Below are 64,211 nucleotides of genomic sequence, written 5' to 3'. Positions count from 1 at the left end.
TTGCCAAAAATATAACGATTTACGTTGTGTTTGGTTGGGGGATTTGGAAAGGGAAAGGGAAAGAGAAAGGGAAAAGGAAAGGAAAAGGAAAAAGAAAAAGTTGTGTGAAACTAAGTGAAATATAAGTATATTTTATTCACATTTTACCTACATTTATCATTTTTCTTTTCAAATTCCGCAACCAATCACAACATTAGGGAAAAACCATTGATCTTCTTACAGTTGTGGTTTGGAAAAGCAAAATTTGCCTCAAATCCGTTGTTGCCATTGCCATCATCCTCATTGTCACTGCCTAACTCTGCCACTACAACTGCTTCCGTGCTTTAGTCACTGCTAAAAATTAGAGTTGAAAAGAAAAAATACCCAAAATATTATGGGAAAATGTTTGAGAAAAGAAGAAATCATTGAGTGTTAAAAATTTTAAAAATTATGTCGAAATCGAAAACTCTCAAACCCTCTCCCCAAAGATCTACTCATGAAACGTGTTTGGAGAATTTGTTGGAGGAGCGCCCGAAAATCACTGGAAGGGCGCTGAAAATCGCAGCACCTCCTATCTTGAAAGTGTTTTTTGTGCTTAGGATAATTATTTTGTATTTAGCATGTCTGAGAACTCACAAAACTAAACTTGGAAACTTTTGGAGTGGGTCTTGGCAAGGCTTTGTTTGGTTAATATATATATATATATATATTTTAATGGGTAGTATAATAAACAATAAAAATTAAAAGAGAATATTTTTCTTGGTCAATAACAAATAAATTCATTTAAACACAAAATATTTACTACTTTTAAAAGGTAAAAAAAAAATTTACGAATTAAAATCTTATTAATGTCATCATATTATCACTGTTACTCTCAATCCACTACTACAAAAATAAATAAAGATCACACTATGTATGTTATTTAATTACACCTTTTAAGTTTTATTAAAGTGTGATATTTGGGAGTGTGATTAAAATGGGTCATTTTTAATCACAGTGTGATTAATAACATTTAGATCTTACCTTTTAAGTATAATTAAAAATATTTAAAAAGTGTGATTAATAATATTTAGATTACACCTTTTAAGTGTGATTAAAAATATTTACATCACACCTAAAAGCTCATTCGTAAAAAAAAAAAAATTACACTCACTAGTTTCTCATTTGCTCTTGTGGAGATTTGAACCATCAATCCTCTCACACCATAAACCATATACAATACACTCTTTCCACTACACCTCTATAACACCATATGATTATATATGCAACATATATTATTTATATAGTACATAGACCCGTATTAATATAAAAGTATATATATAAAGATAATTATTTTTTATTGAACATAATTTATGTAAAAATAAATTATTTACTAGAAAAAAAAAGAGACCACTTTTGGCGACTAAACATAATTTTAGTTGTCAATTCTATACTTTTAGCTACTAATTATTTTTTAGTCGTTAAAAAATTTAATTCCCGGTCTAAAATTACCACTTTTGGCCACTAAACTTCTTTTTAGTCGCCAAAAAGCCTCACTTTTGGCTACTAAACATCTTTTTAGTCACCTAATGCCTCAGTTTTGGCTACTAAATTTTTTTTAGTCGCCAAAAAATCTCACTTTTGGCTACTAAAATTTTTTTACTCAATAAAAGCCTTACTTTTGGCGACCAAACATCTTTTCAGTCACCCATTACCTCACTTTTGGCTACTAATTTTTTTTTAGTCACCAAAAAGCCTTATTTTTGGCTACTAAAATTTTTTTAGTCGGTAAAAGCCATATATGGGCAACCAAACAGATTTTTAGTCGCCAAAGCCTATACTTTTGGCTATTAATTTTTTTTAGTAGCAAAAAATCTTTACTTTTGGCTACTAATGCTTTTTTAGTTGCCAAAACTTATACTTTCAGCGACCAAATGTGCTTTTTTAGTCGCCAAAGATGTTTTTTCTTGTAGTGGAGTGTGATTAAATATGTATATATATAATAACACTTATTTAAAAAGTGTGATTAAAAAGTAGTAATGAATATATAATCACACTTTAATTAGAAGGTGTGATTAAAAAATATATAAATAATTACACTTTAATTAGAACGTGTGCTCAAAAAATATATATATAATCACACTTATTTAAAAAGTGTGATTAAAAAGTAGTAGTGTATATATAATTACACTTTAATTAGAAGGTGTGATTAAAAAATATATAAATTATCACACTTTAAAAAATATATAAATAATCACATTTTTGCTGACTATTTTTGGCTACCAAAAACAATTTAGTCGCCAAAAGTTACGGAATTGGCTACCAAAAATATTAGTTGGCAAAAGTCAACTTTTTAGCTACTAATTTTTTTTAGTAGGAGAATGTTGATTATTGGCGACTGAAAAAAATTTAGTAACTAAAAATATTACAATTGGCGACCACAAAATTTTTTAGTAGCTAAACATATCACAATTGGTGACTAAAAGAAATTTTAGTAGCCATAGAGCTACTTTTAGCTACTAAATTGTTTAGTAGCCGAATGAAAATAAAAAATTAGAATTTTATCTTTGGCGACCAAAATTTTGGTAGCCAAAAATATATTTTCAGCGACAAAATTCCTTTTTAGTCGCTGTAGAGTTACTTTTGGCTACTAAATTGTTTGGTAGCCGAATGAAAATAAAAAATTTATTTTTTATCTTTAGTGACCAAAATTTTGGTAGCCAAAAATATATTTTCAGCGACAAAATTCCTTTTTAGTCGCTGTAGAGCTACTTTTGGCTACTAAATTGTTTGGTAGCCAAATGAAAACAAATAATTACTTTTATCTTTGCCGACCAAATCATATTTTAGTTGCCAAAGATGATTAAACAAAATAGGCACTTTTATTTTATTTTATTTTAGTTTACTAAACAAAATAGTTATTTTATTTTATTTTTATTTTTATGAAGAGGTTGTCAAATATTGAATTTTTCGTATGGAGATGGTCAAATTTTAAATTTGTTTTTGTTTTTGTTTTTGCAGTATGAATAGATTAACAACAATGACATTTTATGTCTCCACTTGAAATTTGACTTTCTTTTTTTTTTTTAATGAGAAAAATAAAATTGAAAGAAGCTTCTTTTTTAAAAATAAAAATAAAAATGAAACATGCTTATTAATTAAATAAAAATGATTTCCCATTAGTAGTAGGTATATGAATAAAACATTGGTTTGAATCTCTACAGAAACTTTGTAACATTTACTTCTCTTTTCTTTTAAGATAATAAATTAATATTTTAAATTTTATTTTTGTATCACATGAACCATTGGGCAACATCTAAAAAAATCACCTATTTTTTCAAAAAAATTTGTCCTTTAGTAATTTTATTTTAAAATTTTTTATTTTTTCAATTCATTTTATCGAGCCGAATCTAAGAAATATATATGTTTTAAAATTTTTTAAAAATTCAAAATTCAAAATAAGCAACAAATATTTACTATTTTTTTGTTAATTTTTATCTTTATTGATTTTTTTTTAATTTTAGAAAAAAATTATAATTTTTCGATTCGTTTTGTCGAATGAAAACGAAAAATAAAAAAATATCTCACTTTTATTGGAAGTGTGATAAAAAAAAATAGATTGATATTTTAATCACACTTAATTTGATTAAGTGTGATAACATTTATTTTTTATGTCACTTTTTAATTAAGTGTGTTTATATATATATTTTTTAATCACACCTTCTAATTAACACGTGATTAAAGATCATATATGAAGAATTAAAAATATCTTATTTTTATTAAAAGTGTGATTAAAAAAATTAAAATAATTTTTTAATCACATTTAATTCAATAAGTGTGATAATATTTTTTTTAATCACACATTTTGAATAAGTGTGATTATATATATTAGTATCATAGCCCTCTCTATATATATGTTTGTGTCTTTATCTTTTTGACTTATTTTAGGGTTAGCATCACACTCACACAGGCATATCGCCTCTTTCTGCTCTGCTCACACGGCTACTATATCCTCTCTGCTCGCTCCCTCCTCCCTCACCGCCAACGTCGCTCCTCTCTCACCGGTGTCTCCCTTCTCCCTCACTGGCTCTCCCTCTCTCAAACAGCTATACGAAGACGAACCAAAGTTCATTCTGGTTTTCGCCCCCCAATCGACTCTCTCTCTGGTATGATTTGCCTCTCTCCTTTATCAACTCTTCGATTTGCCTCTTCTTCTCACCATTTTTAGCTCACTGATTTCTGCTATTCTCTAAATATTTCATCTCTATTTGGTAAAACCCTAGCTCTTGATTTATTTTTTATTTCTAAAATGGAATGGATTTTATATGGTTGATCGATTTTGACTCTTATCTGAATGTTTGAATTCTGCTTTGCTTCAAGGTTAGGTTATAAGCTTAATCACAATCTTATAATTATATATGTTTTTGGAACAATTTATTTCTTGGTTCATTTTTGCAGTTATATACATGTTCTCTACCTCTCTATCTGTGTCATTTATGTGCATATGTAGAGCTATAGAGATATATGTGGCAGCTATGTAAGTAACTACTTATAATTTTTATTTTAACTTTGGACATGGTTGGTGATTAGAAAGGATGTAGTTTTGTTGTTCAATGAATTGAAAATCTGTGAAGTGTATGTACTGTATTTGGTGGGATAACAACTTTGGTTATTTATTAGAGTACACCAGGCCACCCAAACACTGCTATGTAATTGTTAAATGATCTAATTTATTTGTTCAACTGAGTCACCCGTGGGCAGTCCCAAATGCCATTACTACTGTGACACTAGCTTTTCATTTGGTTTCCAACTTTTTAACCAATGGTATGATAATTATGGTCTTGTTTTTGAGGAAATCTTTGAGGACATCTTGTTTACCTCGTCATTACTTATTATATACATCATACAAGGAAGATGCTTTGTTTTTGGCCTTGGTCCAAAAGTGACTGATTAGTTTTATTTTTTGTCTTATCTATATTCTTTTCTTTCTGCGAAATCTAGAATAAGATGATTGACATGGCACAAATCATTTACTCTTTCTGAGCCTCTGTTTTGTAGATTTATGTTATACCAAATATCAATGGTTGAATTTTCTATATTGATTACATGACAAGTTTGCTTTTTAAGGTGGTAAAGGGGATCAAAAAATAAAAGTCAATATAAGTTGATTTTTTATTTTTCTTTTATTTAGTTGGATCTACTACCACCTGTACTCATTCTTCAGATCTTTGAAGTCTGTAGCCATGATTATTGTTTCAAAGTTGTTGACATTGTGGTATTTTGGAGTGGTTAGATCACTTTTAATTCTAATAAAAAAAGATCACTTTTTGATGTTCTGTAGTACCTGCTCAAATCCCTTAATTAAAACTGATGAATCTTTCCTTTTGTCATACATTGTTTGTCTATTATTATGACCATGTTTCTAAGGTTGAATGTCTTTGGTAAGCAAGTTGTTTTGTTGCCCATTTATATATTAATTGTTAAAAATAGGTGCTAAATTTGGTGATATCATTACTTGAACTAAATATTTGGATGTGGTTCTGTGGTTATTTGAGCATGCTAGTGATGTTTTTGGAACAAATTATTTCTCGGTTCATTTTTGCAGTTATATAAATGTTCCCTGCCTCTATCTGTATAATTTATTATGTACGTGTGTGTGTGTGTGTGTGTGAGTGAGTGAGTGTGTGCAAAATGTAGACTTGCAAGCATCCTATTATTTGGTGGCTTGAGGAGAGTTAAACACACATAAAAATTAAAACATTTATCTGTGTGGTGAATGGATTGAGAATTGAACTAGCAGCCCCTTTAACTTGTTCAAAATGTAAGGCACTTACCATTGTGCTACCTCTTGTATTGTTTAAAATTTTCTTTCTATTATTATAAGTATATGCAATGTAAACAAAGTATAACGCAGCGGAATAAAAATTATGGTCATACCTTTCAAACAGAGTCTGAATTGAAGGATCTCGTGGGTAAATCATGTGCTTCCTGAATCTGGTCAATCAACCCAGCAATGGGGTGATATTACAATAGTGAATATCACCCACACAAACCATAGTGCAAATGGCTTTGATTGTTGTTTTTGGGAGAGAGTCAGTATATGAGAAAAACTGAAACATACGTTATTTTTCTCTTAATCACCCATATCCCATATATTAGATATATAATCTATTTATCTCATTTATCCATATTAGTTATATGAGATAATATCTGATATCTATATCATCTATCTATATCAGGATATGATAGATATATATTCTGAGTGGTTATCCAAATAAGTTTAAATTTGAATTCAAAACCCATTTGGATAAGGTTCAAAAGGCTGAAAAGGGTCATGTCACATGGGCGCCCATTTCTAACATCTCCCACTCGCACATGAGTTGGCATGACACTGCCACATCTCTATCTCAACCTCCCAAAAAATGAACAATCTCACACTAGCCAATGTACCGTGCGATCGCTAAGAACACCTGCAAGTGGGAGCTCTATACTAGAAACTCAATATGAGTCAGCATAGAGACATCAACCCAAAAAGAACAGAAATAGTGTCTCATGTACCCAGACCCATCTAGCTACATCAGTCCAAAAATATCTCTAATCTCTCAAAGAGCATGTTTGACTGTCCTAGGTCCCGCATTATATTCACACCCAATCAGCATCCTATAAAGAGCGATGTGAGTTGTTGATAGTGAATATAGAGCAGAGATATAGAACTAGATGATCTTCCCTTCACCCTTATATCATTCAATTTGAAATTGACCGCTTTCCCAGTAATGTCCCTTAAAGACGAATCATACATGACTGCAGGCAATATACCAAAGTAGCTGAACATCAACTCCTCATCTTATGACATAGTCAAAGGTCACAAAAGGCACAAAGTGAAGTCATTTAGGAAAAAATGACTTTTAGGACTCACACGGTGAAGAAGCAGGGATCCATTCTTTCACCTTGCTAACGGGTCGATAAGCACATGCAGTACGAATGCATGTTATAGTGGAGTTACTCTTCCAAAGAGTGATGTTAAACTCACACACCATACAGATCTTAGTCTAGTCGCTCTTAAGCGCACAAGTCACTTTCTAGCATCTAACTCGAATTCTTTATTTGCTCGCCTCTCAGGCATCAAATGAGATATCGCATCTGGCTATCCATAACAGGCATATCATGGAAAAGTGGGTACTCTCATATCCATGGTCGGTCTCTAATAAGACCTCATCTTGGCTCCAACCAAGGCGACATAGCTAGTGGATAATTTTAGCTTCTAGTCTCATCCTTACTCGCTACCTAGCGCTAAGGGCGATTGCTTGTGTGAGTGAGCCAATCTTGCCTGCTAACATCAATTTAATTATTTTGTGTATGCTAATTCACAAACCATTGCTAAAAGTAGTAAACATAAATGTGTAATAGAAACAAATATGAATACTAATGGCATAAATATCCCCCCAAAAAAATGAGTTCAACTGAATACACATAAAAATATCACCACCTACGTAGTCCTAAAGCCCTAACATGAGTTAGATAAGCATCTCTAGCAATGGGCTTAGTCAAAGGGTCCGCAACCATGCGACTCGTAGGGATGTGCTCCAGGATCACTTCTTTCTGCGCCAAAATGTCTCTGATAAAGTTGAACCTCACATCAATGTGTTTGGTTCTGCTGTAGTATTTAGGATCCTTAGCGTAAGCGAGTGCAGCCATGCTGTCACAATGGATAGTCACAGGTTCTGAAGTGTGTGTGACAACATCTAAATGCTGAAAGAATCTCCTCAACCACACGGCTTCCTGAACGGCAGATGAACAAGCCACAAACTCAGCCTCCATAGTCGATAAGGCGATACAGGATTGCTTTTTACTGCTCCAAGAAATAGCACCATCGCTAAGCATGAAAGCATATCCTGAAGTAGACTTACGTTCATCTAGGTCTCCTCCCCAGTCAGCATCACAATAGCCAACTAGATGTAGATCTGAACTCTAGTAGCAAAGTGTGTAATCTACAGTCCCTCTAAGATATCGTAATATCCTCTTAACTGCTTTCCAATGAGCTGGTCCTGGGTTGGATTGGTAACGACTCACCAATCCGACTGCATAACAAATGTTAGAACGTGTACACATCATAGCATACATCAAGCTTCCAACAGCATTTGCATAGGGAACATAGGCCATCTTTTTATTTTCCTCTTGAGTCTTAGGACCCATATCAAGGCTTAGGCTCTCGCCTTTTGCAACAAGAGGGTCAATGGGTTTACAGCTCTGCATCTGGAATCGCTCTAGAATAGTCTTAATGTAAGTCTCTTGAGACAAACCAAGAAGTCTCCTAGAGCGATCCCTAAGGATCTTAACACCGAGCACATAGCTTGCCTCACCCATGTCCTTCATCTCAAATGTAGAGAACAACCACATTTTAGTGGCGACAATCATCTCCTTGTCATTTCCAACCAATAATATGTCATTTACATATAATGACAATATCAGAAAAATGTCCTTGGACCGCTTAACGTACACACAGTGATCTTCATCAATCATCGTAAACCCATTAGAAACAATGGCTCGATGAAATCTCAAATTTCACTGTTTGGATGATTGCTTTAAGCCATAAATAGATCGTTGAAGCTTGCAAACTTTGCGCTCCTGACCTATTGCCACAAAGCCTTCTGGTTGATCCATATAGATCTCTTCATCCAATTCTCCATTGAGAAATGCAGTTTTAACGTCCATCTGATATAGCTCTAAGTCCAACTGAGCTACTATGGCCAGGATTAGGCGAATAGAGGCAAACCTTACAACTGGTGAAAACGTTTCCTCATAGTCCACACCCTCTCGTTGGGTGTAACCTTTCGCCACTAGGCAAGCCTTATACCTTTCTATGGAACCATTCACCTTGCGCTTGATTTTGAGAACCCATTTGTTCCTAATAGTCTTGCGCCCTGGTGGCAAATCAACCAAGTCCCAGACATGCTTTTTCTTCATAGACTCTATTTCTTCATCCATTGCAGTACTCCATTCTTTACTAGCAGGGGATGAGAGAGCCTCTTTGAGATTCTTAGGCTCCATCTTATCACTCGGAGCAATCATGAATGCTTCCCCTTCAATCTCAAAACGACGACGGGGTATAGCTCCACGTTTGCTTCTACATAGTTAAGAATCCTGAGAATCCTCATCCATTGGATCTAATCCATGGGCAGGTAGATCGCTCCCACTGTCCCTAGGAGCTTGAGGAATTATTTCCTCATTCTCTACTAGGCTACTAGGTGCGCCTTCAAGTAGATCCTCCATTTCATAGAGTTCTATTTCTCTAGTTACCTCACCTCTACTAGGGAAATCCTCCTCTAGGAAATCCACATCTCGTGACTCAATTTCAGTCACACTTCCATCCGGATGCTCCCCAACAAACACATAGCCCTTAGAATGCTCACTATAGCGAATGAAGATACACTTCTTTCCTCTAGGGCCCAACTTCCCAAACTTATGAGAAGCGTTGTGTATGTAAGCTGCCGAACCCCAAGGCCTCAAATTGCCCAAATCAGGCTTTTTGCCAGTCCACATCTCATATGGGGTGGAAGGAACTGATTTGGAGGGCACACGGTTAAGGACGTAGGCAGCAGTCAACAAAGCATCTCCCCAATAAGAAATTGAAAGATTAGCTTAAGCCATCATTGATCTAACCATGTCAAGCAATGTGCGATTCCTTCTCTCCGCTACACCATTTTGTTGCGGAGTCTTAGGAATTGTCAATTGCCTGATAACTCCTTTTTCCTCACAGAGCACTTTAAATTGCTTAGATAGATACTCACGTCCTCGGTCAGTCCTTAGAGCCTTAATGCTCTTGTCTAATTGATTCTCAACCTCATCAACATACCATCTAAAGCAATCCAACGCTTCTGACTTGTGAGAAATCAAATGGACATGACCAAAATGCGTGCAATCATCTATAAATGTGATGAAATAAGGGGCTCCATGCCTTGCCTTCACATTCATTGGTCCACATATATCAGAATGAATAAGTTGCAATGGGATAGATGCCCTTATGGCTTTCCTAAATGGTTTCCTTGTTGCCTTTCCAGCAAGACAGTGCTCATAAGTAGGCAAAGTGACTCTAGCGAGTTGGCCTAAAAGACCTTCTCTAGCCAATCTAGTCATCCTGTCTTGCCCTATGTGGCCTAATCTAGCATGCCATCTCATAGAATCATTATCACAAAAAGATGCAATATTAGAAACAAAGCCATTGGCATTTTTATTAAGACTAGAATCATCCACATCCAAAACTAAAAAACCATCTGAAAGATAACCAAATCCATAAAAAATTGTTCCCAAATAAATGCTAACACCATTATTCTCAAAACAAAAGCTAACCAAGGCTCATCATGCTAATAACTGAAACTAAGTTTCGCCGAATATTCGGAGCATAAAGAACATTATGAAGATACAAGGTGCGCCCTCGTCACATTTCCAGCTTGAATGTGCCAATGCCAAGCACCTCCACACTGGACTCATTCTCCATGTAAACTTTTCTGCTCCGAGCAAGTACTTACCGATACTCAACGAACCCTACCCTGTCCCTCGCGATGTGGTCTGTTACTCCAGAGTCTACAACCCAAAAATGAGGAGAATGAGCAATTAATGCTTGACTAGACACAAAGCATTGAATGCGAGAAATTAAGTAAGGGAGTACCTTCTTCTGCTCAGGGCAATCCTAAGCGAAGTGTCCTTCTTTGTTACAGTTAAAGCATGTCAATTTAGCCTTTGCCTTCTTACCACCTCTCTTGCCCCTACGCTTGAAATTTCTAGCGCCATTGGGCTTAAGCGCAGCTGCTGCTTGCTTCTTAGGGGCACCTTTTGCTTTTTCACGTTTGAACTGAGAAGTCCTACGTGAGCTTGACTCAACCATCATAGCAGAACCATCAAATTTAGCTGCCTCAAGGCACTCAGCCTCTAGCTCCAAATGACGCAATATGTCTTCGAATGTTTTCACACTCTCATTATGCATCATGTTCTGCTTCATCTGCTCCCAAGAATTTGGCAGAGAGCGTATCACAGCCTGTACTTGCTGCTCTTGAGTCAAATTGTGCCCAGCAGCCGTAAGCTCACGTATCATGGCTGACATGACTCTCAAATGCTGCTTCATCGAGTGATGCGCCATTTTCTGATATGAGTCGAACTTCATAGTTAGCCCACGTAGCTTTGCCAAAGAGGTAATACCAAACTTTTGCTTGAGAGCTTCCCACATCTCAAATGCAGTCGGGCAATGCTCAAACTCACTAATCAAGTCGTTGTGCATGCTGCTCAACATAGTAAAGCACACACACCGATCTTTGTTACGCCAAGTCTGAAAGGCTTCAAGATCACGACGATGTTGAGCTGTATTGCCCTGCTCTGGCTCAACCATCGCTTGTTCAAGTGTGGTCAACACTTCTTGCTTATTGAGGAGGTATTGGATCTTACGGCGCCATATGTCATAATTGTCGCCATCCAATTTCTCTCCTTTAGTTAAATCTGCCACCACTGTCTTAGCAGCCATTTTTACATACAGAGTAAACAAATGCGCAGGGGATATTAATGACAGCAACACAAAACAAAATATTTTGCAGCAAAAAGAATCTAAATTAAATAATGATAATTTTACACATGTCTCAAGATCGAAAATTTGATATGCTCGTAATTATCTCTTGCGCCTCTAGTGATAATTATCAAAATTTAATTTAATTCCATGCGCAAAAAACAATCAAACAATCTCCCACTACTTATGGCATATACAAAGCATGATAAATTCCATACAATAGCATCTCAATGTAAATTTACAAACAACTCATGCTATATTTATTTAATAATGGAATTCAAATAAATAAATAAATAACTAATCATGCTTCTTTAATTGCAACATATTATAAACCCAAAAAATATGTTGTATTCAATATTCAGATTATGCCATAATTAAAGTGTACATCATTTTGAAATTTTCTGAAATTTTCTGGAATTTTAAATAACTAATAAATACACATAAAATTAGAAATAAAAAATCTAGAAACTGATAAACAGAAACAATATTCAGATTATGCCATAACTAAAATGTACATCATTCTGAAATTTTCTAAAATTTTTCTGAAATATTCTGGAATTTTAAATAACTAATAAATACACATAAAATTAGAAATAAAAAATCCGGAAATTGATAACTGAGACAATATTACCAGTAAATAGTAAAACCTTTCAGAAGTCTACAATAAAAATTTCAACCCCAGAAAATTATTTATGCAATACCAGAAGCATCTTAAAGCATAAAACATGAATTATTAACACAGAAAAAATATTTTTTATTTTCATAAAATTTTCAAAATTTTACATAATGTAGAAAAATTAATTCTGAGTCTAACAGTACAAACCACGCATAAAACAAATATGTAATGAATTAATTATGACCATTTAATGCAATACAGAATTAAAAACAAAACAAGCAGTGCCTTATGCTTCAACAGCCAAGCTAGCCAAGCCGTCGGAGGAAAATGGCGCGGCTCAGCGCGCGGCTCACAACGCGGCTCAGCGCGCGTGGACAGCGCCACTGACGCGCGCGTGATGGGGCGTCGGCAAGGCGTCTGGCGCGTATAAGCGCGTGGCAGCGAGTGGGAGCGGCTCACGACGTCAGGTGGCGTGTGCAGACCACGCACCGCCTTCTAGGGTGTTTTCTGGTCCGATTTTTGTACTGGCGGACTCCTTTTTTCAAAATAAAACCATTTATGGTATTAAAAAAAGACATTAATGAACATAAAAAAAATATTTATGCTCTTAATCTAATAAAAGTAGATTTTTTTTTTCCTTTACAAACATTCATGTATAATGTATACATATACATATAAAAATATTCACATGATTAAAGGAAACACGAAAATATCCATTAATGCTCTGATACCAATGTAAACAAAGTATAACGCAACGAAATAAAAATTATGGTCATACCTTTTGTAACGCCCTCAAAATAATAACATTAAACCCAACAAATAAGACAAGCGTTGATAGATAAACTAACCACCTTCTATTATTCATTAGAATTCCATTACATAAGTATTACATGTTAATCTCATAACAAAATGCCTTACGGGCTTACAGCTTTCCAAGTTAACACTTGGTTACAACAAAGAGTTCTAACTCGTTTACACATTAAGCCCTTGGCTTGAAATTACATGTAATACATCAAAAGTAAAACGACAAAACTATGCCCGCCACTAGCCTCCCAGCTATGTCCTTGGAGGTGGCATGCTTCCTGCACCTGAAAATGATGTTCCCATATAGGGTGAGCCACAGCCCAGTAGAAATACACTAAACCAACCATGGACAATGACTAAAACATTAGCAATTGATAGTTGGTCAACACTGATACAATCACATAAATTACATATTTATGTCAACGACTTACAAGTCCCATTTACTTTTCATTTTCCCTTTTTCAACAGATAAGCATGCTAGCGCTATCATCATTTCCACAGATATGTATAAAAACTATATCTCACATTCAGATAAGCATAAAAGCTATATCCACAATCTCAACAGATATGTATATCAACAATATCCACAGATAAGCATACAAGCTGTATCCACATTCTACAACAGATATGTATATCAACAATATCCACAGATAAGCATACAAGCTGTATCCACACTTCACAAAGATAAGCATATGAGCTCTATCTTCACTTCTCTAGACAAGCATATGAGCTCTGTCTACGGAGTACATCCCCTATCTCCTCCAAATACCTATCCGGTTTAGAGGTCCATCCCCTATCTTCCCCTAAACCGCGGAGTACATCCCCTATCTCCTCCTCTACACATAACGTATATAAACACATTGGTTCTATATACAATCACACAATACAAACAATTAATGTATTCCAGCAACTGTCAAGTTCCATAACACATTCCATTGATTAGTTTCAGTTTGCCTAATCAACATACATTGTCTACAACAATCACGACTATCCTCCACCGATAGCCCAAAGCAGTTATTTCTAAACAGAAAATAAATGCACAAATGGATATTCAATCAACATTTCATTTTCTCATTTCTCACCAATTAATTATCCCAATTAATTAAACAATGTAATTAGGCCATTTTCCATAATTACTATTTCAACCCTTAGGTCCCATTTTCATCAATGATTCAACAATCATTCTATTTTTCTATGCCAAACATGCATCTAGGTTTATTATGAATAAAACCCCCAACTTTTGTAAAATTACACAAAAGTCCCAAACTTTCACAAAATTACCAAACCAAGCCCAACATCTCAAAATACCAAAATTTAAAGACAAAACCCATAGAGAGGAGTAGGATATCCCTACCTCAAATTCGGAGTCCCAAAGGAGAAGACGACAAAACCCAACGTGCTCCAAAACCCGAGATTTTCAGATTAAAAAGAAGCCCTCGACGATCAACAACCTTTTTGTAAAGGCCAAAGGTGAGTAAATCACTCCTACTAGATCAAAACCTAGAGAGAAGGTAGTATCTAGAGTGAGAGGCTCAACAATGGTGATTTTGGAAAAGTAAGAGAGAGAAGAGAAAGCAAAAAGTGATTTGAAAAGTCACAATTTCGGGACTTAAACCCAGTCTTCCGCTCGAGCGTAAAACACCCCGCTCGAGCGTCCACTCACAGACTTCCGCTCGAGCGGCCAACCTCCCGCTCGAGCGCAGAATGCACTCGCCCAGCACTTTTGCAGAACCAGGACTCCGCTCGAGCTCCCAACCCTACGCTCGAGCTCACAACACTGCACAACAAGATACTGGATGGACGTAATCTACGCTCGAGCGCCAACACCTCCGCTCGAGCGTACAGGCCAAAAATCTGGGCAACTAGTTTTGGTTTCTAAACTCAACCAACCTGTAACAAACCCGCTCAACACATCCTATAACTCAAATACAACGTAAGAAAGGATGTAAACAAGATAATGAACAACTACCAACATCCACGGACACATGTCCGGATCACTATACAACAAGGGTAAATCCGGGATCGCTATACCTTTCAAACAGAGTCTGAATTGAAGAATCTCGTGGATAAATCACGTGCTTCCTGAATCTGGTCAATCAACCCAGCAATGGGGTGATATTACAATAGTGAATATCACCTACACAAACCACAGTGCAAATGGCTTTGATCGTTGTTTTTGGGAGAGAGTCAGTATATGGGAAAAACTCAAACATACGTTATTTTTCTCTTAATCACCCATATCTCATATATCAGATATATAATCTATTTATCTCATTTATCCATATTAGTTATATGAGATAATATCTGATATCTATATCATCTATCCATATTAGGATATGATAGATATATATATTCCGAGTGGTTATCCAAATAGGTTTGAATTTGAATTCAAAACCCATTTGGATAAGGTTCAAAAGGCTGAAAAGGGTCATGCCACATGGGCGCCCATTTCTAACATGCAAAATATGCATTAAGTAAATATGAATCATGGAAGCTTGTTTTTGCTCTAAATATGGCTCTATGTAATAGTTAATGCATAAAACTGATTTAAGTGCTCTATAGGTGCTCTCACTTCCAAGATATTTTCATCAAGGACATGAGGACACTCTCCCACTCTCGCTCCACTCACTAGCAGGTGGGGTAACTTGGTCTTTTGGTAAAGAGTATATTCCCTTGTGTTAATATGGAAATTTTAGGCGTCACATGACCATTAATTTGTTATTAATGTAACATTTTTCAGGTTTTTATTTTTTTTGGTCAGATTGATGAAATGAAATATATAAAGGTTGAGTTACCAAGGAATTGGATCTGGTTGTTACCTGTTAGAAGCAACTTCTATTATAATTACATGTACAAGTGCCCATCTAACTTATAGATTTGTTTAATTTGCTAATCAAGGTAATTTATGACAAAAATGTCCCATTAGTAAAGTTCTTAGACATAGCTATAAGCTGTTCATGGCATACATTTTGGAACATAGAAAATATTTGAGAGGGTTTTGTATGCCCTAACACTTCATCTGTTGATTTTGTGTTTCAAATGCTAGTTGATGATATTGGAGATGTAACAATTACTAATGATGGTGCTATAATACTCAAGATGTTAGAAGTTGAGCATCCTGTTGCAAAGGTGGAAGATTAAAGCATCCATTTGGCTGGGCTTCAAGACCGAGAAATTAGAAATGGGACAACTTCTGTGGTTATTATAGCTACTGTAAAGTTAGGTATTGAAATAAGAAATTCTTAGCCTACTTGGGATGGCATCTAGTAGATGCTTAGTTCACATTGATGATGTGTTAGTGATGTAGTATATATTCAAGTTTAGGTTCCGAACTACTATAAAGTTAGATATTGAATATTTCCATTGGTAGTTTTCTTGCTTGAAGTCTATTTTACTTTAAATATTGCTCAGGGTGTTGCTTGTGTTTTCCACTAACTCTGCAGAGGAAGCGAGCTAGGATTGCAGAGAAGAAGAGAATTGCAAGGGCCAAGGAAGAGGCAGTCGAATACCACAAACTCCCCACCACTAGGTTGATTTCCATAACTGATTGATTATTATACCATTTTCATTCGGTAACAATTTTCTTTTATGCTCAAACTTAAGATGTGATTACTAAAACATTGTGGAACTCAGGTTTTAGTTGAGACTAAGGACTTCTTGCGCTGAGTTGAGTTCTATAATTGTCTATAGAGGCTGACAAAGATTATTTCCTTGGAAGTATTGCTTAATTGGATATGAAACTAACTGAATTGATTCTAGTGATAAGAAATTTTTTATGAGTTTCTAGAAGTAAATTTATTTTGTATTTTGATTATTATTCTGAACAAGTGTTTGACATGCCTAAGTCATTACTGAAGTTTTGAAGGACAACTTGGAAAATGTGGTCCAATCTTTTGTTTCCAAGCCTGAAATGTAGAAAGTATGATACTTCTGATCTATTCATGAATTTTTTTATTTTTGGGTTATTTGAAAGTTATAAATTTTTCTTGTTTTAATTTGACTTTCTTTTGTGGGTGATTTGTGTTTTTTTTGTAGAGTGTAATGATCCAGGAGTCCACTTTGTAGTAGTGTTTCTCACAAGTTTCTATTTACATCAGCACTTTCTCATCATTGATACTTCACAACATTTCTTTCATAACAACATATATGCATGTTCTATACTGGAATAAATGAATAGTAATGACTTTCATTATTTAATATTGATGAGTTTTCTTTTTTATTTACTACATCTGTTTCCTAACTCAATTGCTGAAGGTTTCTTCAGGCTCTGGAGATGCAAGAATCTGAACACAAGTCCGATTGCCTGGTTGGGATGATGGGTTCAACTTCCATGGTACTGCAGGTAAGCACGTCTTTTATTTTTTTCCTATGCAGTAATTTTACATTGTGTAATTGGATCGAGGACACTATGAATATGCCTTTCTATATTTTTATTAGACATGCACTTGATTTCACATTCATGCAATGGTTCTACAGGTGCCAGCAGCAGTGGACGAAGGGGATGGGCGACTAGGAGTAGTTGGCCCCTTCCAATCGAAGGGTTTTATGGAAGGACTTGAACAATGGCAGCTTATAGTGATGCCAAGACGACATCTTGTACTTATTAGTATTTATTTTTGGATGGTTGGAACTAAAATGTCTAATGGGAGTAGTTGATTTTTCCTGTATTATGTATAAAATTAAATTATTGACGTTGGATTAGACTTGGTTCTTATGGAATTTGTAATATATATATAATTGGACGTTTAATATTAATTTTTTGGATTGTTGGAACTAAAATGTGTGCACGTTGTTGAATGTTTGATAACATATTTAGCGTTGATGGATTATATTGTTTATACAGGTTGTATTAATAATGGATACAGGTTGTTTAGAAATTTTTTTTTTAAAAAAAACACGTTAAAGTATTTGGCCACAAAATATTTTGGTAGCTAAATACGTAATCAAATGTTTTGGTGACTAAGAATTTAGTAGCAAAAACATAACCCAATGCACTTTTAGTGACTAACACTTTAGTCGCCGAATGCACTTTTTGCCGACTAAATACAGTTTCGTAGCCAAATGTGTACTTTCGACGACTAATTATTTAGTAGCTGAAGGTGACACCTTCCCCGATCACAGCAACTTAGTAGCCAAAAAGTCTCATTCAGCGACTAAAGGTTTTAGTGGCGGAAACATAACATTTGCGGACTAAACTAATATTAGTAGCCAAATGTAGTCACTTTCGGCGACCAAACGAAATTTAGTCGCCAACACTATCGCCGACAGGGTAAAGGCGACGAGCTTAGCGATAAAATATTTTAGTCGCTAAATCGTTTCAGCGACTAAATATTGGACTTTTGGCGACCAATATTTTGGTACCCAAAAGTGACATTTTTTGTAGTGTCTTGTGGAGATTTGAACAATCAATCCTCTCACACCATAAACCATATACAACACACTCTTTCCACTACACCTCTATAACACCATATGATTATATATGCAACATATATTATTTAAATAGTACATAGACCCGTATTAATATAAAAGTATATATATAAAGATAATTATTTTTTATTGAACATAATTTATGTAAAAATAAATTATTTACTAAAAAAAAAAGAGACCACTTTTGGCGACTAAACATAATTTTAGTCGTCAATTCTATACTTTTAGCAACTAATTATTTTTTAGTCATTAAAAAATTTAATTCCCAGGCTAAAATTACCACTTTTGGCCACTAAACTTCCTTTTAGTCACCAAAAAGTCTCATTTTTGGCTACTAAACATCTTTTTAGTCACCTAATGCCTCAGTTTTGGCTACTAAATTTTTTTTAGTAGGTAAAAGCCTTACTTTTGGCGACCAAACATCTTTTCAGTCACCCAATACCTCACTTTTGGCTACTAATTTTTTTTTAGTCACCAAAAAGCCTTATTTTTTGCTACTAAAATTTTTTTAGTCGATAAAAGCCATATATGGGCAACCAAACAGATTTTTAGTCGCCAAAACCTATACTTTTGGCTATTAAATTTTTTTAGTAGCCAAAAATCTTTACTTTTGGCTACTAATGCTTTTTTAGTCGCCAAAACTTATACTTTCAGCGACCAAATATGCTTTTTTAGTCGCCAAAGATGTTTTTTCTTGTAGTGGAGTGTGATTAAATATGTATATATATAATAACACTTATTTAAAAAGTGTGATTAAAAAGTAGTAATGAATATATAATCACATTTTAATTAGAAGATGTGATTAAAAAATATATAAATAATCACACTTTAATTAGAAGGTGTGATTAAAAAATATATATATATATAATCGCACTTATTTAAAAAGTGTGATTAAAAAATAATAGTGTACATATAATTACACTTTAATTAGAAGGTGTGATTAAAAACTATATAAGTAATCACACTTTAATTAGAATGTGTGACTAAAAAATATATATCTAATTACACTTATTTAAAAAGTGTGATTAAAAAGTAGTAGTGTATATATAATCGTACTTTAATTAGAATGTGTGATTAAAAAAAAATATATATATATATAATTACACTTAATTGAAAAGTGACATAAAAAATGAATATTATCACACTCAATCAAATTATTAAATTAAGTGTGATTAAAATATCAATCTAATTTTTTTTTATCACACTTCTAATAAAAGCGAGATATTTTTTTTGTCAAAGTGTGATCTTTAACTATTTTTGTACTAGTGATCCCATCATCTCACCACGGTAGGGGTGGTCGCGGATCGATTTTGGAGGGTTCGGTTTACGGTTTGTATCCGCGCGCATGTCTGCGGTTTTGGACAAATTGAATCTACAACCGTCCGCAGTGCGCGTTGCGGTTTATGCGGATAAGGTTCGCAGATATGTGAGCGGTTGCAGGTAATTTGCGGCTTGAACTTTTTTCTTTAAAAGGCAAAACTTGGGCATGTTTTTCTCCATTACTTTAGAACATCAATAATTAATGAATTAAAATTTATAAAATTAAAAATACAACAATTATGAGTATATATTATGTATGTATATATAGATTTTCAATTTCTCTAAGGCAATGAAAAAAATAAGCGAAATGAAATTATATAAACATATATACAAATAGAGTGAACTTTCCCTAATACTACTTCAACATACAATTGTGTTTTTTTGCATTTAGAAGGTAAATAGAATAGTATTAAACAATAATAAAAAAGAAAAAGAAAAGAAAAAATATTGGAATAGATACTTTATTATAAAGAAATATTCATTTACACCAGCATCAATAATAAAATAAAGAAACACTAATAATTGGGAGTTCTAAATTAAGAACTCTAATGGTTCTAATTAGTGTGTTGGTCTCATGTGATGTAATGTTTTGGCTTTGGTTTATTTTGTTTTGTTTTTTTGATTTTTCACATCATTAGTGCTCTTTTAGAGCTCATAAATTAGAGGGATGTATCATTTCTCATTAAAAACATAGATCTCTTCTCATCTAAGATGTTGAGCTCAGTTTTGTCAAATTGAATATTCTGCCTAGGAATTAAATTTGCACCAACATCAACGATTAAAGCAAATCCCAAGTTTAAAAAAAAAAATGTTTAGTATGGACAAATGCTGACGGGTACAGGTGAAACCCACAATCCATTTGCAATCCACAGTGATAGAATAATTTAAATCACACCTAATTTTAGGGGTGGTTTAGAATAATCTAAATAAGTGTACTTTTTAAATTTTTATAAAATATAAATTGGGTATAAGTTAGATTTGAAATAATATAACAAAGAGATGATATAACTTATATAAAATAATAACTTTTTAACTTTTTAAAATTATGACAAACAAAACCTTATCTTATACATGAAACCGTCTATTTATATCCTATTCAAATTAAATTAGACAATTTTACGCCATCATCACCCTAACCATAATTCGCCGCCCCTCCACATCCGTCCCACCACCACTACAGAACATAAAAAAATATTTTGTGCAAGAATTTTTTTTTTCCATGGAAAATATTTTACGTTAAAAATGTTTCCCTAGTAAGCGTGTTTGGTTGGTTCATAAACCCAAACCCTAAACCCTCCGTCCATCTGCGTTGTTCGGTGGCACCCTTACGAGTTCCGAACCCTTCACCCTCCTTCAGTTCCAGAGGGCATTTCCATTTCCATTATTCGATGAATCAAACTCAAACTCAAAATCAATATCAATAACTACCATTGTCTTCATCATCACAATGATGTTGATGAGAAAATCGCATTCATCAATAGCATGGTCTCGTGTCATTCTCAACCAACTACGATCGACTCTCCCAGGAGAATCCCCAATCTCCACCAACACTTCACCACCCCACCACTCTTCCGATTTTCCCACCACCCAACTCCGCCGCAGATTTCGTTTTCCGGCGGAAAATCGATCCTTTTCCTCCGCCAGAACGATCCAAGAGCTTCTCGCCGATGTGGAGAGGTCAAAGCACAAGGAAAGAGAAGAGAAGAAAAGGATCGGCTTAGACGCTGCAGACATTGATGCCGAAGACGAAGAGGATTACATGGGTGTGGGACCGTTGATCGAGAAGCTTGAGAAGGAGAAGCTGAAGAATTCTGGGGCTGATCAACTCAATATGTACGAAGAGCCTACTGATTCGGAGAGTGAAGACGATGAGAGGTTCAGTCCTGAGGATATCAAGAAACGAGCCCAAGTGTTTGAGAAAAAGTTTAAGAGACACGAAGAGCTTCTCAAAAACTTCACCGAGGCAGGTATGTACCCCCAACAGTTCAATTTTTTGTGAATTTTCAGTTTATGGTAGTTTCTGTTTGCACTTACAGCACAAATAACTAATAGGTAGTACAGATAAACAATGATGAACAACTGGGAAAAGCGTGAAATACGGAATCATAAAATGGGTAACAATATATAAAGAAATGTGATTGGAATAAACAATGGTAATGAGAAACTGGCCTGTGATTGTGAGAAATTGAGGCGTGTGATTACAGTCTTAAAAGTCACTTGTCCAAGAGAGTGAGGCAACTTCGGAATGGAGAGAGAGGGAGAGGGAGAGTGAACACAGAGCTTTAGTATTGTGTACAGTATAAACAATTATCACGAAAACCATATTCTAAGATCACATTATCAAATTTAATGTATCATTGTCTAGGGTCTTGCTTAAGACCATATAAGGATTTTACTATCCTATAAACCTTGTGTTCTTGACCATTTACCACAAAAGCCTCAAGTTGTTCTATATAGATCTCATCATCTACGTTACTAATGTTCGAGAATGCAATCTTTGCATTCATTTGATGTATTACAAGATTACAAATTGATGTTAAGGCTATTAGGGTCTTAATGGTGACAATGGTAGACACATATGAATATGTATCAACATAATGAATCCCTTTCTTTTGAGTAAATCGTTTAGCCACCAAGTTGACCTTGTACTTAACAATACTTCCATCATAATTTAACTTCTTATTAAAAATCCACTTACATCCAATAGCCTTATACCTATGTGGCAAACCTACTATCTCTCAAGTATTGTTTTGCATAATTGATTCTCTCTCGCTATTTACAGTCTCCTTTTAACAGAAGTGCATCTGTAGAGATTTCAAGAGAAACATGAAATCTATTGGCACTATTATTTTGGGTAGATTCTAAGGAAATAGTGTCTACAAATCTTGGACCTTGTTTTTTTCCTCTTAGGTTCTTGTACACCTTAGCTAAACACCCCCACAACCCCACACTCTCAAGATACTAAGATTATGAGCTCACTTCTTCCGAATTTCATAAGGAGTCTTATTATTTCTCTTCTTAATTACTTTATATAGGACAAAAGCAATTGCTTCCCCCCACAAATTCTTAGGTAAACTAGAATTGGACAACATTGCATTAGATTCTATTCTTTCTTCTGGTGACTTCATTAGATTGGGGCAAATGGGGTGGTATTACCGTATTTATTATCCCATCCTCTTCACAATAAGATGTAAGATCAGTAAGGGTATACTCTCCTCTATCAGAACTAAGAATTTTCTTCTTATTCTCTAATTGATTTTCACCTTGATGTTGTGCACCTTAAACTTGTTAAACACCTCATCTTTCATTTTAACAATAAAGGGATTAGTCACATAACAATACCTCAAACAATCATCAATAAACTTTACAAAGTATTAATTTTCAGCGTTAGTAGGTGGCCTAGATGAGTCACATATATCACTATGGATTAACTCTAAAAGTTGAGCATCCGTATCCACACTATTGTTAGCTTTTCTAGTGTATTTTTGGCTTGAACATAAATCTCACATTTATGCGTAAAAATCCACTTGACACTTATTAAGAAGATCAAAATCCATTATCTTTTTTATTTTTTATAGATTGATATGACCTAATCTTCCATGCCTTACATTACAAGATTGAACATTCAAAATTGGAGAAGAAATCTTATTAAATTCCAAAGTAATATCCAATTTAAATAAACCATAAAAGACATCATTTCCCACTAAAAATATAATTCTTGGTTAGTAAAACTCAATTGGACTCCAAGACAACCTTATAACCTTGTTGTGCTAGACTAGATTCCACCTAACTTTAGGAACATGGCACACTCCTCTTAAGGATCATTGTCATCCTTATTTCTACATTTCCAATTTCATTCACTCATGGGGTTCAATTATTTTCTAAGGCTACACTTTCTCTAGTTGATTCTTGATAAGTTTTAAAAAGTTTACGATCAAACCAAACATATATATTAGTTCTCGAGTCTTTCTATCAACTCTTATTTTGATAAGTAAAATTCTATAAAGGTGAACTATACCTTAATGATGGTTTATCTTGATTCTCCTCTAGCACATTCACTTGGGCCCTTGGATTTCTTCAATTTCGTGTTGGCTTAGTCTTCTTGAAGTAGCAATCCTCTGTTTAGAGGGATTCCTCTTTTTTGATTGCAACAGATTGGGTGTCAATTTGTGATATATAGGCGGTGTTTGGGAAGGCCTGGGGTAGGCTATTTTAGCCTCAAGTTTGAAAAAATCCTTTTAGCCTTGAACAGTAACTGAACCATTGATTTATATTTTAAAAAAAAAAATGTAGCTTGGCAGCCTACATTCAATGGCACTGCACTGCAGCCTACCACTGTCACCATTCCGGCTGTCCCACTGATAATAAATTACACTTATGCCCCTTTACATCAATTTTGAAAAAAGTGGGATTAGGGACAAATTTGTCATTTCAACCTCAAACATCATTTCACACACATTTTTCAATACAACAATTCAAATTAAAATTCATTCCGTCTTTCCAAATACAAAAACTAAAATAGCCTACTAAAATAGCCAAAAAGCCTAAAAAATAGCCATTTCCCAAACACCCACATAGTGTTATCTTGTCTTGGTGGTTGTTTTTTTTTTTTTGGATTTTCGTCTTCTTTCACTGTTTTGTCTTATTTATTTTATTTCTTCTTTGTAGAGGAAATTTCATCCTCGCCTCTTTCTGGCTTCATTTCTTAATAAAATTTTGTTGTTGCTGATAAAAAAAGTAGCAATCTTTGGCAACATTATTAGTTCTTCCACAAACAAAGCAAGGCTCGACTCTTCTCCCTAAACCCTTGGGTTTGTCTTTATTTTGAAATAGGTTTTCCTTTAGCTAACACTGATTTTGTTTAATTTTTATGCTCAGTGGCTTTAGATTGTTAGCTCCTACAACTAGCTCCAAGATTCAACCCAATATGCTCACAACCTTCCTCTTCTGGTGTTCACGCCCAACGGATAAGAACGAACTCACGAACTAAAATTGTCCAAAATATAGTAAAGGAACAGAGGAGAGAGTGAGGGAATTTTAGAGAGAGTGCATAGAGCTTCAGTACAGTATATGGGAGTGTTTTTTCATTGTTGAAAACTGAGCATAAGGCTGGGTATTTATAGGAGTATATAGGTGGCCGGTGTGCACAACACCAAACCTCTTTTGTCCAATCAAGTAAACCCTAGAATGTGGGTGTATATGAACCCAAAAAAATTTCTCCTCTTTTATTATGAGACGAGAAGCTTTTGGAACTTTTGAAAAGCTGAAAGTTTCTTCCACTTTCTGCTTTTTGATTTCGTGAAAAACTAGTGCAACATGTGTAAGTAGAATTTGATATCTGATTATTATTAGTTGTTTCCATGTAGTCCATTTTCTTAATGAATTTGTTGTATCTACAATTTTTGGCAGAGACGCTGGATGATGCTTTCAAATGGATGAACAAAATTGACAAGTTTGAGCAAAAACATTTGCAGCTACGCCCAGAGTATCGAGTCATTGGCGAGTTGATGAACCGCATGAAAGAATCCACTGGCAAGGATAGATTTCTTCTCCAACAAAAACTAAATAGGGCCATAAGGTTAGTAGAGTGGAAGGAAGCTTATGATCCGAACAATCCCGCCAATTATGGGGTCGTTCATCATGAACAAATGGGAGCCTCTGCTGATCTTTTGGAAAATGCTGGATTTGAAAAGGAAAAACAAATGATACAAGGGGGATTGGATGAAGATGATGATGAGGAGTTTGATGACATGAAAGAGAGGGATGATATACTGTTAGAGAAGCTGAATGCTATTGACAAGAAACTTGAAGAGAAGCTAGCAGAGTTGGATCATACATTTGGAAGGAAGGGAAAGGTTTTGGAAGAGGAGATTAGAGATCTAGCTGAGGAGAGGAACTCATTGACAGAGAAGAAGAGAAGACCTCTTTACAGGAAAGTAAGTATATGTATCATCCTTTTGTGTTTGCATTCTTTTCTTGATTTAGCATGTGTGCCTTTTATGTCTTTATCCTCTGGTGAACTAACCTGAAATCATTGAAATTTTGTCTTTCTTATAATGCCTTTTTTGTTATCTTTCTATCCTTTATCTTTCCTCCTCCTAATTGGCCATTTAATTTGAAAAATAGTATAACATGGAATGTTGACGAATTTTTTTTTTTTTTTTTCATAACTTCTTTGATAAGTAAAATAAATTATTATTTTCATTTAATAATTTCTCTTGCTTGCGTTAATTGATTCTTATGGTTCTAGGATTTTCCAATTTAGACATATTGAATGATTGTGAGGGATGAGTTGCAGCTTTTAAATATACGTTCTTTCCTTTCACCATTGTTGCTGATGTTCTTTGTGGGATTTGCTCTAATGCACATCTAACCAAAGGTTCTTCATGGTAAAAATAATGTTTTAAGTCCCTCATTTTAATTTGTCAGTTGTTTGATAACCCATTAAGTACTTTAACTTTTTACTTTTATAAATAAATAAATAAATAAAAGAAATGTTGCTTAAAAGTTTTCATTGGGTATGGGAACTAAACTCCCAAGGTGTATGCTTGGAAAAGAAGGAAAAGGAGGAACATCCATGTAGGCCATCGTCATATAAAAATACAATGCCTTTGGGAGGAGATTAAGTTGTCTAGGTTGGCTAATAGATGGACCATTGATCAGACAAATCCTCAATTGCCACTAGAGGAGCTTATGTGGGAGTAGAGGCTTGGCCAGGTGTAGGGGAGTATGCCAAAGGGGATGCAGTGTGACAAGGGGTGGGTGAGCTGATTGCAGTTGAATGCTCATCCTTGGTAGTTTCTAGATTTTGTGTTAATGGCGTGGATAGAATAGGACAAATGGAAAGAAGGTCCTAAGTGGGTGATGAAGAAGTAGATATATTCATGTTTCTTGTGAGGGGTATGAGGATGTGATGAGGGTGTTTGGAGATATTGAGAGAAGGTGGAGATCACAGATGTGGGTGGGTGTGTTGGAGAAAAAGAAGGGGAACAATTTTGAATCAAGGAAGGAGATGGAGTTGTGGAATCTGTCTCGTATTGTGAATTATGAAGCCATAAGTAGGTGGGGGTGGGAGTAAAAATATATGTATATATATATATTTGGGTAGGCAGAAGTGGGTGGGAGTAGTAAACTTTAAATAATATATCAACAAATCTAAGTTTAATATCAATAACCTATTTCCATATTTTATTTTTTTTGGGTAAGCATATGATATATTTCCATCTTTGACGCAGATGTCTATCTTTCATAGTGCTATATCTCCTGTGATTTTGTTGTAGATTGTTTCAAAGCTGTAATTTATTTGGCAATTGCTCATGTTGTGATGCATAACCTGTGATATTTGTTTTCAATGTTAATGTTATTTATATATGTATGTATTATATGGTAACTTACCTAGCAACTTTGGCAAAAGTCTTGGACCCACTGAAAGTTTTTTCTGGTGCTACTACTAATGGAACTACACATCATCTTTATTTCAGCAACAATCTGTGGTCGTGCATTTTCATTGCCCTTGTTCTGGTGTGCCCATCGTTTTTGTTTAATTGTTGTTTTGTGTATGCAGATGCTTTTGCATTTTTCCATCAAATTTATATTTTAATTCACATTGTCTTTAAACAATGGCGCAGGGTTTTGATGTGAAACTAATTGATGTTAACCGAACTTGTAAAGTTACTAAGGTATTGCTGCCTCTTTTTGCATTTTTTTTTTTTTAATCTTTTATATGAACTACTTTATAACTTTTGTTTACATCTGATATGTGGTAGGGAGGACAAGTGGTCAAGTACACTGCTATGTTGGCTTGCGGGAACTACCAAGGTGTAGTTGGTTTTGCAAAAGCAAAAGGTCCAGCTGTTCCTGTTGCCCTTCAGAAGGTATCTTGTGGATTCTTTTGCTTGAAAGTCATTTCTCAAGGCCGCACGTATGGACACTATTTATCCATCAGTATATGTTGTGTGTCATGTTTTGTATTCCATTTAACTGATGGATTTTATTCAACCAGGCATATGAGAAATGTTTTCAGAACCTTCATTATGTGGAACGACACGAAGAGCATACAATTGCACATGCAGTTCAAACTTCATACAAGAAAACCAAGGTTCCTAACCATTCTATTAGTTTCTTCTAATTTTGTTTATTTACATGTGCATAACTGTTCTCTCTGTGCATATGATTTTGCTTGGACTTGTTTATGTGCATTTCAGCTGTATCTTTGGCCTGCTCCAACTACGACGGGGATGAAAGCAGGCAGAACGGTCCAAACTATTCTACATTTAGCTGGTTTTAAAAATGTGAAGTCTAAGGTAATAATAATCTGCTAAATTGAAATTTTGTTAGAAAAATTCCTAATAATCTGGGTTGTAATTTTTACATCAAATCTCTTCTAGGTTGTTGGATCGAGGAATCCTCATAACACCGTTAAGGCTGTTTTTAAGGCGTTAAATGCGGTAAGATGTTTTGCTCATAAATTAAAGCCTCTTTTGTTTTTTGTTCGTTCTTATGTTCATTTTTCTTAATTATCTTTCTTGTGTACTGCTTTTGTTTTACTTGTTTCAGATTGAAACTCCCAAAGATGTACAAGAGAAGTTTGGCCGGACTGTTGTTGAGTCATACCTGCTATGATAGGTATGTATTACCAATTCTTGGATCTGAAGCACAAGGGTTGCCCTAGTGGTAGTGGTGGTTGTACCTTGCTCATGTGTTTGGGTTCAAACCACAGCGTCTTTCCCAAAATGAGAAAATATTTTTCTTTTCTTGTTCTTCCCAAAATGAGAACTCTTGAATTTAGGAGAGGATTATAAATATTGTCTTGAAAGTAAAATTGTCTTTTCGACATTTGTAGTGCCTATTTTAAACTTATTGAGTAACATTTTTGTTTTCTATTTTCTGCTTTTGACTTGAAAGTTGAAACGAGAATAAATGCTTTTGTTGTTGAAAAATGGCAGCAATTTTCAAAATTTTGGGGCAAAAAGGAGGAAAAATACAAAAAATGTGATGTTTGAATTCAAAATTTCATTCCCTCCCCGCTCATGTTTGATTGGGTATTGTTATTATGATGTTTTGATAGGTAAAAAAGTAAAGCAAATGTGAGAGAGATATAAGGGTGATTTCTTTTTCTTCATTTGTAATTTAAAGAGCATTCTCGGTATTGTAAATATAACCAACTAGTTTGTTTCTTACCAAATTTCACTACTTTTGGTGAGAAATGAATGGGGCAAAATAGAAAGGTCTCTTTCTTATTATTTTTCACATAGTTTATAAACTAAACATAAGAAAGAATTTTATTTTATTTTGTCATTTCTCACCAAACGAAGAATTAGTAAATGGAATGACAGGGACGGGGACTCCATACTTGTATAGTTCTAATTTTGCTTTTAAACAAAAATTAACTTCGTTATATGTAGACTTAACTGTAGTAATTAGAGTCCCGTTACACGGTCCTTAATTATACTTATCTAGATGAATTTTAATATATTACATAAATAAATATTTAAATTATTATTATTGGAAAATAATTTTTTTTTTTAAAGTGGTCCCACGCACGACGTTTTCTAAAATTGAATTGCAATGTGATTATTAAATTTAATAGATTGTGTTATGTTAGTTAATTTATGTGATCTGATTGGTTGCCTATATTATTATCATTATTGGATTGTGATTTCCAATTTTTTATGGTATGATTGAATTTCAACCTTTGGCTTCTAACCAAGTTTTTATTATTTATTATTGATTATTAATCCTATTATTATAAAACTTAATATTTATGTATTTTGTAACCCATTTACTAAACGACCTTAAGAGCTGAAATACCCCTCCCAAGCCTTTGGAAAAATAGGGCTGGGCTGGGCTAGGTGGGTCAGCGAAATACCTCTGACTTTTGGACTAAATAGCATTGCTGTCCAAATTTGTAAAATAAAAATAGGCTCAGTAATGAATTTTATTTGACAACACGTGCTATATAATTTCATCACTATAATTTCCTGTCAAACCATCATTCCAGGATTTGCAATCTGATACATCCAAATGCCTCACATAGCAATATTGAGAGAGATCAAAATCTTTCAAACAATCTGTTTTTCATAAATGGAAACAAGAGAATCATAAAACATCTCAACCGTGACTCCGCTATAGTTTGGTTCAGGTCCAGCCCAGTCGCAATGGAACCCCCAATACCTGCTGGGACATGGGATGAAAAAAGATGAACAATCTGCTGATGCCAAGCCTGGACTCAAGCCTGATAAAGAAAATTTGTAGGAGGAAGGAAAAAGAAAAGAAAAAAAAAACTGTTAATTTGAAGTTTCCTTAATCATCATGCACATCACTCGCAACACTGAAGAAAGAAGAAAACATCAAGAATTTTCCATGACAAGCATACACATTACTAAAATTTAACATTATAATACATGACAATGCTCATACAAGAGGACTTTAACAAACACAAAATGTACTTTGTTCATCAATTCGAATCTGAATGGGCAGAATTTATTTGTTTTCTCCTTTTTCTTTTCTTCGACCCCCCACCCCGGTAACAAGCAAATGCAGAAAGAGCATCGAACAGTTTTTTTGGTCTCCTGTTGAGCTTAATTGGAGCTGTACAATAATTCCGTGCTTAGAAAAGAAAATTCTTAAACCTTCAAGTTCCTATACAGTGTTTTTTTGCCAAATTGAGTTAAAATTTTAGGTTTTCCCACAGGCAGCTGATGAATGAGAACAAAAATAAAAATTTCAAGCTATCTTAAAAAAAATTACACTATTTTTAGGCCTTTGTTGAAAGCAAGTTTAATCATATTTCCAGTGGCGTTGGCAAATATGATATCATTGCGTGTTTTGGTTTTCAGTTAACATTTCTTTCCAAAGAGTTTCAAAAGTTACAAACTCTTAATGTAGCCCTCGACTTTTTCCCCCTTGCCACTCAACGAAATCATGGACTTGAAGTCAGGTTGCAAGTTATTTATCAGCAATGATTGACCCTTTTCTCATTTCCTTTTCCTCTTTCTTGGGTATGACTAGTTTTGATTCACAATTATGTTAGTAATTGCAAAATCAATCTGACCAAATTCCAAGTCAAATGCGACGCAAGGCAACAATGCATGTAACCCAAACAACCCCATAAGCTCATTTTGATATTTACAATTACAATTATTACCATTGCATTTGAACAAAAAATGGCTTTCCTGCTCTAATTTCCAAATTCTGGATTTTAACTTAGTAGATTATACACCAAACACTGGGCACTCTGAGCATAAATAATTCTAAAAATGACATACCTGTATTAATAGTCTGTCTAATATATCTCATCATCGGGGATATCAGGAGTCAAAAATTTCCTCGGGTCTTTGCTGATTTCCTCATAATTGAGTGTAGATTTCACCCTTTCTGGCACGGGATAAGTGGAATAATACTATCTCTATCAATAACACCATCAATTATTCCATATTCAACTGCTTCAATAGGAGACATGTAGCGATCCCTATCAATGTCTTTCTGCACTTGCTCAAATGGGCGACCAGTGCAAGTTGATATTATTTTTGTGACATTATCCTTGTTATGCATGATTTCCCGGGCTTGGATTTCAACATCTATCGCTTGTCCACTTGCACCTCCAAGAGGTTGATGTATCATTATCTGTGTGTTGGGCATTGCAAGGCGCTTGCCTTTGGTGCCACCACCAAGGATTATGGAAGCTGTTGATGCTGAAATGCCCAGTGCAACTGTGGAAGCATCAGCCCTCACAAGCTTTATGACATCATAGATAGCCATTGTAGCACTGATAATGAAACAGGCAACGCAAATTAACAAAGGAGAACAGAAAGCTGTGGTGCAACCACGAATTCAGTTTATCTAGCATGGCACAAAATTTCAAAGAAGAAGACAATCAGTTAAACTATTAAATATATACAGCCCATCAAATGGCTTGCAACTGGCATGGTCATTCTTCATTTACTTTGTAACACTAAGAGCATCTTCAACAGCGAACCAAATTTTTCACCAAATTTAAGTAAAAAGAAGCCAATTTCTCAATCTGATATGGCTTGCTCCAACCGTGCATCAAAAGGAAAGTGGTCAACCGGTTGGTTGACCGTCCGGTCGACCGGTAAGTCTAATTTTTTTTTTATAAATTTTTTTTGAACCGTTTGAACCAGTAATTTGAACCATTTAAATCAGTTCGCAGGCCAATTTTTGCATGAGCCGGTCAACCGTAGTGTAAAATTTTCACAAATTTCTATTTTAACGGCTATGCACAGTGAATTGGTGAAAGGAGCAAGCCGTCTTCAGTTTGGTGAAATTTTTGATGTTTTTTCAATTTGATACCAATTTGCTGAAATCATTAGAGCTCCAAAAAGTGATTTTTTCACCAAATTTCAAATTTGATGCAAGGTTTGATAAACCGTTGGAGATGGCCTAAGGCGCTGTTTGGGAAGTTGGGTTTTTGGTTTTTTTTTTTTTTGTTTTTTTTCACTAGAAGACAAATTGGTTACAAAACCAAAAAAAAAAACAAATCCAAACAAAATATCACATCGAACCCCAAAATCATTTCACTTTTTCTCTCACAAACATCACATCCAACCACAAAAAAACCCAACTATCTTTCCAAACAAAAAAAAAAAATTTCTCTAATAATATCATACAACTAAAAAAACCTACAAAAAAACCCACTTCCCAAACACCCACTAAGTCCATCACAACTTCTCATTTCTACAAATAAATTTGGGGTGCTGCTACCAGCATCCCAATTTTTTGTTTGGACCTGACTCAATTTTTTTTTTTTTTTTACAATTTTATCTGATCATGGAATTCTGAGTTTGCCTCCATCCCTAACCTCCCAAACCTTAACAATAATCCTTTCCCACTCTACCCGGCTGCCACCCCCAACTCCGGTAACCAGCACCAGTTCCTCATCAACCAGCCTCCCCCAGCTTCAGCTGCCACTCTACCTCAGACATCCTCCCTCAGCCCCTTCCCTCCTCTGCACACACCCAGCCTCGTGATTGCCTACCACCCAACCCCCCTTCTTCCAGCCCCCTTATTCATATAGCTTAAATTTAGATCTAATAGTGTATAAATGGATTTCAAGATTAAATTTGATAACTTTGTCGCCATGGATTTAAAATAACAATGCACAAGTAATTATTTCAAATCCTTTATTTGAAGGTTCTAGTTCTACAAGAATTCTAATAAAACACTTAAAACTCTATCTCTATTTATCTTCCCCTCTAGTTTCTCAACACACCCACAATATCATAATCATAATCTCCTATATTTTTATAAAATTCAACATAAATCCCTTCATTGAAATCCATCCATTCATCCAAACAGACCCTCAATCAATTTTTAGTCATTTATAAGCCGTATCATGAATTTGTAGATGTATATTGAAAATTTTCTCAAATTTAGCAAGTATTCACACATATAGACACCAACAACATTAAATTACATAAAATTCAAGCTCAAAACATGGAGAAAAAATAAATGTAATGAATCGTTCAAAGCAGAGCTAATAATGTGTATTATATATATACATGTACATACCTGAGAGACCCACCAGGCGAATTGATGCAAAGCCTGATATCTTTAGATGGGTCTTGAGCATCCAACAAAAGCAACTGACTGATGATAGCATCGGCAACAAAATCATCGATTTGGTTGCCCAATAAGACGATCCTCTCCTTCAGCAAAAGCCCCATGGCATCGGACGCGGCGCCTCTCATCGCCGTCGCAGGAGTCTGCGGAGCCCACAAATGCAGAGAGTGGTTGAGTTGTTTGAGCTCGAACCCTAGCGAATCGCCGAATTTGGTTTTGGGATTATTGGGTGTTTGTTGAGAAGCGAGTGAGCATTTCGAAGATGGTGAAGTATAGGGTCGGAAAGAGAGAGTTAGGGTTTTAGAGAGAGAGTTGGGGTTTTAGAGAGAAGACAAGGAGGGGGGTGATGATAGAGAGTTGGAAGAGAGAGGAGAAGAGATGGTGAGGAGGTCCATTGTCAAGTGACTGCGAAGCACATAGAGATAGAGAGAGAGAGAGAGAGAGAGATGTGGGGGTTTATGCAAAGGTTTGGGGTTATGAGGCAAATCACTATTTACAAAATTATTTCTCAAAAATGCAACCTAGGTTGTTTTGACCTTTGAAAAACATTTTTTTGTTTGGATTTATTACATTTTCTATTTTTGAAATATGCTTAATTGTTGACTTAATCCTAAATTATTGGTTGAGTCTATTAAAATTTTAAAATATATAAAGTAAATCTCTCAATTATCGATTGAGTTATTACTTCCTTAAAGTATATAAATTAAAATTTATTTAATTATGAAATTATGTATATCAAATCTATTAAATTCATAAAGTATTGAATTTTTTTCTTTTTTAGAACGGGTAACATCAAACTCAAAACAAAGACTCAGAAGAAATAAGAAAACACAAAGCTGGTGGAACTTGTTTGGCAAGTTGATTTGTGGTTAAAATAGTCATAAAAGATAAAATAGACTAATTTAGCTATAACAAACAAAACATTACATTCAACCTATAATCATTACACTATTCTTTCAAAAAAAAATTTAAAAATCAAAAAATCTTTCCTAAACTAAATTTTTTAATCCAAACTAAAATAATCAAAAAAATTAAAAAGGTAAAAAGCTAACACACTTCTCAAACGGAGACTAAATAGTTAAGTCAAACAATGTAACCACCATCCTAACCAAACGGTGTGCCACCTTATTCCTAGTCATTTGGTGTGAGTAATGCAAAGCCGCCAAAATACACCACACTTCTCAGAGGCCTCTAGCAGTATGTGTGCCAAAGGAGAAAAAGTAAACTCACCTGTTTGAAGGGCCTTTATGATCGTAAGAGTGCCTTCAAGGTGGACAGGACATCCCTCAATCCTAAATCCGTTGCAAAAGCCATCGCCCACGAGAGCGCAAACGCCTCTGCCCCATCAGCCTCAGTCCAACACAAAATCTTCTCTGATGAAGATGCAAACCCCTCCTACATGATCCCGAGCATCGATACCGACCCCAATCATTTATTTTTATGGTGAATTTCCTTTTATGACAACAATGAGGGTAGTATTTTCTTACTTATTTTCTATAATGGTAACTTATTTATTTTTATATAATATTATACGTCGAATTTCATTTATAATTTCTAATTGATTGTCTTTAAATTTTTTGTTAAGCTTATTTTATAGTTAATAATTTATTATTTTATTCTATTATTATTTGTAGTAAAGTATTAGTATTATTTAAATTAGGCTCTGCTAAGAATGGTGAAGGTAGATGCAGCCATTTAAATCTTTGTGCTATCTACTGCTGTTATTCATTGTAGTAAATCCAAGCCATTCGGCCTTGCCATCTTCTGTTCACAACCAACCATCCACAAAAAAACTTGCATCCCTGGAAACCCACACTATTAGGAACGAAATCTATACTATATTACTATATATATTAAGCAAAAGAATGTTTTTAACCCCAAGTCTTGTGGGAGTTCCAATCTCCCAATCTAAATTTCTTAATTTTTTGATTTAAAAAAAAAAATCTTATCATTTATTAATTTCTCCAAACTCCCAAGTCTTACCATCATAATAACACTTCAATGCATTAAGAACAAGCATAAAAAAATTCTTTGAAATCCAACGAATTCCTTGAAAAGTCCCAACACATATGATTATTATCCCTCATAATAACATTTTAATACATTAAGAACAAGTATAAAAAAAATTTCTTGAAAAATCTAGCACATATGATTATTATCAAAATATTAAACTTTAATATAATATAATAAAAAAAAGACATTTAATTCCTTGAAAAGTCCAACACATATGGTTATTATCAAAATATTAAATTTTAACATAATATAAAAAATGAAAAAAAGAAGACATTTAAAAAAAGAAAAAGAAAACATTTAAAAATCACAATTCACATATGTAGATAATTGTAAACACAATCCGTGCATAGCACGGGTGATATGCTAGTTTATAATAATACAATATCATTTTGTGTAGTAAAACCACCATATTCATGTTCCTAAATGTTGGAGTTAATATCAGTACTCAATGCCGGCCCTGGGCATGGGCCAACAAGGCCATGGCCTAGGGCCCTTCAAAATAGACTAAAAAAATGGGTCCTTTCTATTATGGTTTAGTATAATATATTAGGTAGGGATGTCAATTTTAACCCGGCCCGATGGAAACCCGATCTCCCGACCCCAATAAGAACAGGTTTTTCCCAAAAAATATCCTCATAGGACCAGGGATGGTATTGAAAATTAAATCCCCGATGGTTTTTGGGTCGGGGACGGGAATAGGTTTCCCCCGGCCCGGCCCCGTCCCCGATAATCCCCTAATTATTCCCCGTATATATATATATATATATATATATATATATATGTTTAGGGTTGAGTTAAGTCAAGTCAGCCTCTCTCTCCCACTCACTCACTCTCAGTTCTCTTCTCTCCTCTCAGCCTCTCCCCCCCTCCCTCTCTCTCTTTCTTTGCTATAGGTGTTTCTCACGGCATCGACGACAGCAGCGACGGGGGCTCCTTCGCTGTCCTCTCCCTTTTCCGATCTCGCCGACCTCGCCGATCTCCCTCTTTAAGAACATCATAGCGACACCTTTTCCTTCGTTGCCGGACTCCGACGCCTTTTCCTTCCGTCAACGTCGACACCTTTCTCTTCGCGGCGACACCATCTCTGCCGCTACCTTTCCGTTCGCTGCCAACACCATCTTTCTGATTTATCTTTTTGAGTTATACTTCTCAGATCTGTTGTGTAAATATAGATCATCTATTGTTGATGTATGATATTGTTGATCTGTTGAGTTGATCTATTGTTGGATGATGTTGATGATCTGCTCCTGTAATAGGGATTATTTTTTTTTTTTGGATCGGGGAACTTTCGGGGTCGGGGAAACCTGATCCCCGTTAGGGGACGGGGACGGGGATCGGGACCGGGGACGGAAAAAATTTCACCATCGGGGATGGGGGATGGGGAGTGTGATCTCCGGCCCCGCCCCGTTGCCATTCCTAATATTAGGTATATTTTAAGTTAAAAAAAAATTAAAGAAGACCCAAACTAACTTAAAATAAATTGATCTATTAAAAAATTGAAAGGCCCATTCAAAAAAATTAACATTGTTATCCATTGAAAATAGACCCAAAAAAAGGGTCCTTCTATTATAGTTTATTGTAATATATTAGGTATATTTTAAATCCAAAAAAAAATTAAGGAAGACCCAAACTAATTTAAAATAAATTGACCTATTAAAAATTTGAAAGACCCATTTAAACTAATTAGCATTGTTATCCACTGAAAATGATTTTGCAAAAAAATTAGATTATGCAAGTATGATTGATTTATTTGCTTCTAAAAATGCAAGAAAAGCGAGGATCAAGCGACACTTATTAATTGTTGTAATGTAATACTAAGTAGTTTTTGTGATTTTGACACAAATTTTTTGTCTTTTATCTTCATTTTTTTTTTCATTCAATGAAAAAAAAAAATGTGAAGGGCTTCAAAAATTCAGTAGTTGATTATTGGCCCTGGGCCTCGGAAAACTCGGGGCCGGGCCTGTTAGTATTGATAGATAGTTTGTTGAGTAGGTCCTGAGATAAGGCGATAAATGATGGATAGTAAATTCTGAGTCATGAAAAATTGTATTGTTCCTTTGCATCCGGACGGTCCAAAGAATGGCAATAGAGAGTCTAATGAATTCGTCCTCATGCACCCTCTCCTTCCATTTCCTAAACTAGTCACTAAAAGGAAATGGGTCTCCATTAGTAAAATGTAACCCCAATAAACTATCTTGCCAAATTATTTGTCAATTTGGGTGTTATTTAGGAAGGCAACCCAAGAGGGGGAATGAATTGAGTTAGTTAAAAATTTGATCCAAAAATAAATTTGTAAAGACTAAGTGATTACAAACAGATGACACTAAATGAATGCACAGAAAATGAAAGAAAAGGAAATAAGAGCTTGACACAAGGATTTATAGGGGTTCGGCTCATCGGCCTACGTCCACTCCTCAAGACACCTTCTTGAGAATTTCTTCACTATGAATAGATGCACCACCAAGCTTCATCTAGCTTATGGATTTTTACAAGGACTTACTTCAATCTGTTGAGGACCTCTCAACTAAATGCCTCACTTTACAAGTGTTTCACTTAGAAAATAAGGAATAATAACAAAAGATACAACTGTCCTCTATTACAAATATTTTCTTTCAAAAGATGGGTATGAAAGTCTAAGCTCACAAGTAATTTAAAACTCACTCAGATGTGAAAATGGAAAATAGAGTGTATTAAAAGCTCTTGATTGCTCTTGAATGCTCTAAGATTGTTGTATTGAAGAAGTGTGTTGAATGAACAAGAAGAGCTGTATCTTTATAGCATTAATGGTTTCTAACTGTTGGAGAAAGGAGATTTGAATCTCCTAGCCGTTGGAGCAAATCAAGAAATATATCTTCCAGCTGTGTTTGATCAGAATGTGAAGGAGACAGACTGTATGCAGGTCTTGGGAAGAGAAGATATGATTAAATGCACAAACCTTTTATTAAATGCTCAACCTCATAAGTCAACTTCTTGGGGAGGGTATGGTATCAGAAGATCCACTCAGGGGTCAGAAGAGATGACATATACTGTACATAAGTCTGAAAAAATGGCTGAGAAAAGGTCTGTGACAGTCTAGATCTAACTTGGCAGTTGGATTTTTTTAAACCCAGATTTCGCAGGTGTCGACCCCTATAACTTGGGTGTCGCCCCTTTGCTTTTCTCTCTTTTCTGCGTTGAGTTCCAAACATTCCTAGTGTCGACCCTTACCATTCTTGGTGCCGACCCTTGCTGCTGAATTGCACACTGAAATTTAGTGTCGACCTTTGCTGCTGGATTACATACTGAATTTTAGTGTCAACCCTTGTGATTCTTGGCGTCGACCCTTGTTGCTGGATTGCACACTGAATATTAGTGTCGACTCTTGCTGTTTTGGTGTCGACCCTTGCCTCTGAAACACTTAGACATTTTGAGCTTTGCTCTGGTGTCGACCCTTGCTATCTTGGTGTCGATCCTTAGATCTGTTTTAAGCATGGATATAGTTTTGCAACCAAGTTTTGATGCTCATGTTTTGAAGCCCCAAAAACCATTAAAAATGATACTTTAGAGTCATATAACTTCTAGAATTTATGAAGCACAATTTTTATGTTTTTATTTTGAAAACTTTAAATAACAAAATAAATTCAAAATATTTGTTCATAATCAAAATCGATAGAAATTTAGAATTGAATAACCTTGGGGCTAACAATCTCTCCATTTTTGATGATGACAAATATTTAAAGTTTTCAAAGTATGAGTGAAAGCATTAAGAAAAGTTGTTTTAAGAAATTTTTGTAAGATTAGGGATTTGAAACATGAGATCAAAAACTCCCCTTATAAAAGGGTTTCATGACCAAATCAAAGAAGATAAGAAATATATCAAGACAAGAGATTAAGCTCCCCCTATCAATTTGTATTGAAGCAATCATTAGTGAAATCAATTTCTACAATTTATTTTCATTGAATGAAATCACAAGCATTTAACATAGATTCCATAATGCTTCAAATATAGATATTCACAACACATCACAAGCATTCATAATCAATCACAATTAATAACAGAATGTTTTCATACCATAATATATTTGTGTTTCCAAAATATCAAGAACTTTAGTTTCCCAACAAGTGTTTCTCAAATGTTTGTGTGTCCAAAAAACTAATTGATCCTAGGCATCTCCTAAGCATCGATGTCTAAGCATGCACATCTAAGGATCCACATAATAATTGTTCCTAAGCATCCACATCTAAAGTAATTAATTATCCAAGTACAAGTAAGATAATAACTAAATAAAACAATTTCAGCAGCTATAACTTTCTCCCCCTTTGTCATTATAAAAAAAAGGGGTAGCATCTAGCAGAAAGGTGTAAGGGAACGCGGCCAATAAGGAGTAGCTTCGCACTAGCCTTGGGCAAACCACAACATAAATTTTCTAATTTGTTCCCCTAAATCATCGTCCCAGCGCTGTTGAAAGATTTGACGAAATTCTTCGTTGGAGTTCTTGATCCCGTAGACGGCGATCACCATACTTTCTACACTTTCTTTAGCAGCTGCAATGACTTGGGCTTGTTGTAGCTTCATTTGATCAATGTCTTTTTGCATTTCAGTTTGCTGAGAGACAAGTTGCAGAACCAGGGCGCTCAACTGATCTATTTTTTCTTCCATGGCAGATGAGGATGATACAAGAATAGAGTGAGAAGATGATGGAATGTCAGTGGCAGGGATGGAGTGAAAATCTAGGTTGAGATTGTTAAGCCTAGAATTGATTGAAGCAATCCCATCCATCAGGGGATTCTGAACCATAAAGTCAAGATGCTTGATTTTTTGAGAGAGAGAAGAGAGGTCAGAAGAAGATGGTGGAGAAGAGAGACCAAGGGTAGAGAAAGGAAGTGTAGGACTGGAAAGAGAAGAGCCAGGGGTAGACAGACCAGGGGAAGAGTTAGTTTTCTTAGTCTTGGTCTAAATACGGTTGGCTAACGAATAACCCATGCTTTTAAGAGTTTCAGCCCTATAACACGAGGGGTCTCGAAGGACTTTTTCTTCCCCTTTCAAATCAATCTTGAAATAAATAAAGATTTTAGTGAAGATCATTATGTAGGGAAAAGTTTGATTGTTTTGTTTGTGGGCATTTTTTATACAATGAATAACCAGAAAACCAAAATCAGTGGAGAAATCAGTGGTTAAGTCCCAAATGAGGTAAGTGTGGGCGTATGTGACAGCATCAAAGCGGCCAGATCGTGGGATGATGTTGTGAGTGATGATGTGATGTAACAGTCACAGTTCTAGGGAGAGGTCTTTCCCAGAAACTATGACTAGGTGATTCAAATCAGGGTTGTTTGTGAGGAGACGAAGACCAGTGAGATGAGAGAAATAGGGAGGTTTAAGAGATACAGATGGATTGACCCTGTATCCATCATTTGAAATTTTCATAATGGAGTTTATAACAGAGGAGTCAGAGTGAAAGGGACACCATTTACAAAACAGTCGACGGTTTGAGGAAAAGTGTCCTCATCACAAGATAGATTTGCAAAAAACTCTTTGATGAGTATGAGGTAAATATCACAGTTGAGTTTCAAAATGGATGACCACTTTTGGTTATCGAACCATGTTTTTATGAGAATAGAATGTTTTTCAAAAAATACGAGGTCTATTGTTCGTCCAGAGATTACCTTTCAAAGATTGAAGTCCTTGTTGAAGACAGATTGTTACTCAGGGTTCTTGAAACGAAGAACGAAAGGAGAAGCAGCGACGGTGGTGGAAGTTGAGGAGGTTCATGGTCGCTTCCATGTTACAGTAGGAGGAGAGGCTTGAGAATCCATGAAGATGAAGAAGGAGAGGTTGCGAGGAGGATGAGAGAAGATCGGAATGCGAATCGTCAGAGAGAGATGTCAGAATAGGAAAAGGGCTAGGGCTAGATTTTCTGTGGTGTCGCAGGGAAAATGGGAAGGGTTGCGAGGTATACATATTCCCTTGAAAGGGTGTTGACCCTCATGAAGAGGGGTCAACCCTTCGAATTTGAAAGGACCGTGCCAAAACTCTTGGCCAAGGACAAGTATCGACCCTTAGGGAAAGGGGGTCGACACTAAAAAATAATGTCTTCAGACACATCAGGTGTTGACACCATCGAAAAGCGGTGTCGACCCTACGAAGTAGTGAATCAGAAATTGACTGGTGTCGACATGAGTGAAGAGGGCTATCAACCCTTATCAATAGAAATCACATGACTGATTCATAAGGTGTCGACCCTATAGAGCAGGGGGTTGACCCTTAAGGGTCATGAAGGACAAAAATTAGAGTTTTTCACATTAAATTTCTCAAATAAGCATAATAACACATAGTTTAACATCACATGGGAATATTTAACATACCGAGCTCAGTTCATATAAAGTAGAAATGTTCCTCATTGAGAGGCTTTGTAAAGATATTGGCCAATTGTTGACCTGTAGGTACAAATTCGAGTTCAATATCACCTTTAAGTCCATGATCTCGTAGAAAGTGATGCCTTATTTCAATGTGTTTAGTGCGTGAGTGTTGTATGAGATTTTTTGAAAGATTAATAGCACTGGTGTTATCACATTTAATAGGTATGTGATCAAAGTGAAGTCCAAAATCATGAAGTTATTGTTTCATCCAAACATTTGAGCTCAACAACTAGCTATGGCAATATATTCCGCTTCAGCTGTAGATAAAGCCACAGAATTTTGTTTTTTACAAAACCAAGATGTGAGTGAATTTCTAAGAAAATAACAAGTGCCACTAGTGCTTTTACGGTTAAGTCTACATCCCGTAAAGTCGGCATCTGAATAACCATAAAGATCAAAAACATTTGTTTTAGGGTACCAAAGCCCCAAAAGTGGAGTGCTAACGAGATATCTAAAAATGCGTTTTACTGCAGTGACATGTGATTCTTTTGGAGATGATTGAAAACGAGCATACAACAAACACTAAACATGATATCGAGTTTACTAGCCGTTAGATAGAGTAAGGAACCAATCATACCTCGATATTTCTTTTCGTCTACCGGTTTACCTTGCGCATCTTTGTCGATTTTAATCGAAGTGCTCATGGGAGTTGCTGCAAGTTTGGACAAATCCATTTCAAATCTTTTGAGGAGATCATTGATATATTTGGCTTGAGATAGATGAATGCCATCTTTGGTTTGTTTTATTTGCAATCCGAGAAAGTATATTAACTCTCCCATCATACTCATTTCAAATCCCCCCTGCATATATTTAGCAAATTCCTTACACAAAGATTCATTAGTAGCTCCGAATATGATATCATCAACAAAAATTTGAACAATAAGCATATCTTCATTTTTGGTTTTTATGAAAAGAGTGGTATCAATTTTCCCACGAGAAAAACCTTTTTCAATAAGAAAATTGCTCAAACATTCATACTAACTAGGGGCTTGTTTCAAACCATACAAGGCTTTTGAAAGTTTATAAACGTGGTCCGGTTTTTTGTGATCTTCAAAACTGGGAGGTTGTTCAACATATACTTCCTCCGAAATATACCCATTTTAAAAAGCACTTTTCACATCCATTTGGTAGAATTTAAAATTTCTAAAACAAGCAAATGCAAGCAACATACAAATGGCTTCAAGGTGTGCAACAGGTGCAAATGTTTCATCAAAATCAATGCCTTCTTCTTGGTTATAACCTTGGGCTACAAGTCTAGCTTTGTTTCGGATAACAACCTGGATTTATCCATTTTGTTTCGAAAAACCCATTTAGTTCCAATAACGGAATGATCTATAGGACGAGGAGTTAAAAACCAAACTTTATTTCTTTCAAATTGATTTAACTCTTCTTACATAGCAAAAATCCAATTTCCATCGTGTTCAGCCTCAGAAAAGGTTTTTGGCTCAATTTGAGAAACAAAAGCTAAATTGCCACAAACATTATGAATACAAGAACGAGTTCTTACCCCTTGTGTGGCATCTCCTATGATGAGGTCTTTAGGATGTCCATGAGCATACTTCCATTCTTTGGGTAGATCATTTTCCTTTGTTTGATAGGTATACTCTTTTTGATGATCTTCCATAAAGATTTCAACATTGGATTCTAAAGAATGAGGTTCATCATTTTCAAATAAGTATATGTCTTCAATATTTGGATTAGAATTTGCAACATCATTACTAGCGATTTTCTTTGAAGCAAAGGAGTTAGATTCATCAAAAGCAACGTGTATAGATTTTTCAACAAGTAAAGTTCTTTTATTAAAGATACGATAAGCTTTATTAGAATTTGCATAGCCAAGAAATATGGCTTCGTCAGATTTTGCATCAAACTTTCCAAGATTTTCTTTATTATTACTAATTACAAAACATTTACAACCAAATGCACGAAAATGACCAATGTTGGGTTTTCTACCCTTCCATAGTTCATATGGTGTTTTCTTAAGTATGGGTCTAATCATGGCACGATTAATTACATAATAAGCTATATTGACGGCTTCCGCTCAAAAATATCTTGGCAAATTATTTTCACAAAGCATAGTCTGAGCCATTTCCTCAAGAACTCTATTTTTTCTTTCTACCACACCATTTTGTTGAGGAGTTTGAGGAGCAGAAAAATTATGATCAATACCATGATCATTACAAAATAAGATAAACTCATCATTATCAAATTCTCTACCATGATCACTTCTAATGCTATAAATAGTAAGACTAATCATGTCTTGAATACGTTTAAAAAGAGCAGTAAATGCAGAAAAAGTATTACTTTTGTGTGCTAAGAAAATTACCCAAGTGAATCTAGTATAGTCATCCACACAAATAAGACAATAAGATTTACCACCATGACATAAAGTTCTAGAAGGTCCGAACAAGTCAATATGCAACAATTGAAGAGGTCTAGAAGTGAAAATAATATTTTTAGATTTGAAAGAAACGCTTGTTTGTTTTCCTTGTTGACAAGCATCACAAAGTCTATTTTTTTCAAAATCAATTTTTGGTAAGCCTACAACTAAATCAAGTTTAGAGAGTTTTGAAAGCAAATCCACCATGACATAAAGTTCATTTATAGCAGATAAGCATTTAACATCATGATTAGGAGATAAGCTGTGCAAATCAAATATATATACATTTTCATGGCTATGACCAATAAAAAGCACTTTGTTTTCAGTAGAATTTTTAATGGTGCAGTGGGATTTTTCAAAAGTGATATGATTGCCTTTATCACACATTTGACTAATACTAAGCAAATTATGTTTCAATCCTTCAACAAGCAACACATTTTCAATGATGGGTGAAGAAGTTTTACTAATACTACCTTCGCCAATGATTTTTCCCTTACTATTGTCTCCGAAGGTTACGTGACCTCCTTCTTTGAATTTAAGGGTTGAGAACATTGCTCTATCTCTGGTCATGTGCCTTGATCACGCACTATCAAGGTACCACCGATTGTTGCTGGATTTTGACCTAAAGCATACCAGCAAAAATCAGATTTTTGTTGACCTTTTGGTACCCATTCTTTCTTGGGTCCATGAGAGTTAGGAGTTGAAGTGTTTTTGGGAAGCCACTTCTTTTTCATTCTATCAAATGAGTTTCTATTAGCAGGATATGAAGGAGAAATGTGACCTTTTCTTCCACAATAATGGCATGTGAGATGAAAATGGTTGGATGATACATAAACAAAGGTCTTTTTGGAATTTTTTGCTTTTGAAAAGGTTTATAGACAATTCTCACTCTTCCAAATATTTGATTTTGACTTTTGAGAATTTTATCTAAGGTATCTCTACCTTAAGTAAATTTTGAAAGAATATTTTTTAAATCTTCTATGTTTTTATTTAAAACAATTTTCTCTTTTTTCAAAATTTTATTTTCATTTTGCAAATCATCTATTTTTTCTTCAAAAATGAAAAATTCTTTTTCCTTTGAAAATTCTTTCTCATTTTCCAACGTCAAGACTTTATTTTCCAAAGTATTGATCTTAGAAGTCAACGATTCCTTTTCTTGAGATAGACTTGAGATCAGTTTCTTTTGACAACTACTTTTCATACTTAATTTTTTAAATTTAGCATGCAATTCATCAAAAGCAGTTTGTAATTCATCAAATGTGAAAGAGTCATCATTTACCTCATCTTCTAGTGCTATCAAACACGGATTTGCGACTTCATTTTTGCAAAGATCCCTCTCCGAGTCGTTGTCGTCACTGTCTTCTCTCCATGCTGCGATCATGGCTTTCTTCTTATCCTTCTTGAATTGTTTTTTGAGTTCTGGACATTCCAATTTGTAGTGTCCTGGCTTGTTAAATTCATAGCAAATAACTTCAGATTTTTTATGACTTTCTCATTTTTGAAGATCTTTGTTGAAATCTTTCCTTACACCTTGTTTCTTCTTCACAAACTTTTTGAATCTTTTGGTAATGAAAGCCATTTATTCATCCTCCTTTGAAACATCTTCTTCTTCCTCTTGAGATTTTGAGGTAGACTTGAAAGCTATCCTTTTCTTCTTATTTTTGTCTTCTTCTTCTTTTCCTTCTTGCATGATGATCTCATAATTTAGGAGAGATCCCATTAACTCATCAAGACTCAACATTGACAAGTCTTTGCTTTTATCACTGTAATAACTTTGTTCTCCCAACTTTTTGACAATGATCGGAGAACTTTTTTGATAATCTCTACATTAGTATAAGTCTTCCCAAGAGATTTAAGATTGTTTATAATGTTTGTAAAGCGAGTGAACGTTTGTGATATGTTCTCATCGGGTTTCATCTTGAAGAGCTCGTAATTGTGAACAAGCAAGCTCACTCTAGACTCTTTGACTTGAGTAGTTCCCTCATGAGTTACAACAAGTTTATCCCAAATTTCTTTTGCAGGTATACAAGTGCATATTCTATTAAATTCAATAGCATCAAGTGCACAATATAACATGTTAACAGCTTTGGCATTAGATTGAATATCTTTGTAATCAGCACTAGTCCACACACTTTCAAGTTTGGGGACTAACAGACCGTCTATGGTTTTGGTGGGGACTTTAAGTCCGTCAGATATGATTTTCCAAACCTCATAGTCGGTAGATTAAATATACATAATCATGCGGGTTTTCCAATAGCTGAAAGTTGTGCCATTGAAGAAGGGTGGTCTGTTTGAGGCTTGACCTTCAGGAAGAGAGGAACTAGGGGTTGCCATAGATCACTTTAAGATGGTTAAGTCACAATACTAGAGACGAGACTCTGATACCAATTGTTATTTGGGAAGCTAGCCTAAGAGAGGGGATGAATTGGGTTATTTAAAAATTTGATCCAAAAATAAATTTGCAAAGACTAAGTGATTACAAATAAATGACATTAAAGGAATGCACAAAAAATGAAAGAAAAGGAAATAAGAGCTTGACACAAGGATTTATAGTGGTTCGGCTCACCGGCCTACGTCTACTCCTCAAGGCACTTTCTTGAGAATTTCTTCACTATAAATAGATGCACCACCAAGCTTCACCTAGCTTGTGGATTTTTACAAGGACTTACTTCAATCTGTTGAGGACCTTTCAACTAAATGCCTCACTTTACAAGTGTTTCACTCAAAAAATAAGGAATAATAACAAGAGGTACAATTGTCATCTTAACAAATATTCTCTCTCAAAAGATGGGTATGAAAGTGTAAGCTCACTAGTGATTTAAGACTCACTTACATGTGAAAATGGAAGTCTAATAGAGTGTATTAAAAGCTCTTGATTGCTCTTGAATGCTCTAGGATTGTTGTATTGAAGAAGTGTGTTGAATGAACAAGAAGAGCTACATTTTTATAGAATTAATGGTTTCTAGTTGTTGGAGAGAGGAGATTTGAATCTCCTAGCCGTTGGAGCAAATCAAGGAACATATCTTCCAGCTGTGTTTGATCAAAATGTGAAGGAGACAAACTCTATGCAGGTCTTGGGAAGAGAATATATCATTAAATGCACAAACCTTTTATTTAATGCTCAACCTTATAAGTCAACTTCTTGGAGAGGATATGGTATCAGAAGATCTGCTTAGGGGTCAGAAGAGATGACATATTCTGTACATAAGTCTCAAAAAGTGGCTGAGAAAAGGTCTGTGACAGTCCAGATCTAACTTGGCAGCTGGATTTTTTTAAACCTAGATTTTACAAGTGTCGACCCCTGCAACTTAGGTGTCGACCCTTTGCTTTTTTCTCTTCTCTGCGTTGAGTTCCAAATGTTCCTGGTGTCGACCCTTACTATTCTTGGTGTTGACCCTTGCTGCTGAATTGCACATTGAAATTTAGTGTTGACCTTTGTGGTTCTTGGTTTCAACCCTTGCTGCTGGATTGCATACTAAATTTTAGTGTCGACCCTTGTGGTTCTTGGTGTCGACCCATGTTGCTGGATTGCACATTGAATTTTAGTGTCGACCCTTACTATTTTGGTATCGACCCTTGCCTCTAAAACACTTAGACATTTTGAGCCTTGCTCTGGTGTTGACCCTTGCTAGCTTGGTGTTGACCCTTAGACCTGTTTTTAGCATGGATATAGTTTTGTAACCAAGTTTTGATGCTCATATTTTGACGCCCCAAAAATCATTAGAAATGATACTTTAGAGTCATATAACTTCTAGAATTTATGAAGCACATTTTTTATGTTTTTATTTTGAAAACTTTAAATAACAAAATAAGTTCAAAATATTCGTTCATAATAAAAATCAATAGAAATTTAAAATTGAATAACCTTGGGCATTGAAAAAAGGTATGTTCCAAGGAAACTTTTTTGACAACTCTCATTTCTAAGAGTTTTATTCCATTCAATCCATATTTTTTTTGACTATTCCATTATGTCTTATTTGAGATAAGAAGACCAAAACACCCTCAATCTCTCTTGCCTCCATTAAGGTTGATTGTCATTATGTTTTGGTAGTTCTCATGACCATTCCTATTCCCTATGTCTTCACTCCAAAAATACACCACTATTTAATGTTGATACATATTACACACAAAAAATTAAACATTATTTTTTTATTGATTGTCATTATGTTTTGGTATTTCTAATGCATCCAAATATTAACTGTACGTGATGATATGAATGTTCACATTAGATAATGTGAATGTGAATGTTCACATCAGATGACGTGTGCTAAAGATGATGTTAAGGTTCACATCAGCATTGCATCAAATTACACAACCACAAGCCTCAACTTTCATTTGAATATAAAACATGACTGTACGTAATGACATGAATGTTCACATTAGATGATGTGAATGCGAATGTTTTCATCAGATGAAGTAAATGTGAAAGTTCACATTAGATGACGTTAAAAATATATTCACATCAGATAAGAAAGAATGTTCATATTATTTTTAATGTGTTGTCAATTAAAAATATATTCACATTATATAATAAGATAAAATAATAACATAAATATTATTTAATTTGTGTATGAAATTTCTTATGCCTTGATCATTTCCTTTCTCTCTCCTCCTCCCAACATTAAATATCAATATTAAATATAAGGGCATAAGAGTCTAAGAAAATAGTATAAATCAAGAAAAATGACTTTATTGAATAAAACTATAAATACATGGGTCTAAGTGAGTTAAAAATTTTCTTTATGGACTTCTTGGGGTAGAATACTTCTAAATGAAATTTATCAATAAAAATCCCATGTTCGAAGGTCTCATCTGCTTACCACAAGGGGTGGGAACATGAAAACGCTGGATTTTTCAACGGTTCTCTTCGAAATCTCGCACTGTATTCCGATTGAAACTTAGCCTTACTAGGGGTGGTTAATGAGCTCTACTGGTGTCTCGGTGGTAGATCTCTTCTATGGGTTGGGTCAAGTCAAGCTGGCAACTGGTTGTCCAGAACCTGGGCCTACGGATACCGTAATAACACCGCAAAGTATTTTTTTTGGATTAAAAAAAAAAAAAGGGTCTCATCTGTTTCTAAATAACACGGGCATGTGGCATCTTGGGTGATTCTACGTGATTTCAATACACACTTGAAACCCCACCCTTGTGTCAATATTTCATTTTAATTATAGTCTAACTCCACTCTCAGCATAAAGCTTTTAAACCATAATTATAATTCTATATCATCCCCCACTATTAGGAGGTAAGAAAAATAAAAAATAAAATCGATCAATTTGGTTGAACTGAACCAAACCGATTATATTTGGTCAGTTTTTTAATATGAATCGGTATGTATGATTTTTAAAATTAATTTTTTTCGGTTTCGGTTCAATATCAGTTTAAACACTTTGTGCACCAACTTAAACCAAAACTGACCAAAAGTTTCTCATATTAAACATAATATATATTAAATATGTAATGAAGTTGGTTGAGTTTAAAGTTTAGTTGATTCACTAAATTGTTTATTTTTTTTAAAATATTTCATATTTGACAATAGATATTAGCAATGTGATAAGTTGTTAGTTTGCCACTTATATGTGCTTCAATAAAATTTTGTTACTACTATGCCTATATAGCTATATCAGATGTTTATATCATTTTTAATTTTTTGTTTTAAAAATTTTCAGATTATATTTTGTTTCTAATTCTATTGGATATTGAAATAATGTACAAATAACTAATTTAATATTTTTATATAAATTATTTACTATACTATAAATTTAAGAAATAACTCAAATATGAAATGTCGTAAACCAAAAATTGCACTGAGTTAAACAGTTTAAATTGGTGTTGTTTGGTGTGATTTAGTGAAAAATTCAGTCTGTATCGATTCTCAATATAATAGAATCGACATTATCGATTCGGTGTAAAATTTCACATAAATACTGACCGTCTCAAATCGATTACATCCCTACCAACTACCTCCACCTCCTCTTCCTCTATCATCCATTTACAAATTTTATTAAAAAAAAAATAATAATAAATTATTCTCTTTGTTTCAAAAATAAATTTTCATTATTTTTCCTCTCTTATCTCTTTTGATCACCACCCATTATTCATCACCACCACCACTACTTACCACATCCAACCACCTCTAATCATCGCCCCTACCAATTTTTTTAGACAATCATCTCATCTTACTTGTTTTTAAAAAATATATATATATATATATATATGAGAGGGAGATTTATGAGCTGGAATGGGCCATGATAAAGGCCGGGCAAATTGAGGGTCGAGCGCGTTTGGGCTGTGATAGCTTGGGCCTGTCCGAAGATGGTTCTGCTCGATTGAGGCCCAGGGCCATGTTGGGACCAAGCTACTTGGGCTTGTCCATGTGGGGACCGAGCTACTTGAGCTACTCGATCGAGATGATCCCTGCCATTCGGGATTCCATGGTTCGCGCATTTAGCTTAGCAGGAAGGGCTTCGGTTTACTAGCTCGACTTGTCTTGAGCTCGGTTATGCCGGAATGCAACCGAGCACGGTCGTTATGGAGCTCAACGAGTGGAGCACTCAGACTCGTTATGCAACACGGTTGTGTGAGGCCGAGGTGATGCCGCTGGGTTGCCGAGCTCCCACTAATGTAGTCTGCCGGCTTGGTTAGGTGGTGATTGCTGGATTTGTGCTGACAGATGGGAGAACAGCTCCACATGTCAAGAGGCTAATGGGAGCAGATTTGAGCGCAGAAAGTATATAAGCATGACTGTGTCTCCCATGCTGAAAAAAACATCATTTGGTGAGAAACAGTCATTGTGATTTATCTCTCTCTCTCCTGAGTGTGTGCTAACTTGACCATCGGAGGAGTTTTTTGGTCACACACCGTCGGGTAGCTCACTGCCGTTATGTTCACAGGTTGATCGGATAGACAAGGAGCTTGGATGAAAGGAGTACGGGCTCCGCGGAATATTTGCTCCCCATACAATTGGCACCGTCTGTGGGAAGTTTGATAGACAAAACCTTGTCTTCCAAGCTCATTTGATCGCCTTCCATGGCGAACAACGACAAGATACCGTTGTCCGCCATCGACGGTGTTACCCCGGAGTCAGCCAGACGAAGAGACGGACTCCCCGCCATTCCAAACATGGCGGGCCTGGAGACTTCCCCAAGAGGACATTCAAGAGACGCGCGGGATAAGCGTGGTAGAAGTTTTGGTAACTCTCAGAGCCGAGACAGGCACCAGCAGCGAAGAGAATCGTACGCTAGGTGTCTGGAGCACAAGTTAAGGGACCAAGATGCCGTCATCCGGAGAATGGCGGCGGAGATGGAAGATCTCAAACAGCATATCAAAGGGAAGGGTGTTGCTGGAGTGGGAGACCACAGTGAATGCACCTAACCACACTGTTCAGGTAGTCAGAGCCAGCAGCACACGCCTTCCCTTTCTATCACCAGAAGCTGCAGGGTTAGAGAATCCGACGGGCTTGTAGAGAAGTCTAGCGCGCAAGATAGTACCTATCAACCCTCACGTCCGACGACGACATCAAGGTATTCCTATTCCGCTCGCTCAGAGGACTTGCGGGCAGTCTTGAAGGAGTGGGCTCGTCGGCGGGAGACTCAAAGGGTGCCGGCGCTCCAGCGGCTATCTTACGGGGGCCGCACCAATGAAGAGGTCATAATGCCACCACCCCGCCCAGCCGTGCCTCTGTCTCTAGACACAGATTTGGCGAGGCTGAACGCTACCCCCTTCTCTTTTGAGATAGAAACCACACCGTTCCCCGTGGGCTTTCACCAGTCCAAGTTTACACTTTACAACGAAAAAACTGATCCATACATGCATGTAAGCCACTTCCGGCAGGTCATGGCCGGACATAGGCACAATGACGCTCTTATGTGCCTTATTTTCCCGTCGAGTTTGGGCGAGCTGGGCTTGAAATGGTTTGAGAGGCTACCGGAGGGAAGTATCGAAAGGTGGTAGCAGTTGGCGGAAGCCTTTGTAACTCGTTTCAAGACCAACACTAAAACGCCGAAGGAGGTGGACCACCTTCTCAGTGTCAAAATGGAGTCGAGCGACACACTTAAGGCATACAACTCCAGATACTGGGAAACCTTCAATGAGATTTTAGATTGCCCGATCAACCTGGTAATCACCCAATATAAGTGCGGTCTCCCGGTCAGACATAGATTGCGGGACTCGCTTACCATGAACCAGCCGACGTCCATGGACCAACTAATGCAGCGCATCAATGAGCACATCCGGGTAGAGGATGATGCGGCGGCATCCACCGCGAAGACAACTCTGGTGGTAACAGACAAGAGGTTAGCTGGCAAGGTACAAGCGGTTGGACAGGAGTCTAACCGTCCAAATGATCACGTCGAAAAATCTGACCGTGGGTCAAATCATCAGAACCGGGGAAGGGGCCGTTGGAATGACCGAGCTGAATACCCCCGCGATGACGTAGCTTATGCAAACAAAAGGTTGAAAGCTCGAACGGGCATCACCACGGTCTTCAAAATTCCAATCTATCGCATACTTAGTGAAATCTGTGACGAGGATTACGTCTGGTTTCCTGCTAAGTTAGGCGACGCGCAAAAGGGCTTCAATCCACGGTACCGTTGTACATATCACCGGGAGTGAGGACACCGAACAGAGGACTGTTTGCTTCTGAAGCAACACTTGGAGGAGTTAGTCGCAACCGAACACTTGGATCTTTACATTGATAGGGGTGCTACGGCCGCACATCCCGCCCCGGTTGATCTGCATGGACCGGATGACTTGGAGGCGCCCTCTTAAGGAGTGGTTAATGTGATCTACGGCATAGTGGAGCCGGTGCGTGTATGTGAGCTCTGAGGAATGATCAAAAAGGCTAAACACATGAGGAAAGTTTTGTCAGTCCAGCCCGTGATCAAAAGAGGGAAGACTGAGCAAAAAAACGTGATTAGTTTCTCCACCAGGGACCTGGAGCGCATTCAAATGCCACACAACGACGCCCTAGTGGTCACCATTTGCATCAAAGAGTTTGATGTCAAGCGCATCTTAATTGACCAGGGAAGTTCGGTTGAGATTATGTACTACGATATGTTCAAGGAACTCAAACTCCGAGATACAGACTTGGCTCCGGCGACTTCGCCACTGGTAGGTTTCAACTCGCAATCGAAATGGCCTTTGGAAAAGATAATTTTACCAGTCAAAGCCAGGACTGTGGTCAAGCAGGTGGAGTTCTGGGTACTGCAGGTGTTGTCTACGTACAATCTGATCCTTGGTAAGGGATGGCTTCACGCTATGCAAGCTGTAGCATCGACCTACCACCAGGTTATGAGATTCCCCTCGGCTATGGGGGAAATTGAGGAAATTTGGGGCGATCAAGTCATGTCGAAGCAATGCTTCGTGGTAGTAAACGAGAGCCGGGCTGCCAAAGGCTTCGTCCAAATGATCGAAGGACCGGAGGACCAGGGAGTCCTTGAAGATGTGGGTGCCAAGGCTGAGGACAAAGCTGTTGAAGAGTTGGTAGAAGTGTGGATTGACACAGAAAGTCCGAACAAGTTCTTTTTGCTCGGATCAAGCATTACCGCCCAAGAAAGGACCGAGATGGTAGAATTCTTGATGACAAATATTGAAGTCCTCGCATGGTCACCTTACGACATGCCCGACATCGATCCAAGCTTTATTTTTCATCACCTCAATGTTTTCCCCGGTACACGGCCGATCATTCAGAGAACGAGAAGATCGGCGCTGCACCACGCTGAGGTAGTCGCGGAGGAGGTAAGGAACTTGCTTGAGGCACGGGCTATTCAGGAAGTGCACTGCCCTCGGTGGATTTCAAACACGGTCGTAGTACCCAAGAAGAATGGGAAGTGGCGAGTTTGCGTCGACTACAAGACCGTCAACCGAGCTTGCCCTAAAGACAGCTTTCCCCTGCCCCGAATAGACCAACTGGTGGATCTAACGGCCGGACATAACGGGCTCAGCTTCTTGGATGCCTACCGCGGTTATCATCAGATTGCCATGCATGGCCCCAACCGTGAAATAACCTCCTTCACTACTCCAAGGGGACTCTTCTGCTACCGAGTCATGCTTTTTGGTTTGAAGAACGCCGGGGCAACTTTCCGAAGGATGGTGACCAAAATGTTCACTCCTCTACTAGGCCGGACGATGGAGGCTTATATCGATGACATGGTGGTCAAAAGTCGGCTTCAAGCAGACCACTTGTCCGACCTAGTCGAGATGTTTGCCATTCTCAAACAGCACAAGCTGCGCCTAAATGCGTCTAAGTGTGCCTTTGGTGTGGGATCCGAAAAATTCTTGGGCTTCCTAGTCACAAACCGAGGCATCAAGGCAGACCCCACACAAATCAGAGCTGTACAAGAGTTAACGCAGCCAAACTCGACGAAGGACGTGCAACATCTTGCTGGTATGGCAGCCGCGTTTAACAGATTCATAAGCCGGTCATCAAATCGTTGCCGCCTTTTCTTTCGAGGCTTAAAATCCAAGTTTTCATGGGACGAGGAATGCGACAAGGCTTTGGCCGAGCTAAAGGCGTATCTGTCTTCTGCTCCATTATTGGTGACACCAAAGCCCGGCGAAAAACTCTACCTTTATCTGGCCGTCTCTTAGCATGCAGTTAGTGCGGTGCTTGTCCGGTCAGAAGGCATCCAACATTTCCCCATTTTTTACGTTAGCAAAACCTTGCTACCGGCAGAGTCGAGATACTTACCGCTGAAAAAACTTGCCTTGACGTTGATGATGGCCTCAAGGAAATTGGCGCGCTATTTTCATGCTTACATAATCATCATTTTGAGCGAGTTTCCTCTCAAAGCCTTGTTCGAGCGGGCCGATTTCTCTGGTCGAATCCTCAAGTGGGCAGTCGAATTGGGACAATTTGACGTCAAGTTCCAACCACGAACTGCCAGAAAAGCACAGACCTTAGCCAATTTTGCTGCTGAATTCTCACATGGCATTCATCCGGTATGCCCGGCGGATCTTGCCACGGCAGCCGAAGAGGTGAATGCAGGCTCAACCGAAATTACACAGTAGGGCGATGTTGGCAACACAGAACTTGCGCGCACCGCTGTAGAACCTCCAGCCAGCATGATACTGCAGCCCAGTAATGCGGCGATGGACTTGGGCATAACAGACCAACCTGTTGGGTCCAGTGCCGTATCGCCGAGGGGGAAGGAAGTGGAACCAATCAGCATTGAACCTGAAGCCGAACAGCAGAGCGACCGCAATCCCATCAACCTTCAAGGCTCCCAGGACCCCTCAGAGTGTTGGAAGCTCTTTGTCGGCAAAATGTGGAAACTCATTGTGGATAGAGCCTCGAACCGTCACGATGTCGGGCTGGGCATAGTTCTAATTTCACCAGATGGTCTGACCATCGAACACTCCATCACCCTCGGGTTCCCTACATCAAACAACGAGGCTGAGTACGAGGCGTTGTTGGCCGGGCTCAAGAGCGCCCTTCAGGTGCATGCATCCGAGCTAATGGTTTACAGCGATTCCTAACTCATTGTCAACCAAGTGTCTAGGGTTTACGAAGCTAAAAATGACAGAATGACAAAGTACCAAGCTCTAGTGAGAGATCACATCAAGCGATTCCAAGCAATCAGGGTCCAACAAATTGGCCGAGAAGACAACGGCCGTGCAGATGAGTTAGCCGGTTTAGCTTCCATGGTCGATAAAAAATCTCCCAGCCCTCTATTGATTAAGTTTCTTTCTAGGCCTAGCATCGAGGAAACCGAGCAGACAGAGGTACTTTGCACCGAGCTAGATCCTTTTTGGAGGGACCCTATTATCCTCTTCTTCAAGAAACGGACCCTTCTGGCCGATAAAAAGGAAGCGCATGAAGTCCGGGTGAAGTCAGAGCGGTTTTGGCTCACTCCATCTAGTGCTTTATACAAGAAGTCTTTCACTGGCCCTTATCTCAAGTGTGTACACCCAAACAGCGTAGAAGCTTTCCTGTATGAAATTCATGAAGGCATATGCGGCAGTCACATCGGGGACAGATCTTTGGCCTACCGAGCTATCTCGCAAGGGTATTGGTGGCCGTGCATGCAAGTGGACGCTCAGAAATATGTTCGCAAATGTGAGAAGTGCCAGAAGTTCGCCCACCAAATTCACCAGCCGGCCTGAGAACTTCTTCTCCTAACAAGCCCTTGGCCTTTTGCGATGTGGGGGCTGGACATAGTGGGACCACTCCCAACGGCACCAGGCAACCAGAAGTTCTTCATCGCGGCTACGGACTACTTCACCAAATGGGTTGAAGCTGAGCCCTTAGCAACTATCAAGGAGAAAGACGTTATTGGTTTGTCTGGCAGAATCTGGTAACGCGGTTTGGCATCCCTAAAATTCTGATCTCTGACAATGGCACCCAATTTGACGGGTGCCTATTCAGAGGATTTTGTGAAAAATTGAAGATTGAATTCTACAACTCCACCCCGGCTTACCCGCAGTCCAACGGCCAAGCCGAAGCATCAAATAAGACCATTCTTGATGTGTTGAAGAAAAGATTTGAGAAAGCCAAAGGAAAATGGGCCAAGGAAATTCCAAGTGTCCTTTGGGCATACCGAACAACCCCACGGCGATCTATCGAGAAAACTCCTTTTGCCCTGGCATACGGCATGGAGGCGGTCATCCCGTTGGAAATCGGCATACCCACCATCTGTAGTGAAAATTTTGAGCCGGAGCTGAACTCTGATGCAGTAGCCCTGGAATTGGACCTTGCTGAAGAGTGCTGAGAAAAAGCTTTGATTCACGTGGCTGCGTACTAACAAGAATTGTCCAGGAAATACAACAAAACCGTACACCCCAGACCATTTAAAGTAGGCGACTGGGTTTTAAGGAAGGTCATGGGCAACACCCTGGTGCCAGGCGAAGGCAAGCTAGGGGCAAACAGGGAAGGACCCTATAGGATAACCGGTCTAGCGGGTAAGGGGGCATACCACTTGGAAGATTTGGACGGCAAAGGCATACCCCGGCCATGGAATGCAGCCAACCTCAAACTGTACTATTTTTAAGTTTTTCATAGTTTTTATGTTATTCTTTTGAGCAAGGACTTGTTTGCCTTACACTTCAAAATGTAATACCCTTTTTGTCAGTATAATAGAAGTGATTTATTCCTGCTGAAGCATTCTGTTATTTTTGATGCTTATTTTGTGATTTCAACCGAGATGTTTTACTCCGGTTGAACGAGTTGATGATTTACTCGACTTTGTGATTTCAGCCGAGATGTTTTACTCCGGTTGAACAAGTTGATGATTTACTCAACTTTGTGATTTCAACCGAGATGTTTTACCCCGGTTGAACAAGTTGATGATTTACTCAACTTTGTGATTTCAACCGAGATGTTTTACTCCGGTTGAACAAGTTGATGATTTACTCAACTTTGTGATTTCAACAGAGATGTTTTACTTCGGTAGAGCAAGTTGATGATTTACTCACCTTTGTGATTTCAACTGAGATGTTTTACTCCGATTGAGCAAGTTGATGATTTACTCGACTAAAACAAGTTGATGATTTACTCGACTTTGTGATTTCAATTGAGATGTTTTACTCCGGTTGAGCAAGTTGATGATTTACTCGACTTTGTGATTTCAACCGAGATGTTTTACTCCAGTTGAGCAAGTTGATGATTTACTCAACTTTGTGATTTTAACTGAGATGTTTTACTCTGGTTGAACAAGTTGATGATTTACTCAACTTTGTGATTTCAACCAAGATGTTTTACTCCAGTTAAGCAAGTTGATGATTTACTCGACTAAAACAAGTTGATGATTTACTCGACTTTGTGATTTCAACTGAGATGTTTTACTCCAGTTGAGCAAGTTGATGATTTACTCAACTTTGTGATTTTAACTGAGATGTTTTACTCTGGTTGAACAAGTTGATGATTTACTCAACTTTGTGATTTCAACCGAGATGTTTTACTCCTGTCAAGCAAGTTGATGATTTACTCAACTTTGTGATTTCAACCGAGATGTTTTACTCTGGTTGAACATGTTGATGTTTTACCCCGGTTGAGCAAGTCGATGATTTATTCAACTTTGTGATTTCAACCGAGATGTTTTACTCCGGTTGAGCAAGTTGATGATTTACTCAGCTTAAACCGAGATGTTTTACTCCGGTTAAGTGAGTTGATGATTTGCTCAACTCTGTGATTTAGACCGAGATGATTTTGCTCTGGTTGAATGAGTTAATGTTTTATCAACCGAGATGGTTTATCTCGGCTATATGAGTTGATAATTCACTCAAGGACGAGTTGATGATTTGCTAAGCCAAGGTGTTTTACCCCGGCTAAAGTTGTTTAGTTTAAACACAGTGCAAACACTTAACGAAATCAGAACTTTTCATTGATGAGGAACATAATTACATACGGTGGGGCTGGCAGTCGGGTTACATTCCTAAAAACGAAGAAGAAAGAGATAGAAAACTAAACTAAGGGGGACAAGTCAGCAAATTCATCCCCGGTAGCAGTAGCCTCCAGGTCGACCGTGGTTGTTTTTTCCTAGACTCCGGTCTCCACTTGGCTGGTCTGCTTTGGGCGGTTATCTCCCTCGACATTTTTCTCGGCTCCCTCCATATCGTCTTCCTCGGTCTCAGCCTGCAATGCGTTGAAGACGTCGTCGGCGTATGGCACCATGTATGTCGGTAGGAAGATAGCTGGGGGAAAGGCAAACACGTCAGTTCTAGATCCTTGGCTGAGTTGTTCGCAAGCAGCCTTCCAACCAGCCTTGAAGAAAATATCTTGGGTGGCATGGACTTGCTTCGTGTAGTTCTCTTTGCCCTCCTTGAAACCTGTGTTATTCGCCTCATCTAGTTCATCCTTCTTTGACTGTTTCAACGCCTTTAGCTCGGCCCGGAGAGCGTCCCTCTCTTGCTCAGCGACTCCAAGCTGGCTGAGCAATCTGGAGTTGTCGGAGTTTGCGATCTCCAAAGAAGTTTTTGATTGCCCTAGCTCAGTTTAAAGGTGCTCAACCTGGCTGGCAGCATTGGTTGCCTTCTGCCGGAGTTTATGAATCCGCTCCATGACTAGATGTTGTTTCTGGATAACCTGCGAAGAAAAGTTTTGATTGAAGAAAGGAAACTGAGCAAACACTTTGAAAAATTTGAATAAAAAGCTCGAGATTCTTACCCGGGTCATAGACTTGACCGAGGACTTCACCAGCCGAGTGTTAGGCACATGGTCGCTGCCGACCACGTCGCTCGGTAGTAGGAGGGCTTTTGTCTGGTCGAAGGCTAGGAGGTGCTCCTTGTCACCTTTGACCAAAGCAGTTGCCGAGATCTCTTTTCCCTGGTGCTTCAGTTGGGGCTTCCATGGTGGTGTTGGGTCAGCTGTGGCTGCCGGTTGCTCGGTGTTCAACTCCGTAACTAGCTCGGCTGAGGGATCGGTGGTGCGAGGCCTTTTTCCAACTCGGTGGCTTTCTCTACTTGCCTACCCGGCAGCGGGTGACGCCAATGCAACCACGGTCCCGCTCGATTGACCAGCAGTGGCTGTGCAGGAGGAGATGCTCAGTAGCTCGGTGGATGTGGTAGTGATGAGATTTTTGATGCGGCTTCGTTTGGCCATCTCTTCTGCTTCGGTTAGTCGGATTAGTGGTACGCTCGATAATGTGGGGTCAAGAGGTGGCGACGGCGCTCTAAGGAACTCTGTCACTCTACTCCAGCGTGGGGCGGAATATCTCTAGGTCGGTATGTAACCGAGGAGTTCGTGGCAATCCCGGTTACGGTAGCAAAGCACGGTTCTTATGGCTGTTTCGTTGGGATAATGGTAGTTGGCTTGCAAAGCTTTGATTGCTACAAAGAGAAAACAAACAAAGCACATTAGTACAAAATGATGAAGGAAAGAAATTTGACCGAGCAGTTAGCACGGCTTACATGTTTCGCCGAAATTTTTGCTGATATACTAGCCCGGCACGTCGGCTGTCTCATAATTACCGGACACCCAGAAAAAGTTGTCGTCGTGCAAGTCTTTGTCGGGGGTACCAGTCACTATTTTCTTCTTGCCCGGTCTGATCTTTAAATAATAGGCAAGGCCATCGCCTATATGCCCGAGGTTATACTGGCGAATTATCTCGGCTAGACCTAAGTTGGTTCCTAGCCGATTGTTCAGCTCGGTGATTCTGTTTATTATGCGGTAAGTGTTGGTTGAGACTTGGGTTGGTGCTAGCCTGGTGCGCCGCAAAAATTCGCACAATAAGGGGTTAACCAGGAAGCGGAGGCCTCCTTCTATAATGGAAAGCACGGTGAAAGGGCACTGGTTTAATCTACCCCAGGGGGTTGTGTCCTCGTCACCGAGCTCTAGATAAACGTCGTCCGGGATACCGTATTCTTCCCAGAACGCGGCTACAGCAATCGGCGTGTCGACCAAGAAACGGTAGCACCCCATGTGTAGCCAACTAGTTTTAGCGCGGCTGTGTTGGTTTATCACAGACTCTTGTTTGATGGCTGCTTGATTGTTGAGAGCCTCAGTGTTGGTGCGTGGTCCCCTTGGACGCTGCAGGAAAAGGAGGGTGAGTGTAAGTGGGAGCGTAGTCGCGCAAAATTAGCTTGACTTTAACTCGGTCAGATGGAGTGCCGGACCACCTCGGTCACGAAGGTAAATTCAAAAGCTTGGTCGCTCAAGCAGACCAGATGTTAGTCCGATCGAGCGGTCAAGCCCTCTGCCTACCTCGGTTCCTACAGTAGTTTTTTGCAAACTCACAATTTGCTCGGTTTAGATATTTTTTGGGATCAAAAGAAAACTTGGAGCCCAGTCCGCCCCAGATCTTCATATGTTCATCACTGGAGTTGAAGAACAACAAAGAGAGTAGGGGCAGAAGAGGTTTTTGGGGGGGTTACAACCTAAAACCTATGGTTTTTGTGCCCAGGAATACGAAATACCAAAGGAAAAAGCAATAAAGAAATTGGGAGAACTTACCAGAATGAGGCAAAAGTCGAATCTAGAGCACGAACACAGTAGGAGGTAAGAATGGAGCTTGGGAGTCGAGGGCAACGATGGTGCTAGATCGTCTGGAACGAAAGAGAGGCAGTAAGAAGAGAATGAAGGGGTGAAATGGCGTACTTATAGGCAAAAAAGGCCGCAAAAATTTGAATATGAAAAGACGTCGGGGTTGGCTGCTCGAGGCCAATAAATGATCAACGCGTGTCCTTATTGATGGTGACGTCGGTATTGAAGAGACAGGTAGATGAGTTGAGGCATCGACCGGGCAAGTCTAGAAACCGAGCATGTCGACTAGCGCGGTTTACAACTTGTGGAGGAAAGACCGGCAGGGAATATAACCCAGTTAAGTCATGTAATCCCAGTTATGCTTTTGCGCGGATGGAATTAAGGGGCAATTGAGAGGGAGATTTATGAGCTGGAATGGGCCATGGTAAAGGCTGGGCAAATTGAGGGCTGAACGCGTTTTGGGCGTGATAGCTTGGGCCTGCCCGGAGATGGTTCTGCTCGGTTGAGGCCCAGGGCCATGTTGGGACCGAGCTACTTGGGCTTGTCCATATGGGGACCGAGCTACTTGAGCTACTCGGCCGAGATGATCCCTGCCATTCGGGATTCCATGGTTCGTGCATTTAGCTCGGCAGGAAGGGCTTCGGTTTACCAGCTCGACCTGTCTTGAGCTCGGTTATGTCAGAATGCAACCGAGCACGGTCGTTATGGAGCTCGACGAGTGGAGCACTCGGACTCGTTATGCAGCACGGTTGTGTGAGGCCGAGGTGATGCCGCCGGGTTGCCGAGCTCTCACTAATGTAGTCTGCTGGTTTGGTTAGGTGGTGATTGCTGGATTTGTGCTGACAGATGGAAGAGCAGCTCCACGTGTCAAGAGGCTAATGGGAGCAGATTTGAGCGCAGAAAGTATATAAGCATGACTGCACCCCCCATGCTGAAAAAAAATATCATTTGGTGAGAAACAGTCATTGTGATTTATCTCTCCCTCTCCTGAATGTGTGCTAACTTGACTGTCGGAGGAGTTTTCCGGCCATACACCGCCGAGTAGCTTACCGCCGTTGTGTTCGTAGGTCGATCGGACAGACAAAGAGCTTGGACGAAAAGAGTACGGGCTCCGTGGAATATTTGCTCCCCGTACAATAAATATATATATATATATCAATACAATAATGTTAAAGATTCACATTTTATATTCATAAATACATTTGTAATCATATAACAAAGATGAAGGATTCTATATAATTGAATTTACAACACTTATCAAATCATATCATTATTAATTGAATTGTGAAAATTTGTTGTCAAACATTTTCCTAAACCTTAATGTTTGGTTTGTTTTTAATGTTTGCAAAATTCTAAAGGGGTAACGTAGTCCATTCAGGGCAACATAATCCTCCTGCTTTCCTAGAGTCCGGATCCTCTCCTTGACATCCTACTTCATCTCCTACTTGCAGCGGCTGAGATAAGCCGTTGCACATCCACCGACTATAAAAAAAAAAAATAAATATCAGTTTCCCGCCCAAAACAAAACACACAGCTGAATGTGTTTTATAGATTTGATGCGCACTCATTCTCACACAACCTACACTCATCCCTTCTCCTCCGTTAAACCCATCCTCACTACCAACCTAATACCAGCGGTAACCCACTCTCGACGCCGTTGCAGATCCGACAATGGTGACCCACTGTCGACCCCATACAGATTCTGTCTGCTTGCCAAACCAGAGCTGTCACGTTCTTCTCCTCCACTTCACCAAAGCCGTCGCACTGGCAAACCCTGTCTACAGCGACCCACTCCTCAAACCGAACCCATTACTTTGTCCTCATTCTATCTACCCTCACTTCGCAAACCAGAGGTTAGTTCTCTTCATTGTCTATATCTCTGTAATTGATTATTTGAGTTTCATGTCAGTAGATGGAATTGCATTTTATGTGTTTGGAATTTTTTCAAACTGAAATTAGTCTATAAGTATTTCTCTGTGGAATATTTTTTTATGTCAGGAATTATTTTTTGTGTCTGGAATTGAGAAGAAATAGAAGCAATTTATAAACTGTAATTAACAAACTGCAATTTATAAACTAAAATGGTTAGTCTTCTTCATTGTCTCTATCTCTGTAATTGATTATTTGAGCTTCATGTCAGTAAATGGAACTGCATTTTGTGTGTTTGGAATTTTTTTAAACTGAAATTAGTCTATAAGTATTCCTCTATGGAATATTTTTTTGTGTCTGGAATTATTTTTTGTGTCTGGAATTGAGAAGAAATAGAAGCAATTGGTAAACTGTAATTAACAAACTGCAATTTATAAACTAAACTGGTTAGTCTTCTTCATTGTCTCTGTCTCTGTAATTGATTATTTGAGCTTCATGTCAGTAGATGGAACTGCATTTTGTGTGTTTAGAATTTTTTCAAACTGAAATTAGTCTCAAAGTATTTCTCTGTGGAATATTTTTTTGTATCTGGAAATATTTTTTGTGTCTGGAATTGAGAAGAAATAGAAGCAATTTATAAACTGAAATTAGTTCCATGCATAACTAAATTTAATGATGGCTTCATGGGTTTTTAACAAACTGTAAATCAAAAAAAAGTTATTTATAAAATAAATAGAGCATCAAAGTAGAAATGAAATACTACCAGCATACTGAGGACATAGAAGCATGAAAAAAAGATTTAATTTATGAAATAAAGATTTAATTTATGTAGTTAAGATTTTATTTATTTGGGTTTTCAGTTGCATTTTGATATGGATATGGCACCTAAGAATGATTGTGTTTGGAAGCCAAAACAGGGAATGACATTTGATTCTGAACAATGAGCATTTGATTTTTATAATACATATGGAGGAAGAATGGGATTTAGCATAAGAAGGGATTATTGTAGGAAAAACAAGTTCACTAACCAACTTATTTGTAGACTTTTGGTTTGCAACAAGGAGGGATTTCGGAAGGTTGACAAGTGAGACCCATTTGCAAAAAAACCCTAGAGCTAAAACTAGGATTAGTTGTGAGGCTCGCCTTTATGTGAAATTAGATGAGGGTATTGGGAAATTTGTTATGACTAATTTCAAAGAAAAATACAACCACGACCTTGTATCACTCGAGTGTGCCCACATGTTGCCGTCACAAAGAAAGATATCAGCTACCCAAGCAATTAAGTTAGATTTGGCGTTACAATTTGGTCTTCGTTTAGGTTAATCTTTTGAACACATGGATAGGGAAGCTGGTGGGAGGCAATGTCTTAGGTTTATGA

General features: G+C 37.3%; 2 protein-coding genes and 1 long non-coding RNA gene across 8 annotated transcripts; 2 read left to right on the top strand and 1 right to left on the bottom strand.

Moving 5' to 3' along the window:
* The first annotated feature begins 3,888 nt into the window (after window positions 1-3,888).
* LOC114262970 (uncharacterized) lies at window positions 3,889-17,667 on the top strand. Of its 6 annotated transcripts, none has more exons than XR_014344691.1 (7): window positions 3,889-4,124; window positions 15,492-15,564; window positions 15,691-15,827; window positions 16,029-16,152; window positions 16,373-16,458; window positions 17,194-17,271; window positions 17,406-17,667. It is a non-coding gene; the product is annotated as an uncharacterized LOC114262970 (long non-coding RNA). The 6 variants fall into 6 exon arrangements; XR_014344692.1 differs by having other exon boundaries at window positions 15,976-16,152; XR_014344693.1 differs by having other exon boundaries at window positions 15,670-15,827.
* A 3,176-nt stretch (window positions 17,668-20,843) lies between these two features.
* Window positions 20,844-28,558, top strand: LOC114318190 (Ribosomal protein S5 family protein). The gene is made up of 8 exons (XM_028265050.2): window positions 20,844-21,643; window positions 25,086-25,612; window positions 27,305-27,355; window positions 27,443-27,550; window positions 27,679-27,774; window positions 27,881-27,979; window positions 28,064-28,123; window positions 28,233-28,558. The coding sequence occupies exons 1-8, from the start codon at window positions 21,124-21,126 to the stop codon at window positions 28,296-28,298; spliced, it is 1,527 nt and encodes a 508-aa protein (XP_028120851.2). The 5' UTR covers window positions 20,844-21,123; the 3' UTR covers window positions 28,299-28,558.
* A 2,370-nt stretch (window positions 28,559-30,928) lies between these two features.
* LOC114318189 (ATP-dependent Clp protease proteolytic subunit 4, chloroplastic) lies at window positions 30,929-33,667 on the bottom strand. The gene is given in 3 exon segments (XM_028265049.2): window positions 30,929-31,064; window positions 31,067-31,443; window positions 33,207-33,667. Coding segments are annotated over 3 exon segments (927 nt in total). The 5' UTR covers window positions 33,653-33,667; the 3' UTR covers window positions 30,929-30,960.
* Between the last annotated feature and the right edge of the window lie 30,544 nt (window positions 33,668-64,211).

This window comes from Camellia sinensis, chromosome 11 (assembly GCF_055761805.1).
Source record: "Camellia sinensis isolate YWXY chromosome 11, ASM5576180v1, whole genome shotgun sequence".
In the NCBI taxonomy this organism is placed as follows: domain Eukaryota; kingdom Viridiplantae; phylum Streptophyta; class Magnoliopsida; order Ericales; family Theaceae; genus Camellia; species Camellia sinensis.
Note: the sequence above shows the minus strand (reverse complement) of the source record. Positions and strands in the feature narration are given on the sequence as shown.

Excerpts from the sequence above, each read along its gene's own strand:
- LOC114318190 (XM_028265050.2), top strand. The coding sequence starts at position 21,124 with ATGATGTTGATGAGAAAATCGCATTCATCAATAGCATGGTCTCGTGTC. Across the intron at positions 27,551-27,678 it reads TTCCTGTTGCCCTTCAGAAG|GCATATGAGAAATGTTTTCA; the intron begins GTATCTTGTGGA and ends TTATTCAACCAG. Across the intron at positions 28,124-28,232 it reads TTTTTAAGGCGTTAAATGCG|ATTGAAACTCCCAAAGATGT; the intron begins GTAAGATGTTTT and ends TACTTGTTTCAG.